The following is a 70489-nucleotide window of genomic DNA, read 5'->3' on the forward strand; positions in this document are numbered from 1 at the left end:
GCTATAAAATCTCCTCATTCCAACTTCCTTCACTTATGAGCTGGCTGACTATTTGTAAGTGGCAATTTGGAGGACAAGTTGTTGAAGTTCGTCCTGTCTCTGACCCTATCACCCATCTATCCTCCCATATATTGACCTGTGTTCCCTCTCCCACTCTCTTCCATAGTCCTCCTTCCAATAATTTCCATGCACTGTGTATACTTTTCCAAGCCCAGGACGCTGAGTTGGGAGGGTGGTTGTCCAGGGATTTATGATCCTTTAAGTATTTGCCTCTTATTACTTTACTCATAAGCAAATTTGGAGAGCAAATGATTCTCCAAAGTTTCTTAGCAAGTAAAGCTTTATTAAAAGCTTCTAAATCCCTGAATCCCAGCCCCCCTCTTCCTTTGACATTGGCTAGTTTCTTCCAACTGATCCAGTGAAGTTTCTTTTCCTGCTCATTACTTCCCCACCAAAAATTAGCTATACTCTTGCAAATGTCCGCGCACAGTCCTTTTGGCAATTTGAAACACGCCATGGCATAGTTTGGCATCACTAATATGACTGACTTTATAAGTACCTCTTTCCCAGCCATGCTCAACATTTTGTTTGCCTAACTTTCAGCTTTTTGGTGACTGCACTTTTGATATAGCCAAACACTTGGTTCTTTGTCCTTCCTATCGCTATTGGTAGTCCCAGATATCTGCCGTTAGTTGCCTCTTTTAAGTTCCCCATTACTTCACAGATTGCTGCTCTCCTAGTCCTTGGGGTGTTCCTACTGTAGTACACGGCTGATTTCTCAAAGTTCACTAACTGTCCAGAAGCCACTGAATAGCTCTTTAGCACCTCTTGTACCTGTTTAGCCTTTTGGACCGTAGCTTTGCTGCAAATCAGAGAATCGTCTGCAAAAAACAAATGTGATATTTGTGGACTATTCGTGCTCACCTTGATTCCTGTCATTGTTTTTTTGTCAATCTTTGTGTTTATCAAATGGGACAAACCTTCCGCACAAATAAGGAAAAGGTAAGAGGAAAGGGGATACCCTTGTCTTAATCCTCTACTAGATTTTATGTAACCCACCTTAGCTCCATTAAGATTGAAAGAATAAGAAACTGAGGATATGCAAGATATGATCCACCTAACAAAAATAGGACAGAAGCCCATATGCATCATTATTCTTCCTATGAATTTCCATTCAACCCTGTCATAGGCTTTAGACATATCAAACTTAATAGCCATGAATCCAACCTTTGCTTTTCGTTTATTTTTCAAAAAATGCATCATTTCATGTGCAATGAGAACGTTATCAACAATTTGTCTACCCGGAACAAAGGCAGACTGGGTCTCTTTTTTTTTGTCGAAACGATAGCTTTATAAATTACTCAAACATGTACATATTTGGACAAAGGTCCATTCACCAGGACAAAAGTCCTACCAAAACATTAGTGCCTAGCACTTCAAATTGGGATTCACCAATTCCTCATCAACAAAGATGTTTAGAGCATACATGCTCAACTTGATACTTCCTACGAATCCTGATTCAACAAAAGAGAAAGTACACTTTTGGAACAGATTACTTATGGATTGTATATCCTCCAGCAGAGTAGCCATCTGTTGATTACTTGTCCTTGTTTGTTTTATGCACTCTACCAGCTCACTATCCTCCAGCTCCACTTTAATACATATCCAGCCTTGATTGATTGCGTTCAATAGTGCAAGTCTCACCGCACCAGCTAGGTCCTGCTTTGTGTCTCCTGACATTCTTTCCCTTAATGCCCAGCTCGCTTGTAGACAACCTGCCAAGTCAGTAGCAGTGACTCCAATTCCCACCATTTGTTGCCTTCTGTCTTGGTGAGTGTGGACCTTGATTATCAGCCTGGCTTGGTTCTCACTCTACCTTTGATCTTGCTCAGCACATTCCAGAATTTCTGTTCCCTGAGTGTTCTTCCTTGTCTCCTTCCCTATGTTGGCCTCATCAAATTCCATCCAACCCTTCACAGCTTTTTGTATTACTTTATGAGGTTCCTTTTCCTTGCATTCAAACTCCCTCTCGTTTCTGGCCTTCCAAATCTGCCAGAGAATATTTATGGTGAGGTTCGCATGGTCCTCTCCTCCTCTCTCTTCTTGAGCTTCCATGATTGCAGTCCACCATTTGATGAAGCAGTTTGATACATGCTGTATTCCATCCCATTGTACAGGCGCTAGCTTCCAAACTTCCTTTACTTTGTTGCATTGTAGCAACAGGTGTTCTACTGTTTCATCCTCTTCACCACACGCTGCACATTTAGGATCTCCTTGCTTCGTTCGTCTGTAAATTTCACCTCTCACTGGGAGACCTCCATGCAGACATTTCCATATAAATACTTTCATTTTTTGGCACACTTTCTGCTTCCAAAGTGATTTCCAAGCTCTCTTTATAGCTCCTTCATAGCTTGTCCCAGCTTCATCCCTCCTTCCTATACTCTCCAGCTCCTTTTCCTTCATCCAATTCTTATATCCAGATTGAGTAGTATATTGACCAGTTTGAGAGTGTATCCAGTAATGCCCATCTTCTTTCCCTGTAAAGCTTATGGGTATCCTCAGTATCCTTTCAGCATCTTGTTGGCTGAATATTCTGAATATCAAGACAGCATTCCATCTGTTGTTGATGATAAGATCTGACACATGCTTTAAATGACAACCTGGTGGTCTTGGTGTTGTTGGTTTCCCACTTTTGCTGTCTGGAATCCAACAGTCTTCCCAGATACTCGTAGCCTTGCCATTTCCTATCTTTCTTTTGATACCATTCTGTACTTCTTTTCGCACCTCAGCTAGGCTTTGCCAAATCCAAGAAGCATTTTGAGGGTCTCACTACTCAGCTAGACTGGGTCTCACTAATGCATTTGTTCAACACAACTTTAAGTCTATTAGCTAGCACTTTTGAAATGATTTTATAAAGAGTATTGCACAAGCTAATAGGTCTGTATTGGGTCAAATTGATGGGATTTTCTACCTTAGGAATCAAAGTTATCAAAGTTTCATTCACAACCTTCAGCATGTTTCCCGTATGAAAAAAAACTCGCCACTGCATTCACCACATCTATCCTAACAATGTGCCAGTATTTTTGGAAAAAAAAGAGGAGACATACCATCTGTCCCAGGTGATTTATTTGGATGCATAGAGAAGAGTGCTTTGTGTATCTCTTGTTCCCCCACAGGTCGGATCAGGTGTTCATTCATCTGTCTTGATATAGTAGTGGGAACCCCATGCAGTGTTTCCTCTATTTGATCTGCATTCCCAATAGTAAGCAGCTGTTTGTAATATCCACACATCTCCTCCCTCAGCTCCTGTTCCGTCTTACACCATTCTCCATTATCCTTCTGCAAGCATGTGATTTTCCTATGTTTTCTCACCGTCATGACACTAGCATGGAAGAAAGCAGTGTTTTTGTCTCCTTCCTGTAGCCACCGTGTCCTAGCCTTTTGACTCCAATATAGTTCCTCCTCTCGGTATGCTTTACTAAGTTGCAACTTCAATTCTGCTATTTGACCCCTCTTTCCTAAATTGTTGCTAACCTTTAACTCCTGAATTTTCTCTTTTATCCCCGTAATCTGCCTTCCTGAGTTCAAGCTGTTATTCCTCTTCCATGTTAACAAAGCCATTCTGCACTCTCTTATCTTTCTTGTCACCTTAAACATTCTCGAACGTTGATGCTCCGAACCCCAAGCTCTTTCTATCACCCCTCTGATTTCCCCATTCCTGACCCACCGCTGGTCGAAGTAGAACTTTTTTTTCACTTTTCTCTGATTGGTATTGGTATCCATTAGAAGCATGCTATGATCTGATGCTTCATTTTCTATGTGGTTACACACAGCTCTTATAAACATTTGGTACCAGTTAACACTTGCAAGGCATCTATCCAATCTCTCTTTTACTTCCCCCTCTCCTTCCCATTGATTACACCATGTCCATGGTTTCCTTTCAAAGCCTATATCTAACAACTCATTTTCCTTAATGAATCTGTTAAACTCCTTAAAACTACTTTCTTGTCTCCCTCTCCCTCCCCATTTTTCTTCTCCACCTCTTATATCGTTAAAGTCCCCTACCAGTACCCAATATTCCCCCTACTCCCTCTTTTTTTCCTCTATCTTTTTCCACTGTTCTTTTCTTGTTTTCTCGTCTGTGCTAGCATAGATTCCCACCAGCCACCATTCGCTACCTGACTCCTTATCATTTAGTTTCATCTCTATGAGGAAACTCTCCTGTTTAATGCTCACCACTTCTACTTCTTCCTTCCATAGCATTGCCAACCGTCCTGCCCTTCCATTTGAGTCTACCACACAGCAGTGGTCGAACTTTAGCCGTTTTTGTACCCTTTCTATAATTTTCTTCGGGTTTTTTGTCTCAGCCAGAAAGATAACACTTAGAAAGTGGAGATTTATCACCTCCTTTAGTTAGGGAATTGTCAAGGGTCCTCCCACACCTCGACAATTCCACACCAAAACCTTCATTTGCACTGTGGAGGCTTTGACGGGATTGCCTCCAGTTCCCTTATTTTAGTCACTTTCTGGGTTTTCCTTTTCCCTTGTTTCTGTAGTGTTCATTCTCTTCATCCTCTTCCATTGGCTCGCTCTTCTCATTTACTATAGACTTCTTCCTTTTACTTCCTTGTTCCCCCACCTGAGTGTTATCTTTTATCTATCCCAATGGGATTCTTTTGATCTTGTGGAAGCCTCTTTGTTGTTGCCTTTTGTCTTCCACCTTCACAGAAATTTGCTGACTCTTGTTTTCCTGGCATTCCTTTATGCTTGCCTGTTGTAAAGTCGCTCTATTTTCTGGCCTTTCCAGCATTGCATGTTCAATCTCGCCTACCTGCATTTTAGTATCCATGTAACCGTTCATCTCCCCTATCTTATCCTCCGTCTCCTGAACCTGTCTTCCCTTTCCCTTAACCTGAATGCCCTTCCTCTCCTCAGTTCTGCTTGCCTCCCTCTCTTTCCTTACCAAGTCACTTATAACTAGTGCCTTTCCCCCCACTCCCTCTTGTCTACTTGTTTCCTCTTTTTACTTCCCTTCCTTTCCTCCACCCTCTTCTCTTGGTCCCATTGTCTCTTTCTGTAACATTCTCTCCCTTAACCCATTCCCCTTTTTTCCTCCTACGCCTACCCCTTCTTGTATATTAGCTTGCCCCTTAAGATTTAGTTCCCTTCCATACTCACCCCTGAGAGGAGACACCATTATGTTTCCTGCTCTTATCCATGGTCCAAATTGTGCCTCCTTGTGAGATGAAATAGACCTCATTTCCATTCTGCAATTCTTATCTCCATGACCTATAATACCACACTTGTAACAGAAGTCAGGGCATCTTTCGTACTTAAATTCTATCCAAACCATCTCTCCATTGAGCTTCACTGCTGTCCCTCTAACCAGTGGCTGTAGTAAATCTATCTCTGCAAATATCTTCATGTGTCTCCCTTCCTTTCCACCCCCTGGTGGTAGCATAATCTCCTTCACCTTCCTAAACACTCCCCCTATTTTCTTTCCTGCTGCATTACTCATCCAATGTACCGGTAAGTTCCATATTTGAACCCAAAAATTGGTGTATCTAAAGCTCTCAACTTTTTTTTCAAAGCTTGCACACCACTCTCGTACCACTAGAACCTGGTTGTCCAAAATCCAAGGATCTCCTGCCAACACTTTTTCCCTATCCTCCTCCCTTTCAAACTGAAACTGGAACACGTTTGGGCCTATCTCAGTAACTCGTAAGTTTTTGGGATAACCCCAAACGTGGTTAGTGAAATTTTTCACCCCAGTAAAGTTTGCTATCTTGTCTCCCATAAGTCTTCCTACCAAGCTTCCTCTACAATCCTACACACTCTGTTCTACATCATCATTGCTCAAGTCTATTCCCCCCACTTCCTTTTCCGATAGCTCAAATCTTTGTAGGGCCTTTGCTAATGCTTCCTCCATCTTCCCAAAACCACACTGAGTTCCCAGTACTATATCCGTATGAACAAACGACCCTTTCACCTGAGTTTACAAGATGATATACAGGAGCACAAAAACTAAAAAAGACGTTAGACTAAAGCAAGTAAAACAGACAAAGCTGAAAAAACAGAGCAAAATTTGCCGGACTGAGAAGCAAAAAAAATAGAGAAAGTCGTCCACTTCCCTTAATTAGAGTTTTGGACTTCTATGGGTTAGATGCTGACCATATGAGCTTCCTACTCCTTTGTATCAGGTGGAAACCAACAGAAATAGCCAAAAGGAAATCGAAGGTCGTGGAAAAAAAAAGAAACAAAAGAACAGGAAGGAGCAACTACGCAACTATTAGACTGAAGCTTCCCCGATGCTTTCTATCTTCCTTGGTGATCCCAGCCTAACTCTTTCTAGGATTTCCCCTAATTTGGCTCGGATGCTTTTTACAAATTGCGTTCTTGAATTTCGAAAAGTTTCAAAAACTAGGCGGGCTTTGGTACGGATGGTGGAAAGTGGTGCGAAAAGTTAAAAAGAAAAATGTTTGCTCCTACACCGAGGAGGGGAACTCTCATTTTTAGAGAGAGATGCTCTCACTTTAGAGAGATGAGGTCTTATCAATTGCACCGCTAGGAGGAAGAATGAGCATTCCTGTTGGGAGGAGAATAAGAGTTCATTTAGTCTTGCATGAATTTGTTGCAGAAATTCCATCCAGGCTTCCATAACACAGTTGCTATTGCATTGTAGGTGAGCATGGATTTTTTGTCGATGTAGATGAATGACTAAAGTGGAGCTCTTGTGCCGATCCGGCTTGCTGATTTTAAAGGGCAATTTCTGCGAAAATATACTATAGGTTAGACTCGTTGGATAATAATTTATGATAGCAATAATATAAAGACAAAATACACCGGATGAAGAACATCTGTAAGAGCCAGACGGTGGTAAAATGCCGAAAAAGTTAAATCTTGTGTGAAGTCATCTGATAAGCCGGTGATAACTTGTTGATAAACGCAGTTAGCCTTATCAAAGTGCATCCCTAAGAAGGGATCTGACTGTTTTTTTTTTGTTAGTTGTGTAGTCCAGGGAAACGTTTGTTGTTGACAATTTTTGGTAAAGATGGCTACGTTGAACTTCATGTTTCCTAAATGCTTAAACAGAACGATGTCACCTATGTTAAGTTCATGGTCTGCTGCAAAGTCGTTCCAGCCTTCACCAAATTGAAAATTTGTCAAGGAGATAATCCAATGTGCATCTCTTGCTTTGACGGTTAGGAATGGTTGTCTGCACTGCTGTATCACTGGAATACGGTCATGCGGAACATGCTGTGCAATTAACAATATCGCTAGCTATAGTTGTTAGAATATTGTGAAAGGAAAAAAGTGATTAGTATGCATCAGAGAAGTACCAGTCGCTTATTTTTTGTAAAATAAATTGTAAAACAGCATGGTTGTGGACCATAGATATCAGGTATAAACTCAGGAAGAGCAGCATCTGAAATAACAGTCATCGAAATAGCAGTTTGTCAGAAAATAGCATTTTTGTAAAACAAGTATTAAATGGCTTGAATTTATAATTACCTGGTGGATATGGGAAAACAAACATCAGGACACGTTCTAACCACTTAGGAATGGAAATAGTACTCTTAACCTCAAGAAGTCCAACATCTTCAATCAAGGTCGAATGTTGTTCAATGAATGCATCATCATATTTATAGGTATAGTATTTGGGATCTCGCTGTAAAGCTGTAGCGGCGAGCATTTTATGGTCAGTAGGAGTAAGTAAGTCGTATTTGTACAATCTTTGCCTTTGTGGTGAATATGGACCGTCAATGTCCATGAAAGAAACACATCATTGCCCATGTAACTGAAAAGAATTTAAGGTGTTAGCACAAAGTGATAAAAGCGGTAAAGCGGTGGTCTGTAAGTAAGCATAATATTGGTTTAAGTATAACTGATCATGCAATGATATATGTTATATTTGAGTACACATGCTATATATTTACAAGGACGATCTATTAAAGGATATAAGCTGGGCTTCATATATGGTTGTAGAAAGTAGCAATGTGAATTTTCTGGAAGGGTTAAATATGAACATTCAAAATGTTGAAGAAGCAAAAAGCTGTGCACAATATGGAGAAACGGTGTGGAAACAATCAAAGGATTGGATAGTTTGCAAGTAGAGGATTCATCTATTAGTGAAAAATATATTAAAGATTCATGGAAAGTTACCTGTTGGTCGTCAGAAAGAGGAAATTTGTTGTGTTTTCACCCTTGGGAAGCTTTTGACTGGTGAAGGATTGGAGAGGATGGTGACAGCAAATGGTCAAGCGAGGGGAAGGCAATATATGTTCCAGTAAGTAGGGGTTGATTGAGGCCTTTAATGAGTATTTATTTTGTGGTGCGAACGAGACAAAGTGGACTGTCTAAAGTCTTACAATTTATTTTGGAAGCTACCGAAGAAGTTTTTTATTATTGGGCCGTCCAAATTTTTTTAATCTGTTCCCAACAGATTCTTGGAAAGCAGCACGTATAGACTGGATGTTTAATTTTCGATAGACTATTTGGAGTGTAATAGTCTTGTTTATATCTCTTTCCATGAGATCCTCTCTCAATTCCTTGTTTTCTTTCAATGCAGCTGTGGACAGTGTTCTATATTTCTTAGTAAGTATTGTCTCTATGGCAGCATTATTGGTATACACCCTTAAGGAACGCAACGGTGAAATCACATTGGTTAATCCCAAAGAAAAGTTGAGATGTAATTCAGGAAACCGAAAATTATGCATAGTCCAATTGATTAGGCTAAAAGCAACATTCTGCACAATGCACTTCATTTTACATACATTATTTAGAAAACTAAAATTAAAGGTAAAACACATTTTAAATTTAGAGTGTTATTGAGCTCAACCGAGATAGATATGCTCAAGTTTAGTTTGGAAAATGAGCCTAAATTGCATTTCTAGCTTACCTTTTTTCATTCCCAAGCGGAATTGAAGTTGACAGCACAGTTCGTGTTTTCAATGCTAATTGAAATTCACTTACTTAATTATGTAAGCCATAAAGTACAGCAGTTGGGAAGCAGTCAAGATTTGTAATTATTTAGCGGGGATCAGGCGAGAATTTTATGGGGAGTGAATATTGAATTAATGAACTGCCAAAAGTGAGAGAAGATGGCACTGACATTATCAATCAAAATAAGGTTGAAGATCAAACTGCAAGAAGAGATTATAAATAACATTTGGACTTTTAGTTGAATATATTTTACAAACTGCACATCAAAGATAAGAATGTACATAGTAGTTATGATACCAGGGGAAAATTTTTTCGGCTCCGTCTATCCTGTAAATCTACACGGTAAATGAATTAATAGTCTCTGGTATGAAGACTAACTTTTCGTTGAGCTGCAAATCATGTTGCAGAACAAATGAAGGCCAGTTGTCGGTGAACGCCCGGCCGTTTATCTTTACTTGAAAAAGTCTATATCCAGCTCTAAGAGTAATTACCGGCGTTGTTGTTTTATTTAGGAAAATGCTAACAAACTTTGGTATTTTCTAATATGGAAGGAAAACGACAATAGTAAAAATACGTAATAAAAATATACAAACAAAAAATAGAGAAGAATGATACTCACAAATTTGTCTCTGTTCTTTTCATTGTAAACTTGGTAAAAAGATATGGAATTCATAATATCATGAGTTATATCTGGTTTGATGAAAGAGCATATATGTTGATATAGAATATATGTAGGCTTGATATCACCTGAGATGAGAACCGGCGAGTAAAAAAGCCAGAATAAATATTTAGGTAGCTTGGGTAGGAAAAAGCATATTGTTTCTACTGACCATGAATATTTACAGAATACTGCAATTAGAGAATATTAGCAAGAGGAATTGTCCAACTAAGATAAGTGTGCATTTTAAGTTCAGTGAATTGAATAACATCAAAGTTTAAGTTTTCGATGTGACGCAACAGTATATAGCTCTCTCCGTTAAGTAAATTATTTTTTTGGAATTTTGTCCATCTAACTCCAAATTTTTGGCCTGTAACTTGAACAGTCCAACTCTCATTTCCTTGAATGATAGTTATGCTACTTTTGTTATGCAGTTTCAGCATATAGTGAAAGTTGCAGGCCAGAATCTGCAAGTTGAAAGTATAAACAATGAAATTAAGGAATAGAAGTTTATTTGCTGGTTCATACATTTACATATGGGAAAAATTTTTTACCTTTCTATGCTGGTTGCATTTGAACAAAAAACAACCTTCAGTAACATTGCAAATATTAGGTGACTGGTTGGAGGAATTCCCGCTGTGAATGTTTATTGCCATCGATTTTGATCCAATCTAAAGAAAAATATTGCAGGATTGGTGTTATAAATAGCAAAGAGTTTAGTTGACAGAATGTAGAAAAAAGGAAGAACCAGTTAAGATGATTTTATGAGTCAATGAACATATCAAAGAGGAAACTTATCACTTATATGAGGTGTGTTCATTCGAATGTGCTTGAAAGTGAACGAACTTGTTAGTGATATATATTAAGAAATAGATGTGGTCAACATGCAGTGCAGGAAAGTTATGAAAGAGAAACATAGAATAATGTGTGGAACACACGTTTCTTGAAAGACAATAGAATTGAAGTTTGTGCAGACTGACAGTAATAGTAGGTGTACTGACTTATTTGTGAAAGACAACTAAATTGAAGTCTGTCTAGACTGACACTAATAACTTGTCACATTGAATTATCTATGAGTTTTCATAAGCAAAATGACAAAAAGAGAGAAAAGAAACAGTCAAAGCTCCTTATAATCAATTTGGTCGTGGATAAAGGCCTAGGGAAAGAGACAATTGGATTTTTGTAGTCGGACTATGCTACTGGGGAAGATAAAATTTGTTTGAGGGCGAAGGCTAAAAAAAAGCGTGTATGTTAAAGTTAAAGAGGGAGAAAATTTTGATTTTTTATTTAATGTATACTGTAGATTAAATAAAGAATGCCTTGTCACATTTAACGTGATGTTTGATTTATATACATGAGTATTTAATTAAATGAAGATGATATATTCCAAGGTAAGTGAAATCACAGTAACTATTGAACGTGGAAATTAATCCTGTCTGGGAGACAAGAAGTATAAGATGTTATTTGAAAGCAATATACGGGGCATAGCAAAAGGCATGATAATGCATAGAAGCGGCATGAAAGTATTAGCTAAGTATCAATGCTTAAAATATAAGAAGATAACATTTAATCAGAGGTAGTAAAAAACAGTTGTAACAAAAGCAGAGTGCGAAGAGAGGTTCAACATGCAATGGGTTATGTGCAGTCTAAGACAAAAGAAGCAGGATCATTCATCTGAAATGAGATAACATGTAATCAGAGGCAGTTAAATACAGCTGTAATAAAAGTAGAGTGCCAAGACAAGTTTAACATGGAACGAGTTATCTCGAGGGTAACACAAAACAAGCAGCATCGTTCATCTGGAACGGTGAACAAAATAACAGGCCAACGGGATTAAGGGGGCAGTGGCCGTGCAGGTCTAAGATAATTTGGCTCTGTTAGGTGAATTGGCATCTTCAAGCGGCGATGCAAATGAACAGTCACCTTCTGACTCTTCAAATCTTTTAGCAAGGCATGATTTAACTCTTGAAGAAGAACCAAATATTGTTTACTGCTATATAAAAAAAGGGTAACACGGATTATTTAGATTATAATGAACTGTGATATGTAATGTGAAAGGTGGAATGCACAAATTTAGTAATAGGACCTGAAGCTATTGAATCACTGTTTGCAACTTCGTTATAGGTTAACACATGATCAGGCCTTTCTTGGATATCTAGCAATTGAGCTTCCAGTTGGTCAGTACTTTCACAATAATATATAACTGTGTAATGTTGCTTTGCATCAGCCAGCTGAGACTGAACCGGTCTAATATGAGCCAGAAAAATCTTCTATTTTAGTTCAGCATGAATCTTTTCTAAGGGAAGTTCAATATTCTGGTAGTTAAAACACAGAAGAAATACAATATCAGAATTATAAGTATAGAATAGTACGTGAAGGGAAAATATGTAAAGATATACACACTATAATATATACAGATGTTAACCTGAGTGAAGTGCTCCATTGCTTCCAATCCGGTGAAAGTAAGCAAATTTTTAGCTAATTCACCAAAAATGGAAGCAGTGACTGTGCCTATTGTATCAGTCAAATCAATGTTGAATCGACATCTGTATATATTAACAAAAGCTAAGTAGAAGAAATATAGGAACAAGACGAAGAACGAGTAAGAAGAAATCTTAGTATGAAAAAGGGAGGGAGATAAAAAAAAAGGAAAAAAAAAACTGATGGAGTGTATAACCAAAGACCTTGGTTAAGCTAGATGCCTTTCTTTGCAGGAATTGCATGTAAAAACCACTTCATGTGGAGCTGCTGTAGAGCGAAAGCATTTTTTGCATCCCATATACCAAAATTTTTGGAAGATGTGCTCAAACGAGAAAGACACTTTGACCCAGGAGCTCTGGTATAAAAATAACAATGGAAGAGAGAAAAGAGGCAACTTTGGTAAATGTATGTGAAAATGGTAGTAAATCGCATAATGCAGAAAAGTCCGACCTTTGTGTAGATTTTAAAAGCATAATTTTAGTTATCTTCTGATCTGGTTTAAGAGGCATATCAGGATTGTATTTCATGTAAACTCCATCAGTAACAAGGTCATTAAGGAGCTGAGCATTTTTCCTAACCTTGTGTAAAAGGACAAAAATTTATTAATAATTACAAGTGCATACGACGAGCATGTTTAAGACAGGGACAAAGTAAAAGGAGTAATTAGTAACCATTTCTTTAGGTTTCTAGTTTCTTCTATAGGAGGATCTATAAGAATTGCAAAGTCAAACCAGGTAGACAGCGCGACTCCTAGGGGAAAAGATGGTCAGTTGTCAGGGAAAGATTGCAAAGAAGGAGATATATGGAGATCAAAGGAAAAAGATGAACACTGAGCATTTAAATGTAAGAGACATATTATACAAATGTTAAACTGCATACCATTGTAAAAGCTAACTTTTAACCTGCGACAAACAACAACGGGCTGATTCTGGATGTTACGTGTCATTTGCTGACCTTCGTTAGTTACAAAATCATCCCACAATGACAAGACAAATAGTCTGCGCACTAATACAGGGAAAAGATCAATTTTGAAAAAAGTAGAAAAATAAAAGTTATGATATAATAAACATGAAATCTGTAAGGAAAAACCTACTCTTTGTTAACAATGACGAATTTCTGAACAACTGAATTTTTTTCATTTCTGTTGATATGTTTAACATCCAGTGCTTTAACAACTATAGCAAGAACATCTGGTGCAGAATAATACAATATCAATCAGCAAAAATGAACATAACTGGTGAGTAAATGAAAAAATTACAATGCTAAAGCTCACCAACTGATTTTTCTTTGTCATCCATGAAGTTCACAAGATCACTGAATTCTGTACAGTCAAACTTCACAGGCAGAATATCGTCATCATCATTGACTAGTTCAATGACTGTTCCGCTGGTGATAACCCACTGGATCTTCAGTTCAGAAGTTTGTTATTTTTCTGGAATTAGCCTTACTATGGCATTTGAAATCAGATACTTTTTATAAATCTGAAGATGAGAGCTGATCTTTGGAATGTCATTATTGAACATAATCCCCTCTACCTGCGATCTCTATGCACATAGAAAATATTCACGAAGTAAGCAGTTATGCATGCATTGAACTGTTGATAAAAACAGAAGATCCCTTAATTACAACGGAAATATATGGAGCATATTAATGTGCTCTTTTAGCAATGAAATATTTAACCATGTAGTATGAAGAAGTATATATCATAGCAGCAGAGAGAAGACCTCTGAATCCAGCAAAATAAACTTTTATTTTTTTTAGCATCATTGCTGATCCAGTTATCTGCTGCTTCTCTTGCACAATGACTTTGCAGGTCCAACCTTGAGACCAAGCAGGACGTCTTTGATTGGGATAACATCTTGCATCCTACAATTTTTTTTTAAAAAAATAGAAGTACAATGGGAAATCAGCAACAGTATTTGATTCTCTAAATGATAAACTAATAAGTAATCAATGGTTTGGGTAATCAGACCTCATTTATCATATGTTAGTGAATCGAAAGATATCATGAAAGACAGCATTTCTTGTTTTACAATCAACTTTGACGTCATCAGAAGTACCCGGAGCAATTAAAACTTTAACTGTAGAAGAATTTCTAACTCTAGAGAGAGCAACATAAAGTTGACCGTGAGAAAAGACAGGTTCACGGAGGTAAATTCCAACATAGTCAAGAGTTTGACCCTGAGATTTATTGATTGTCATTGCGAAGCATAAATGGACAGGAAACTGTGTCCGTATAAATGGAATACCATTCTTTTCGATATCAGAAGTCTGCAAAGGAATTTTTGGAATGAAAAACTTTTTCCCTTTAGGAGGACCAGAGATAATTTCGGCACAAATTGTGTGTTCAGCCAATTTTCTACAGATTAACCGTGTGCTATTGCAAACACCATCCGTGGGATTCACATTTCTCAAAAGCATTATAGGACAGTTTTCTTTGATTAAAAGTTCATGAGGAGACAGACCTTTTGGATTCAAAGAATTTAGAAAGTCCTCATAATCTGCCTGGTATCTCCTATCAACAGTTTTATCACAGCTTATATATCTGTGAAGATTTCTAGGAAATTTTGCAATCATCATCTCATTAATTTCAGCAATTGAACTATTTTTTGGACAAAGTACACATCTATTTATCATTCGATAAGGATCACATGAATACAGATTTAGATCAAGAAATACGGTCCCAAGTAATCTGAAAGATTTTACATGTAATTAGGACAAGCAGTCAAAATACATAGACAGAATGAACTACTAATAGTGCACTATATGGTTATAACCTGTCAAGCGATTCTTCTTTGTTATGATAAGGAATAACCATATGAGGTAGTAGAGATATCTGACCATGTTCATCAACAGGTTCAACACCTTCTCCTTCTCTAAACAGAAAAGCCGAAAACGCTGGATCTAAGGCAGCTCTCATATTTGTTCCTAATTGTAGCTTACGCATATGAGACCATAAATGTGAATATAGAACAGTTGATTTGATCAAATCTACTGCAGGTAGGTGTTCAATAACTGGCAGGGTTAGGCGAAAATCGTCGCAAAAAATAATAGTTTTTCCTCTAAATGGTACATCAGATTCCATTATATCCATAAGAAGATAATGAAATGCCTCAATTGTTTCTCTTTTTGCCATTGAAGCCTCAGCCCACAACATTAATTTATCATCAACAATCAACCTTGCAACACTGCTCTGCTTACTTAATTGACAAGTTTTGTTTTGAAAAATCCAAAGGAATCTTAAACCATGAGTGTGCAGTTCTATCACCAGGGAGGAGAGATGCTGCGACACCAGATGTGGCAACTGCAATTGCGACATATCCTTGTGAACGAAGAAAAAAAAGAAGCACGCGATATAAAAAAGTTTTACCCGTTCCACCTGGACCATCTATAAAGAAAGCTTGACCTTTTGAGCTAGATATTGAATCCAGAATTAAATCAAATGCATACCTCTGGCCAGAATTCAATTTTTGAGGAAGAAGCAGATCTTCTGGATCATTCGGTATGGCTGTTTCACTTTGAATTTCTTTGGTCAGCCGCTTACCATAACAGGATGTAAAGGAATCTTCAAGGAAATGATATCATCAAGGTTTTTTCCCATGTGCTCCAATGTTGCATTAATATCCTGAAGAACTTTTCTTTTAATCTCTATCGATGTGCAGTGGCGATGCGTGAAACTTCGTTTATAATCAGAAGATAGGTGCTCTTCGAATGATTGCCAAAGATGTTTGTGATTTTTCAGAGAGCAATAAAATAGAAGCATTGCGAATAAAGACCTTAACAAATAAGGCATCTGGAAATGAGCAGCTTCTTGTAATGCTTCTTCTATATACGAATCAGATTCCAGCAATCCTAACTGCAAACAGGCTTCTCTAAAAGAGGCTGTTTTGTGACCTCTAACCATAAGTAAGTCATCGAACGATGTTGGTCCCGAAATATGTGTGAGTAAAAGCCTTAAGTAGTATCTTTTTCCTTCCCTAGGCTCAACAGTTACCAGTCTCCCTATGACCTTTCTACGACTCCTCTCTGAACAGTAACTATGTGGCCAAGATACTCTACTTGAGTACAACCGAATGAGCATTTGGAGAGTTTAGCATAAAGTTGGTGGGTTGTTAAGATTTCTAAGGCTGTTCTGAGGTGTTCAAGGTTCAAAAAAGACTAATATGAATTTTCTGAGATAGGGAGCAAAAATGGAGTTCATGAGAGCTTGAAAGGTGGCTGGAGCATTGGTAAGCCCAAAGGGCATTACCAAGAATTCATAATGCCCTTGGTGAGTACGAAAAGCTGTTTTAGGAATGTCTTTTGGTTTCATTTGTATTTGGTGATAACCGGCGTGAAGATCAATTTTTGTAAAAAAATTGGCTCCAAACAATTAATTCAAGAGGTCATCTATAATAGGTATAGGAAACTTGTCTTTCACTGTGATGTTGTTGAGCTGTCTATAGTCAATGCATAATCTCCAAGTGCCATCTTTTTTCCGAACTAATAGCACTAGGGAAGCGCAAGGGTTGTAGCTGGCTCTAATAATCCGAGATTCTATCATGGAGGTTGTTTGTTTTTCTATCTCAGATTTTTGCATGTGGGGATATCTATAGGGGGCTAATTTAAAGGGTTTAGAATCAGGGATTAGTGTAATATGATGATCAAATTCTCGGGAGGGAGGTAAGGAGTGGGGTTCTTTAAACACATCATCAAATTGAGTCAAGAGAGTAGTAATGGCCTCAGGAATTACCTGATGATTGTTAGCTACCTCACTGCCAGTACTCAGTAGAAAGATGCGTGGATCATAAAGTTGCCTCCTATGCCTGTTATGGATCCTGGATGCTCTGTCCCCCTTATGTAATTTCACACCAACAGTCTCTGAATCTCCTTGCAGGGTAACCAACTCCTGTTCCTTTTCAAAGACTAATTGTAATTTCTTGAAATCAAAAGTAAGAGGGCTGTATGCTTTCATCCAATCAACACCAATGATCATATCATAAGGCTCTATATCTAGTATGTAGAAATCATGTAAGAATTTATGTTCCTGCATTTCCCATTGCAACTGTGGTATCCGTTTATTACACAATAAACTATCTCCATTAGCTACCTTCACCCTAAAGGGCTTAATTTTCCTGATCAACTCAGGATGTTGAAAGGCTACTGAAGCCTTAATAAAACTATGGGAACTACCCCCATCTACCAGGATTGAATCCTTACTGCCTAACCAGTCTCCTCGCACCTTGATGGTGTTCTACACCATAATTCCAGAAATGGAGTGTAGGGTGAGTTTAACATGATTTTCAGTTTTCCTTCCTTGGTATTCAATCTCTTCCTCAATCATTTCCTCCTCTACTGCCTCAACAACCTCATCCACCACCAGTATGTGCACCTCTTTATTCCTACATTTATGATTAGGAGTGTACTTCTCGCCATACCTGAAACATAACCCTTTTGCCCTCCTATGTTGAATCTCTACTGGGGTGATTTTCTTAAAAGTAAATGGTTCCAATTTCCTATTTGGGTCACCCGATAGAGTAGAGGCTCCACCGCCTTTGAAATTCCCTCCCCTACTGCTCGTTGATGGGAAAGTAGCAATTTTGCTACTGGGCTATACTTATTGGCGTAAGCCTCATTTGCAGATTCTTGGAGTTTAGGCTTTTTAAAGACTTCACTCAAAGAACCTATGTCATGCATCTTTACCATCGACCTGATCTCATCGTTCAATCCGCTAAGAAAACAGGAAATGTAAAAAGATTCTGGAAGGGATGGTACCACAATCGCCACTTCGACCATCAATTCCTCAAACTTCTCTTGATATGTTTTGACGGTGGAAGTTTGTTGCAGCTTGCTAAATTCTTCCACAGGATCCAATTGCTTCACGTTCCCGAACCTTTTAATGAGTTCCACAGTAAAATTTTCCCAATTGGTCACTCCTCTGCTGATTTTGAACCCCTGATACCAAATGTCTGCCTTTCCTTCCAAGAATATCTCCACCATATCCATCTTCTGAGAATCAGGAATATGGAATGTATGGAAATATTTTTGACTTTTTCGGATCCATTCCCTCGGGTTTCCTCCATCAAAGACTGGGAATTCCATCCTTGGAATGGCCAATTGCAAAAACTGCCTATTTTCTCCGAAATTTTCTTCCGTACGCCCCAAGTGATTTTGCCTGTCCGAATGCCCTGTAGGTGTCTGCAAAATTCCTCTATCACCATGAACCGTCCTCATCGCAGCTCCGAATTGATTGGATAGAGCTGCAATTAAGTTCTTCAATTCATTGTTGGAAGATTCGATTTTCTCTTCCAAATGTTGCCGATCAGCCGCCATCACGTCCCTCAATTGCTTCTCCGTCGCTGTCCAGTTGTCCATTATTCCTTGGGTTCTGATTTCCTGTCTTTTAAGCTGTTCCTCTAGACCTTTAAATCTTGTTCCTTCCGCCATGGTGGAACTACCTACCTCAGATCAGGCCGAGCAAAGGTAGCTCTGATACCACCTTGTAATGACTCGGTGTAGGGTTGAAGAAAGAGAAAAGGGAAAGAAGAAGAAACTGGGAGAGAAGAGAGAGAATTTTATTGAGAGGATGAGAATTGTTTACAACAAAAATCAACTATCCGACACTTCTCTAATTTCCCTTATTTATACAAAGCAAATCGCGGTTACTAATGAGATTCTCCATATCTATACAATTGCTTACGTGGAAATACTCCCTGACTAACCACCGACTCAACAATCTTGTAATGTTTTCTAATTGGGATATTACAGAATAAGTGTCAAGTTTTTCATGCTAATATTTTGTTGTTTGATAATCAACTATAACAATACATCTATCGCTATAATAAGCTACTTTTATAGTACTTTATTGGGGATATAAATTCTTTTAAGATAGAGAAGAAAGTATTAATATGATTTTTTAAAATATTTGTGCATTAGTTTAGCAGTGGAACTACCATAGTTTGAAAGTGATTTTGGGCCATTTGCTTTTAGGTTGTTGTTGATTTATTATTGATTTTGATACCAAAAAAGAGTTACAAAACAATTGAGTGACATTAAAAGTTGTCTAAAAAATTGTTACCAGTTTGACATTTGATTAGGATAGAGATTAGGGATAACATTGATAGTTCTTCGGATTTAGTGATGGAGAAACGACTAAGAAGAAAAAAGGAAAAAATTTATAAAACCCATCCTTTTTTATAAACATGGCAAACAGGGGATTTTTATCAGAATGTTAATACTAGTATTGTCATTTTCAATGGGTAAGAAAAGTATGTGTAATTTTTGAAATCTCAAGAGTACTTAGTGTAATACTTAAAAACCTCAAGGATGGTTTTTGAAATTATCCCTAAGTTCTAATCCCTCTTCCCCCGGCTTCTTAATTCCTACTCTCTCATCCAAGAAAAAAAATTAAAATAATTTAGAAAAAGGCTTATTGTGCATTAATTCTGGCTAAATTATTACATGTCAAATCAGGGGATTAGACTAGAATTGATTTCCCGGGATTAGACTAGGAATTGATTTCCCCAAATAATGGGATGAAAATTTGCCAAAGTATGATGAACGTCACGAGGGAAACTATATTGGATTGAAATGGAATCATTTAATTCATGACGTTCAACTCTTCTAGTTTTTTTTTTTTTTTTTGCTAAATAACAAAGACCATTGTAACTCAGGCTATAGATGACTGCACAGGCAACTAGATGTACACAAATTATATGTGCAAAATGAAGTTGTTATATCAATTTGATAGGCCAAATATTCTATGTTTAGTTTTCAATTGAATGTAAAGTACTAATAAAGACTGGAAAATAGTTATGTGACAGACGTCGTTACTTTAAAAGTTACACACCAGTCTCAGCCACCAATTTTTCTAAATTTATCATTATTGTATCTCTTTGTTCTTAGAAATTAGGTATTTTCCAACATGATATTTAGACATTTTACCTAATATTTAAAATTTCAAGCGACACAAGTATCAATTGAGCGACACAAGCATCAGTCATGTTATAACTAGAGCTTAGCTTCAATTCACCCATATTCACAAAGTAAACAAAATACTGCCGAAGTGTAATGCCTATTTGGCGTGAAGTAAATTCTCGTCTTTATTATTTATGAAAAGATGATTATACCACTAAAATTTTTACCCTTTGATGATTTTAGCCGTTTGGTCCCAAAGGGTAAATATAGTGTACCAAGTTATCCTTTCTCTGGAGAAAAATCGTCAGCGTTTCTTCAATAATCGTCAGCGTTTTTTCAAACCATTTGAATTAGTTTCCTTGGAATATTACTAGTTGTATTTCTGTCAAATGAGTTGGTGTAATTTACTATTGTTGGACCATTATTGGAGCAGCTAAAATTTTTGAGAAGTTATTTTCGAGTTGGGAAACAAAGAGCAGCGTGTTATTTTACAATATCAACTATGACTATTTGAATATTTGATACTTGCAGTTTGAACAAGAAATGGCAAACGCTGCTTCAGCAGTGGAATCCAAGGTGAAGCAACACAGTGTAATAGAGCAGCAAGCATCTGAGGAACTTTACCGACAAATCGGGCATGCGTGGAAGCTCATGAACCAACAAACTCCTTAAGCCCAGTACTCCTTCCTGGATCTGCTGCAGCTGAAGTTTTCCTCCCAAGGCTGTCCTCCTTCTAGTTGTCAACTTGGGATCTGTGATAGATGTCGACGAATATACACGTGGGAGAATTCGTGAAGTTACATCAATTCAATATTTTTTTTGGCAAATAATAGGAGCTTTTATTGATCAAAGCAATAAGGCTTGTACACAATGGTAGGGGGAAAAAAAGGAAAAACCACTGCCACATCTTTCTCCATCACGCAAGATACTACTACATCAATTCAATATTCATTAAGCCCGATCTTGTATATTTCCTCCCAAGGCTGTCCTCCGTTGAGTTGTCAATTTGGCATGTTTGATAGATGTTGATGAATATACACATGTGGGAGAATTCATGCTAAGTTACATCAATTCAATGTTCATTGAGCCTAACCTCGTAAGGGTAATATCATTGGTAACACATAATAAATCAATAATTGATTGTAAGGAAAAAAAAAATAATAGTACTCAAAGCATAATCGTTACTGAATAATCTTTTTTGGAAAAGAAAAAAGGTGTTAATGGAATAAAAGTGGAATGCAATCAACATTCCCCTATTTGTAGCTGTTACTTTTTTAAGCATGTCAATACATGTGTGAAGCTTAAATTTGAAATTTATTTAATTAATTAAGGTTGCATAATTGTGTTTCAAGGGCTTTCTTTTTTATTTTTTTCTTTGTTGTGTTAAACGCTGGATTGTGTTCTATGTTGGTAGTTCCTGACGTGTCTATTAAAGTCAATAGCCACATTTTTTTTTTGATAAAACATAAGTTAATATTATTAATCATCTCGCTGGAAATCGTTCAGCACGATTTGCTTGATAAAGTAATTTGCACTAATGGCAGAAAATACATTGAACATGTCACAGATATATTTGATCTGAGAAATCATAAGATTTAACAGAGTTACAAAATATAAAAGATTATACTGCGAATCAGCAATCATCAAATCTGATCAATTGAACGAACCGCTCCATAGATATCTGTGCATATCTATTCCCTCAGATCTGCTATCTAACTGGTTTAAGTTCAAAACTGATGTTGAGATCTAGCGAGAAGACCCAAGAAATTTTAGATCTAACATATAGATTTGAAGAAATTCTTCGATCTGAGAAAATACATAACAAAAAAATAAAAACTAAACAAAACTCTCACCAGAATAGCTTAGGAGAAAAGAAAACTCTCACCAGGATAGCCTAAGAGAGAAGAAACCTCTCACTAGGATACCCTGCTAAGAGAAACTTTATTAAAGTAAGAACAAAAGAATACGAAAGGAGAACAAAGGAAGAGGAAAGGGAGACCTTGGCTTAAGGCCAAGATCTCCCTTCTATCGAGGAAGAAGAGTAGATAGAAAGTTGAGAGTCGAGAGGAGAGGGAGAAAGTTACACAAGTCAATAGTCACATAATATTGTGTGAGCCTTCTGAGAAGAAATAAAGAATTTTTTCATGTCTGATTTCTCTTTGTTTATTAATCTTTTCATTTTACTGTTAAAACACTCACAATGTCGACTTCACTTAATTGAACTTTACTTAATCTTGTCTTCTTGGGTACACCAATAATGATTTTAGCTTAATACTTTGTCATTAATTAGTCTTACTCACCGGAAATACAAATTGAATTATAACATGACCCTTATTTGTCTAAATCAGTAGTTTGTCTCTTAAGAACAAACTATTTACTATTTAGGCTTACAAAGACATGCGGCTACCTAAGATCACCAAATGGCACTTTCGCTTTTTACCAGAGTTGATTAGTTGAGTTAGATCTTTATGAAATAAGTTGTTGGGGAAAATGCACTTTTAATCCCCAGTGTTTGAGATGTTGGGCAATTTCATTTCTAAAGTTTCAGTCAAAACACATTTCATCCTCATAGTTTTATAATTTTGATTGATTTCATCCCTAAAATTTCATGCATATACATTTTATCCTCATAATTTCATAAATTTGACTAATTGAGAACAATTGATGAATTGTCAAATAATTTGAATGGAATATCATTACTTGACCATAAAAAAACATTGGATCAACAAAAACCTTAAAAATCTTTTTTTTTTAAATCAAGTTTCTCATTTTTAGTACCAAAAAAATAAGAAACTAAGAGATTTTCAGCCACCATTACTCTCTTCTTAATTACAAATCGAACAAGAAGATCAAGAAGAAACGAAGTCGTGGAGAAGAAATCTGATGATAGCCAATTGGAGAAATATTTCAAACAATCCCATTACAACCAATTGGAGAAAAATATTAATGTGAAAGAAAGAATTATTTGGATTGTCATTTATTTGCAAAATATTATTTTATTGCATCATATACATGTTTATGTCATTTAATCAGTGATTGAATTAATTATTGATAATAACAGGACATGCTGATCATGTCATGATATTTTGACCAAATTGATTAGCAAGCATTCAATTGTCCTCAATTGATCAAGTTTATGAAACTATGAAGATGAAATGTGTTTGAATGAAATTTTAAGGACAAAATTAGTTGAAATTATAAAACAACGAGGCTGAAATGTGTTTTGACTAAAACATTAGAGACAAAATTGTCCAAAGCTCCAAACAGTGGGGATGAAAAGTGTATTTTTCCCATAAATTGTTCAAAATATTTAAAAAGAGGTCTATTAAAAGAAAACAACAATTACCTACGATGTAGTTCAATTATTGCCCTCATGGACTGCTCACCACAAATCCTCTATCGGAATTGATATCCGTTGACATCAAAACGACCAAATCAGGCTTCCCATGTCCCCAAATAAATCCAATCCCCAGAACAGACCCACCAACGACTGAGATTCCACCAAATTATCACACAATTGATCACTCCACAGGCAACTAGATATACAAAATTATGTGTGCAAAACGAACTTGCGATATCCATTTGTTAGGCCAAATATTCTATATGTTTATAGTATTTAATTGAATCTAAAGTAATAAAAAACATAGGGATGCGGCAGACGTTGTGACTTTTAAACAACTAATCTCGACTATTGGGTTTTTTTTTTTGAATCTATCATATCTTATTTTCTTATTTCTATATTTTACGTATTTCTACCCAGATGTTTAGGCACTTTTACTAATATTTAAAATTCAAAACTACACAAGTATAGATGTAACACGTTTCCTTTGATTTTCAAAGATAAAACGTCTGTCATGTTGTTAAAATCCTAAAAAAGATGGAGTATAATTTACAGTGTATTCAATTGAATGGTAGGTAATCAAAGAAATGGAGTATGATGTATAGTTTACAGTTATACTCCCATTTAGCGATTGAAGTGCAAAATGTGCATTTACAATTACGAATCCATCCATCAGATATTATCTGGTGCCATCAATTTGTGAAACAGCTACTACGCTCAGTCTGGCACAACCGGTGGGCATGGCTGTCGTGGAAACCTGTCAAATGCTACTTCAGCATTTGAATTTCTACTTGAATTTCTGTGGCTGTGCATGGCTGGCCGGCTTTAGCACAGAACCTAACAGCCCTTGTCAATTTCAATAATAATGGAAACGTCCCCAAATTAAGGGAAAAAAAAAAAGTGTGCAGAAGAGATCTCTGATTTGAGAAATTGTTGTGGCTATAAATTAATATGCAATCTTCAACAACGTCGTTCAAAGCTACCTAGCAGTTCAATTATCTTCCAGTTCTCCGGTCTGAGCTAGCTTCTGCAAGTCTTCGATTAACAAAAAACAATGGCAGTTGAAGGTCTTGGCTTAGTTGATCCCATTTCAATCCAAAGTGATTTTCCTCGTGATGTTCATCGTCCTGTGGCCAATTTTCATCCCGATATCTGGGGAAATCAGTTCCTGGTCTATTCCCCTGATTCCGACAAGGTAGTATTATATTTCAGCCAGAACTGTAGTACTAAAATCATATTCAAAAGTTAGCAAACTTGTGATACCCCCATTATACAACAAACATACTCGAACTTCTAAGAAAATTTCATGCATGTTTTAAGCAGCCCTTTTACCATTGTCACCAAAATAAATAATGATTATTATTGTGGTAACAAGCAGCTTTACGCACTATTTATAGAAACCTTAACTTCATCGGGGACAGCATATATTTGTTTTTGGCAGGCAACATGGGCTTCTAAGAAGGGACAGCTTGAACAGCTAAAGGAAAGAGTCAGGACAGAGCTTCATGCAACTGCTAGTAATCCTTCACAACAGCTGCAATTGATTGATGCGATTCAACGACTAGGCATAGCATATCATTTTGAAGAGGAAATCGGTCAAGCTTTGCAAAAGATGCATGAGAAACATCAGAATTGGGAGGGCAATGACCACATCTACACTGCTGCTCTCTGTTTTCGAATTCTAAGACAAGAGGGATTCAGAATTTCATCAGGTAAGAGTCAAAGAACAACAAGGTTATACTATCAAACCTTCAATCATAGAAACATCAAAGCAATTGGCATTTTTCTCCTTGTCCCATATCACGAAAACCACAAAATTGAATAGTTTTTATATCTTTTTTTTTTTTTTTTGGTCACAACATTCGACCATTTACCGTTTTCCCATTATATATGCAGAAATATTCAAGAAATTCCTGAATGCTGAAGGTAAGTTTGGAGAATGTTTGGTTAATGATGTACCGGGCATGCTTGCACTTTATGAAGCTGCTCATCTCAGAACGCACGGGGATAATATTTTAGATGATGCCCTGGCCTTTACCAGTAATCATCTTCAGTCTTGCAAGTTAAGCAGTCCAGTTGCTGAGCTAGTAAGTCACGCACTAATGCAGCCTTATTGGAGGGGTTTACCAAGATTAGAGGCCAAACATTACATAGACATGTATGAAAATTTTCCTTCACATAATACAACTTTACTAATGCTGGCTAAGCTGGACTTTAACATGCTACAATCTCAGCACAAGGAAGAGCTACAAGAAATTTCCTTGTAAGTTTCTTGAAGATAGTTGTGCCTCTAATAATAGTTAACTTAAAAAATTATGTTATTGTTTGGCTGAGCTTGAACATTATTGAATTAATGCACGCCTGCTGGCTAGTGTACCTCAGGTGGTGGAAAGAACTAGACTTTGCAAGAAAGCTTCCATTCGCTAGAGATCGAATGGTTGAGGGCTATTTCTGGATCGTGGGAGTATATTTTGAGCCTCAATATGCTCTCGCTAGAAAGATTATGTCCAAGGTTTTAGCCATTACATCCATAATAGATGATATTTATGATGCTTACGGGACATACGAAGAAATTCAAATCTTCACAGAAGCAATTGAGAGGTTTGAAATGTTTACCCTTAAACTTGGCTGTAATGATACACACACTACGTATGCAGCAAAATTTGCTGTAATATAATGTGTTACAACATTTATAGATGGAACTTTGGCTGCATGAAACAACTCCCAGATTATATGAAGATTTGTTACCAAGCACTCTTGGATTTGTTTGAAGAAATTGAGGAAGAAATGGCCAAGAAAGGAAGTTCATATCGAACATATTACGCCAAGGAAGCAGTATGAGCATACTCAAATTCATACAATCAAACTCCTTAATTGATTTCGTCCTAGGATATTATTAAAATTGAAATAGTTGATATTGTTGCACTAATTTGCAGCTGAAGTTGCTGGCTCGTGCCTATTTTGTTGAGGCCAAGTGGCTGCGTCAAGGGTACATACCAACCGTGGAGGAATATATGCGAATTGGATTGGCTTCCTGTGGATACACCACTCTTACGATAATATCCTTCCTAGGCATGGGGGATATTGTCACGAAGGAGAGCTTCGATTGGGCATCAAATGACCCTGATATCATAAGAGCTGCATCAATCATTTGCAGGCTTCGGGATGACATTGTGGGGCACAAGGTACAAACCAAATTCTTATCTATTGGAAAGCAAACCCACAGCAAATCGCGTCCTTAAAGAGTGTGGTCTCTTTCCTTTCTTTTGCTACTTTTTTTGGTTAAAAAATATCTGAATCTTGAAATAGGGATGGGAAAGCAATGTTTCAAGTTTCAACCTCTACAATCTTGGAGATGGTATCACAGACCACCATCTATGCGATAATGTAATTGTGATTTAGACCCTTCTGACCTGCTAAAAATATGGATCAACTATAGAAATGAGCTTTGGCTTAGAAAATTCTGGGCTAATTTGATATACAACCCAAGCCGAATTTAAGGCCTGAACAAACTAATAACAGTACATCCGTATAACCACTTCGACATTGGTTATTTGTAATTGCTTAGACGCATTTGCAACAACCATATATTTATGACATATCTTGTTCGGCTTTTAAACTCTTTTCTTTCCCTTTTCCTTTTCTTATAGGTCTCCTTTAAACTCAGAAACAAAAATTGTACTAGAATTGCATAAAATCCTCTTTCCTTCTCCATTTTATAACGTCAACTACGAATATTTGGATACTTGCAGTTTGAACAAGAAAGGCCGCACATTGCTTCAGCGGTGGAATGCTACATGAAGCAACACGGTGTAACAGAGCAGCAAGCATCCGGGGAACTTTACCGACAAATCGAGGATTCGTGGAAGCTCGTGAACCAACAACTCCTTAAACCTAGTACTACTGGTTTTGATGCAGCAGAATTTGTTCCTCCCAGGGCTGTCCTCCTTCGAGTTGTCAACTTGGCACGTGTGATAGATGTTGCTTATAAGCACAATGACGAGTACACACACGTGGGAGAAGTCATGCGAAGTTACGTTACTTCGATGTTCATTAAGCCCGTTCCCGTATAAGTAATTAATATCATTTGTGAAATATAATAAAATTGATCCTAAGGAAGTCGTTAATGGCACTCTAAGCATATAATCTCTTTTGAGGGGAAGAAAAAGATGAAGTGTTATTAATCTTGACTAGCCTATTGAAGTCAATAGGCACATAATCTTGTATGAGCCTAGAAGAAATAAAGAAATTCTTCATGTTTGGTTTCTCTTTGTTTATTAATCTTTTCATTTTACTCTCAAATCATTTACAGTTACAAATTTACTCAATTGGGCATCACTTAATCTTGTTTTCTTGGGGTATCCCAATAATGATTTTATTTTAATACCTTGTTATTGATTAACATGACCCTTATTTGTTTCATGGAGAAACTTTATTATGTAAAGACAAATTTTAAAAAAAAAAAAAAAAAAAAAAAGGCTTTCTGCCTTGAATATAGGAATGAATTGGAATTAAAGATTGAATATAGAAAAATCATCGTCTTTATCTCTAAGAAGCCGGATAATCGATAATGCATCCCCTTCAAGTATGAAATTCGGAATCATCAAATTTTTGGCCAAGAGGCTTCTGCGACAACACCACCAAATTTTACAGACTCTCTGCCGTCTGTTTTCTGGGGCAGCAAGTGGGGTGAGACGACCATCAATCGGTTTCAGGTCGATTGGTTGGCATCTGAGCATCATCCGATAATCTAAGGAATGATCAGGCAGTGAACAAGAGCCAGTACTCCTACGGCTCGGCCTTCCACCCGTCTGAGTCATCCCCGCCCACCTCCCTCCCAGGCTAGTCTTCCGTCCCCTTCCCCAGATCCATAGCCGTCAATATGGAGTGTGGGATGTTAAATAAGTACCTTGGAGTTTTATACAAGAACCAGGAGATGCCTGTTGCTGTTGCCGTGCTGCATGTAATAAAATCGGGACACTTGTTAAAGTTGAAAAGAGCCATTGCAGAAGTGATGCAGATGCGTGATCGACCACAGCTGGTATGGAACCCACTCGGAGATTTAACTACGTTTTCCCAATGGATTTCTTTAACGGAACCAATCCCACTACAAAATGTGTCCAACATCGCCATGGATAAAGGGACACCAAGCCAAAGTAACAAATTAGTCCCATTCAATTTATTAAACTTAGATTTTGAACCCCGCTTCAATGATATTAGGACCATGTTCTTGCTACACTTGACAAAACGATAAACATTATCACGTCCACTGCATGCTATATTCATATTATATTGTCAAGCAATAGGTGGCAAGCATTCATGTCTCTTACATCACACAAGATTTCACAGCCAAGACAGGAATCTCTTCAATAGTATTGACATCTTCGGTTTTTCCGCATGCGTATTTAAATTAAAATCTTTAGGTACAACAAATAACAAATTAGTCCCATTCAATTGATTAGACTTAGATTTTGATCCTGACTTCAATGGCATTAGGACAATCTTTTTGCTATCCTTGACAAAACTATATACATTATCACGTTCACTATGTGTTATATCCATATTATCACATTCTTAAATCTCTTACCCTTTTGTTTCTTACCTTTACTGAACATCAACAAATCTTGGTGGATCTTCCCTTATTTCTTCAGGCAACGGGAGAGTTCAACTTCTGATTTTATTGCTTGTGAGCCGGATTTTCTCTTCAAAGGGCCAAGTTAGAGATAAATCTTCTTGTTTCTAAGTGTGCAGGACACCCTTTGGTCGCTATAATTTCGTGGACCTAGATTCTGTAATGTTCTTCTGGGCTGGAGCAGTTTTATGGTTGGGTAGCGATAACAGAAATGCAACTCCTTTGGTCTCAAAGGATGATTGTAGGTATAAGTTTTGACCTGTCCAATATGAATCTGCAGCATAACTTGTGACATTTTGGATAATCCATAAGTTATATTTTGTCAAAATTCTTTATCCTGCACAAATGAAGGCTTCCTTTATTTTTCTACAAATAAATTCCATCAACATTTACACTTATCCTCGACTTTAATGATGGATTCTGTTGAGTAACCCAGGATCTCAAATTTGGAATTGATGCGAAGTGGATTCATAATATGAATCCCTTGGATAAGAGAAGGAAAAAAAAAAGTTGGGAAAAGGGTTAAGATTGTGCTTTGTAAATATCGGATTTTCAAAAAACTTCACTTTGTTCTTGAGATATCAAAATGTTACGCCAGAGTCTTGGTTCTTGCTAATTGTGATAACAGAAATTTTTAACAAATACAATATTTATTAGGGCAATAGTACAATTATTTTTCCTTGTATTTTTATTTTTTTAACACTCTCATCTCTCCCCACATTTTTTTTTGTCCCTAACTGCTAAGCACAAGATTTGAATTCTGAACTTGACAGCGAGAAAAGTTCTAAGAGTCCTAATTGAAGGCGATAGTGCATTAGCGGATTCGTTAGGCATTTCTAGAGCAGCCCAGTTTGACCTTTGTGTTTTTCTTTATATGTTCTTGTCAATAGCAATATTCCATGTTTCAAATGATTAAGCACAGCCTTTAATTTGACTCAAACTATGAAAAAACTAAAAAAATCATCATAGAAGTTGATCATTCTTCAAGTTTTTCATCAAAATTTTATAAAGTCAATGCAAATTTTGTTAAGTAAAATTGTCCCCAAGTGATCATGAAGTGAACATCAACGGATTTGATAAACCATCACCTAAAATCCTCCATTTTTTCTGCCAATTTTGTGACACTCCAGATGCATATTGTTTCCTCGCACAAATTCTAGCAGACCAATAATCAATTGGTCATAAGAGATTCAACACAAAAGATCTTTAATTTAGCATATCAAAATTTCTACCCGCCTGGCAATCAGAGGGTCCCCCAGGATCTTTTCCAAGCCAACAGAAACACAGAAATAGATATATGGATATGGCAAGAGAGATAAGGATAAGGGCCTTTCCATCCCATTGGCTAGGAAAAAATCCAAACCCCATCATAGCCGTTGAATCCCCAAAAATCTAGCCAGCCAACACTGAATCTTTACACGTTGAATCAGAACCACAAAAAAACCAGTGAAATGAAATACAAATGCATACATCAAAACACACCTTCTAGTTAAGACTTGAGCCAACCATCACTACCCTTTTCTCAGATCATTTCCTCTCATCAATATTCAGGTCGGAAACAATGGCTGCAGTTACAACACAAGCTTCCATTGCAGTTTTCCGGCCATGCGCCTCGAAAACCAGGTTCCTTACTGGATCATCTGGCAAGTTGAACAGGGAAGTTTCCATTAGACCATCAACCTCTTCATCCACCACTTCATTCAAAGTTGAAGCCAAGAAAGGCGAATGGCTACCGGGCTTGGCCTCTCCTCCCTATCTTGATGGCAGGTACTAATCTCTTATCGCACAGTTTCATATACTAATCTTGATATCAAAATGAAACGGTAATATGGTTTAATTTGCTCCTGTTTAATGCTTTTCCAAACACTAAGTAAGCGCTTTTATACGTGTGTGTTCATCAGGCTTCCCGGTGACAATGGCTTTGATCCACTGGGGCTAGCCGAGGACCCCGAAAACTTGAGATGGATGATCCAGGCTGAGCTTGTCAACAGTCGATGGGCTATGCTGGGAGTTGTTGGAATGATATTACCCGAAGTGCTCACTAAGATTGGAATCATTAATGCTCCTAACTGGTACGATGCTGGGAAAGCTGAATACTTTGCATCATCATCGACGCTTTTCGTGATCGAGTTCATCCTGTTCCACTACGTCGAGATCAGGAGATGGCAAGACATCAAGAACCCAGGATGTGTTAACCAAGATCCTATCTTCAAGAGCTACAGTTTGCCCCCTCATGAGTGTGGCTACCCAGGTAGTATTTTCAACCCTCTGAACCTTGCCCCTACCGAGGAGGCCAAAGAAAAGGAGTTAGCCAATGGTGAGACTACCACAATCCTATTCTGTTTCTCTGAACTGCATCTGAAGCAGATCTCCCGAAATTTTTTTTTATGTTAAATTGGGCTAACTATTTGAATTTGTCTTCGCAGGGAGATTGGCCATGTTGGCTTTCTTAGGATTCATCATCCAGTACAATGTCACTGGAGAAGGACCGTTCGACAACCTGTTGAAGCACCTTTCAGACCCATGGCACAACACAATCGTCCAAACATTTGCGGGTAAATAAACGAGTATGATGGAGCTTGTAACAAATGAGTGAATGGTTTTGATTGGAGATGGAACAAATTTTAGATCTTTGATGTACAGTGAAACTAAGATGGCAATTACTACCATTCATATTTTGTCAGCTACATCAATCAACAGAACAGAATTTACACCGAGTATGCGATGGGGACGAAGCGTTGTAGTTTGTTCAAAGTTTGCTACAGAATTCCTTTCGTTTTTCCCTTTGCTAATACCTATAGGAATTCTAAATAAGCTAAACAGCTACTTGAACAGCAGGGTTTTTTTTTTTTTTTTTGTTTGACTATTTTATCTCCAAAAAAACAAAAGTGAAACAAAGAAACCATAACAACGGGGCTTATTGCAGAGGCTAACCTCTTATTTGAAATCTCTACATACTAAACAACCAACATAATTGGCCAGTTCTGCTGCTGGTCGTGAAGATCAAGAAGTTATAAAACACCAAGCAAAATCACTCTTGCTGCACATGGGCAACGCAACTCATCATTCCTCCTCATCGTCAAGGGTGCTGTGATGATGGCTGCAGAAACAAATAATACAAGCAAAAGTTAAATGGCAATAAGAAGATATTACAAACTGTGCTGCACTTGTATTGTTTCCCATTAAGTTTCCCAAAATCTCGATTCACAGCCTCCATTTAAGTTTTGTTAACGTGCAATTTATAACACTGGCAGATTGTAGCAATATGGAACGGTTTTGAACATTGTTAAAAGAAAAAATGGGAAGCAATATGCAACTTCCAACTAATTCTCCAAATTCACAGAACTTAGGAGAAACCTATGGACAAATCCACGAAAAGCAAATAGAAATTGGAAACAAGTTAATGTTATACCTTTTAAGTCGATAGATTGAAAAATAACTAGTCAAATTGAAATTTTCCAATGAAGCCAGGTTGCAGAAAAATAACATTCATCCCATTGGCTTTCTTGTTTCTGTTACCGTTTCTTTTGACTAGTCCTTTCATTTTGTTTGAGAGGCTAGAGGGGGAAGAAGGAGCGGGGGATGTGAACAGAGTTCCTGAAAATAGTTCAAACCAATAGGATTAGACTCTAACTAATCTACTGACAAGCCAAAGCCTTTTGGAACTTCCCCACAGATATCAGAGCAAAGTACAGGGCGCAATCTTAAGAACAAATTGGGGAAAAAGGGAAAAAGAGAAAGCATTCCTTCTGCTGGCCTTTATAGGATTAGACTCTAACTAATCTACTGATAAGCCAAAGCTTTTTCGAACTTCCCCACAGATATCAGAGCAAAGTACATGGCGCAATCTTAAAAAGTTGATGCAAATCCTCAAACAAGATTCAAAAATGGAAAATTTAAAATGGGCATCTATTATGAAGCAATATATGCATGGACAACATGTTGCTCATTGAACTTAATAGCTGAAAAGCGAATATTAGAATGAATGTTGCAAAACTCCCCCTTTCATTTTCTTCAAAAATCACAACAATATAGGCCATTCAACGATAAATGTTCGCTTTTGAAGCATATCTCACCAAGTACAGGCCAAAGTTTTGTTATTACTTAACCACTCTGCTCAAACTACTTTATGACAACTTTTCTCTTTTCATGCTAGGAACAGAGTAGCTATCAGTTTGCTTTTTGCTTCAATTTACCTCAAAGTGTCTTACTTATGTTGCCTAGACAACCCCTTTCCTTGCTAATACAGTCAAATGTGGAGCAAATACAACGAGTTCAAACAACTATAGATATTTCAGTTACCTTTCACTACTATAGGAGGAGAAACGAGCTAGGAATCAAGTTTACGACTTTCTTGTAACCAATTTAAGTCTGACACAGTTATCAAAATAGCATTATTTGATGAAGAATTCAAGACGGATTTGTGGTCTCTGAACAATTCTTCATGAGTCCAACATATCAATGATGTAAATTTCAGAAATCATGTCAAGTTTTTCAGAATTGATAAATGTAGATACAAACACATGGGACTGAAAATTTTACAGGAAATTTAGGTGAAATTTCTGAAACTTACTCTTAATATAATTTCCCTTGTAGAGTTGAACTGGCTTTCTAACATAGAATGATCAAGTACGAAGACAAACTCTCATTTTCACTTAAGACCAACCTCAATTCCTGTTACACAAGTACTTTCCGTACTCAAGATTCTCATTCAATAGCAGACAACCTTTGACTTGCTACTCAAATCTGGAAATAACTAACTCCAAATCACCTTCCAACCCTTCAGTGATTTTGTAGAAGTTAAAACCATATCAGTGATTTTTGACTTTTAAAGAACACCCTATCAGGAATGAACAGTGAAATTAGGCATCCAAAATACTTGTCTCTTCTATAGCAGTATATAGAAATCCGAAAGATCCATTTTCCCAAGATTTCCATGTAAAACATGAATATTTCTTTTTGCCAGTGTACTAGGAGAAGCATTCACGAATCACTACCCAGAAAAAGGCACATACATATCTTACGATTTCATCTGTGAAGCTAAACAACAAATCAAAAAGTGGTTCAATACTCAAACTTTCAAAAATTAAAAATAGATCATCACCTGAGTAAATGGATTGTCATTCATCATGTTGATCTCACAGTCATCAGATGCAGGGAACCAAGGATGGCCCAAATTTGCATAAATGGATCTAGGCAATTCAAAGTTCCCATTCATTGGATAAGTCATGGGATTCTCTTGGAAATTTGCCTCTCGTCCAACCTCTAGTTTGTTGAGTTCTGGTATGTTTAGATGACTATATGGATAGTATGGTTGTTCCCCACCAAGTTGTAATCTCAAGCATGAAATGGCACTTAAATCATCCATTGCACTACCTTCTTGTGTTATACTATCAACTTGTTCTGCATTATGAAACTCAGTTTCTTTCCCTCGGTCGATTAAACCAGAACAGCTTGGAAGAGATGTATCTCTGGGGCATTCCATATTATCCATCTTTCCCGTATTGTTGGTCTCTTCTACCTTACTATTGCCAAATAAACCAGAACAGCTAGAGAGGGTAATATCTCTGGGGCAGTTGATGTTATCTATCAATCCTGTATTATCAATCTCTGCTTCTTTTCCCGTGGTAAAGAGTGCAGAACAGCCGGGAAGGGACGCATCTCTGGGGTATTCCATATCTCTACAAATGGAAAATGGCCATCAAATAAATCAAAAACCTATTGGAAATACATTAAATTCTATAGCAGTTGAGAACAAAGTGTTAAATGGTTGTACTAGTCACACTTTATAATGAAACCAAATCAGTACTTCAGAAAAAATGATCAGGTTACTCAGAAAATAATTTAGGTAGTGACACAAACCATACTAGATGCAAACATCTGAGGTTAGAGGAAATACAAGGTACAAAAGAGTATCAAATTTAACTAACCTCTGAGTAATAAAGTCTGAGTCCTTGGACAATATCACAGGTTGATTCTCATTATCTTGAATCCATGGCAGCGTTGTTCCATCTTGGTTACCATCCATCGTCATCGCAAATTGCATTCCACTCTGGAACTGGGAAACAAGACAGGCGCCATACATTATATATGATGCAATGATGATAAGCAATGACATGGCCAGGCCAGATGTGCACATACACATGCAGCTGCAAATTAGTGATTAGTGAATCACAGACATTTAGACACACACACACACACGCACAGAGATTTCACTTGTCAGCTGAATGCTTCATTACCTGGCCTGAGCAATTTAATGGCATAAGCTGGTGCTTCACAAAATTTTCCTGTGAAAGGGAACCTAGATATGGTAAATTATATGTGCTGGTTTAGCAACGTGGTTAGATCAAGCAGTGTAGATCAATTTTCTTAGAATGCTCAGATCCTCAAAAAGAAAATCAGATACATCAGGTAATGGTACCATGGAAACTGTCTAACTAAAGAGACAATTATTTTCATTTATAATTTTTAGTCATGCATAGCCAGGGTAAACCAATATATGCAATATGGGCCAAGAAAATTAAGTGCAGCTATGTCAAATCGATAGCATATTTATGCATATATTGCTATTACTCATAGTAAAATTGTGCACAATAGATGTAACAGTACCTTAAGTGCACGAACTCTAGTAAGTGATTCCCTCAGTGAACCTTCCATCTGCCTGAGATGCTCAATATCTTCTACCTTCTCTGGGTTACTCCACCAGCTGAGGCCACACAAAATTGTAATGTTAATGAAAGTATCACATGAGCAATCTAGCATATAAAACCTAAATAGTGCCTGCAAGCTAGTAAGAAAAGGTCCTTCCAAACACCAAAATTAGCTGGACCTGGATGGCACGAGAACACGGATAACAATAGCCAATATTAGAATCGCTACAACATACCCAGACCAAAATTTCCAATACATTGGCAAAATGGGTGCTGAATCTGAATTCTCAATGGAGCAGTTTTAAGGCAAAAAATGGACTGTACCGACCCCATATAGCATTTCCAAAGTATAACCATTTGAACTTCTGGCTTATCATGTCAACTTAACATCATCAAAGGCACTGAAATTCAATGGCCTGAAATTATAACATCTAGATATACACAGGCTACAGTTAAATGATATAAGAGTGTTTAACTGTTTCAAGAATATTTATGTTCTGTGAATGCATCTTACTTAGTAGAGCCTCCTTAGCTCGAATGCTAGTTACCCTTTAGTTAGTCCCAAGGGAAATGTTAGTGCCAAAACTAAAGCCTTCAACCATCATTTATATGATTGAGCGAGCTAGTAAATGGATTATAACTAAATCCTCTCACAGATTTAAGAACAACATAACTTCTGATTTTCTTCATCCATTTTTTTTCAGTAGAATAACTTATGCATTATATCATCTTTGAGAAAATCATGCCATTTGCAAAGTAAATGAAGCAAATATTTGAGAAGATAATTAATATACACAGAACAAATGTTGTCAAGAAAGTTTGAAGGACAAGATCTTGATTGTTGATCCCTACAACAGTTTTCACATTGTTAAACCTCCATATAATACCAAAAAGTAGAAGAAAAAAGCAATAATTTTCCAGAAAATTTTCCAATCCCTACCTTAGTCTCTTGTGCAATTCTGTTAGTTGAGCTCGCAGAACTCTGACTTGGCTGCAGGATTCCTAGCAGCACATGGATCAACATAAAATACATCATTAATAGCAATAATTTGAATGACTCTTGACACAAAAGTATGCAGATAGCATTGAAAATCATCCAACCTCAACTGATGGAGCACTGCAAGAATGAGAAGATTAAAAATGTTTCAGTTAACTACGCGCATCACAAATTGAATCAATGATATCTAACACCAAACATGGTTACGCACCTTCCATCCAAATACTCTTGAATGTTAATCTCATGGTCAAGCTTCTTAAAAGTTTTCTTCAAAACCTATCAAATGCATGGATGTCTTTTCACTTTATGTAAATGGAGAAATATAATTTCAGTAGATGTAAAAAGGAGACATGATATGACAATAAATTGGATTATGCTTTCAAACTTACCTCAAGGCTTTCCAACTTCCTGTTGCAATGCAGGAGAAAGGAATTATTCAGTTATGATATGATTTTTACTAGCTGGAAATTAATGCCATTTGACCAGAGTTTTTGAATACCTTTTTGCCCTTTCTTGAGAAGATAGTTGAGCAAATTTTGAGATAATCTCATCAACATTGCTGAAGAGACATCAAAGATGAATATTAGCAAGTATTTACTATCACTCATCGACGAGTGTGTACAATCAAAGATGGGATATTTAAACTAGAGATTGATAGTCTACATGAAAGGCAAGTATAAAATGAGACATAAGCCAGATGTACTGTTCTAGTCTATTTAACAACATACTTCTCATAACTATGACTTTAGAAACAAATCACTAAAACCAAAAAGAAATCACAAGCCTTACATAGTTATGCTATTGTTTTCTTAGATGAATCCATAGTAATGTGTCCAATACTTCAAAAGTATATGTCCAGGGAAGAAATTGGAGAAAGACATGCAATACAAATCCTACAACTCCAAAAGTCCAACCCCAACTGCTTTCATAGCTGAATAGTAGCCAACATTGTTTAAAAGGTCAGTTACGCACAAACTAACTTAAGGATGCAATTATCAATTTCCTATGATAAAATAATGATGAAACAAACACCTCTTTTTGAGCAAACTACTTCAAGACATTAAAAGATATGCAATCTGAAAAGGTATTGTCACTACTGAAACAATGCTATCTCCATCATCTAGGCTGAAAGACTCTGGAGACAATTAGGCAAAACTTGTTAAAGGAGAAACTCTAGCAAAATCTCTAGTTCTCTACTATAACCAGACCTGGACAACTCCATTGTGATGATATTTAAGATAAAAACTTTAGCCCATTTGTATGCCTTCATATGTTGAAATGTGAGCTTCCCTGTTCACTCCTATTCTATGTTAACATGACCAACATAACTACAAAAATAGGATCCTCCATCTATAATTGTAATCAACTTATGGCAAGGGATTAGTCAGGTTTAAAGTTTATGGCTAAGAAAAGGAGACAAACACCTTGAGATTTTTAAATTGTCTTTTATACACTTAGCCAGACAGAGAGAAAGCTGGAGAGGAGGATCAATGGGCTCAATTTACAGAATATGTACAACGCCTCAGAAGAATACCACAGTGTGTACAATGTGAGACTACATAAACATAACTGTTAACCTATACAAAACAAAGACACAAAAATGCCCTGTAGCTCATATTAAATCCATCATGCTTTAACTTTATATCAAATCAGATACTTTGAAAATTACCTGCGTGCTCCGGTGAATATGGTTGGTTTTCCATTAGGGGAAAACATAAGAAGCATAATATCAATGTCACATAGTACAGAAATTTCTTTCGCTTTTTTCAAGATTCCAGACCTCCTTTTCGAATATGTAACTTGCCGATTGCTATTGCTTTCCAATCTCTTTATCTTTAGCTTAACCCTTCCCATCCTATATACAAGTAAAACAAACTCCACTTAGATGCATAAATTTGCAAAGATACCCAAATCATCCTCAAACAGCTGTTTGTAATCTTTACAATGATCCTCACTGCTACATTCCCACGATATTTATACTTCGCATCAGCTAATGGGGACAATTAAGCATTTTGATTTCCAAATTTATATGATATAAACAGACCTTACATGTTAAGGAACATTTCTTCAATTCTAACCAAAATAAGAAACCAGGGAACTTTCTTTGGCTCGCTAACAACAGAATAACTTCAAAATTAATTACCTTAAAAGGCAATAATGACCTCAGTTAAAGCTCAAATTTTGCTGAAACCCCATGGATTTCCACTTTTGCCACAAGGGATTCTCAAGAAAATTGTTGAAGAAAGACTAAAATTCAAAAAACCCAGGTGAAAAACTCACCCGGGTTTGCTAATCCAAGCCCACATGGGCATGGTGATTTCAGAGAAACCATTGAAATATGTGAAAGCAGAAGCTCTATATATTATTCGGATAAAAATAGAAAGCACCCTAAAAAAAGCAAATTCAAATGAAGCTCAATTCAAATGCAAAAACTGAATAAACAGTACAATAGGGAAAAAAAAGATATAACTGGAAGAAAAAAGAGAAGAGGAGATTGATCACCAGAGAGGTAAGAGAAGGCAGAGAAATGAGCTAACAAGAATTAAGTAAAACTGTGGGTTGCGCTTTTATTTCGGCCGTTAAAACTCCCAGGAGAACCGGGTGTTCCAACTTTAATCAGGCCAAACTTCTGAGCCTGAATACTGGTAGAAAAATTTTCTTTCTTGGTAATTTTGGTGGCAATAAGAATAATAATTTAATCAACAAGAAGTGAACATTCTCTCTTTTTTTGGGTTGTTCTTTATTGGGACATCATTATCATTCAGAACAGAAGTTGTAAAGTGCATAGAATCTAAATGGCAACTGTCATATCAACAAGATACTGGGGGTTGTTTTCTAGTTAAATGTTTTTCCTTTTTTGGGTATTTTGAGGTAACTAGTGAAAACATATGATACTGAGAACTTGGATTATGAATTTTGGACCGACACGTCCGTACATATCCGATGTTCAGCCACCTCTGCTTCTTTTCTTTTTTTTTTTTTTTGAAATATTATTGCTTTTTTCCTTTCAAGTTGTCGTCTGACCTTCTTTGGCGTTAAGTATTACTGGTGCTTTTGGCACTAGGGGCAAAAACGATCGCAGGAATCAATTGTTCATGAGGATTCATGGTCAAAATTTGGCCACAAAAATATAAGATCTAAATTATATCTTGTATATTATTTTTTACATCATGTATGGGACTGACAAAATTTTATTCTATAGTTAAACGTTGTTGAAATTAAGTTATATCATATGCATATAAAATTACATCTTATACATTTTATATAAAATCAACCCGAACATTTTAGTCAATGGTCAAGAGCTCTCAGAGGACACCATAACCGGACAAGGGGCAGCAACCGTCTCCAACGGTTTTGGCCATTTTCAACAGCGTGTAATTTTGATTATACACGGCGTAACTTTATTTACACAACGTTTAACTTTAGTACAAAATTTTGCGGACCCCACACACGATGTGAAAATCGATGTACAACTTGTTATTTGGACCGCACAAAATTTTTTGACCAAATCATGACCTTTAATTGCTCAGAGACGGTCATTCTGGACCGCACCCCATTTCCCACCATGACCATAAGTCTATGGGGAACACAATTTTTGGCCTACACGTGTTAGTGTACATTGATGCTTTAGGCAACCGACAACCTTTAAGTAGCCGTAAGAAGATGACTAGCAATCGAGCTAGGTGTTTTGAAAAATTAAAGGGGTCTAAAAGGAAATAAATATGAGTAAGGGGGGCAACAAAAAAAAGGATACCATTGAGTTAGGGTGTAAGGGGAAATATAAAAGGTGGATGTAATCTCATTGGACCAAACATATTGAGAAGGGTATAATTTCCTGCAGAAGCCTAGAACAGGCAAACGAAAAGGCGTGCAATCGGAATAGATAACAAAATACAAACATGTCAATCGAAACATCCATGAGCTCTATTTGGCTTGTAATGTACATATGAGAATATCACTTAAGAAAATGTAGAAAAAGTTGGAAATTTGTATATTAAAATTATCTAGCATCCAGTTAAATATCTGCCACTTACCATTTGCAAAAAAAAAAAATTTGAATATGTTTAATGAATGATATGTTCATATTGAAAACTAGATTTAAATGATATTTAATGGTCAATGCTGGACACTTCCGCACTAACATCTTTTACAATTTTTATTTTGCAATTTAATTTTGATATTTGTTTCAATTAATTGATTTTGTAATGAATGTTAAGCAATTTATTTTGATGCTGACCCGGATAAGGCCAAAAAAAAAAAAAAAAAGAATGTGGTGTCAATGTTCATTCCTTTGCTTTTTTTGTGACTTTATGTCATAGGGGTGGACGTTGGTACATAAAGTCGTAATCGGAAGGGAGGCAATAGTAATTTTTTTTTTGTATTTGCAGATGTCTGGTCGAAATTGTCATGTAGATAAATCCAAAATTGTCATCATTTTTCAAGTATTAAAAAATAATCAAGCCAAATAATAGAAATATAAAACATCATATAAACTTCTAATTTATAAATTATAATCAAGCAAAATAAAAGAAGGAAGTGGTGTAGAATAAAATAAAAAATGTAAATATATTTGTAATAGTAACTTTTCATATACAAGCAAGCAAAATAATAAATTACAATACATGATTGGAGAGAAACCAAAAAAACTATAAGTTGGTTGATCAAAATATGTAGTAACTAGTAAGGTGTAACAAATAGAAACATATATAAAGCAAAAACCATTAAATTCATTGAGAATTGTTATAAATAAGGAAGTGAGAAAGAAAGGGATTAATTGTTGCCAAAAATAGAATATTAATAAAAAAATTACCAAAAATAAATACAAAGAATTTATAGGTCCATGTGGCAAACAAATATATAATTTGTTAGGCAGAGGTTTAGATCAGCCAATCGGCAAAATAAATATGCATATTATGGCAAAGTGGAAATTTTTACTTTGTAAATTATTTTTGGCCTTACTATGTGCTTAATTGATCAGTAAACTTCAAATTTTTTTTTGCTAATAGTTGTACTAGTACATATTAACTTGTTAAGATTTATTTATTACTTCCTAATTTTATTGGTGGAAACATTTACTCTTTTTTATTAATAGTTCTACCAATACATATTAACTTGCTAAAAATTTGCTCATTATTTCCTAATTTTATCGGTGAAAACATGCACACTTTTTTTGTTAATAATTGTACCAATACATATTAACTTGTTAAAATTTTATTCATTAATTCCTAATTTCATTGGTGGAAGCATGCATTGCATAAAACTTATCAATTAAGCTAAACTTATCAATTTTGGTTTAGCTTGCATTTTGGAAAACCAAAATTGTAGTGTGAACTACTTTGTTGTAAATGATTAATTAAGAAGGGTAGTTTTTTGTTGACCAACATTCACATGGATATGTGCCTACTTTCAATTTCTAATACAAGTATAACACTATTTTGTGGAACACTCCTCTCATTTGTTTTATTTTACAAATTTGCCTCTTCATCCTTTTTCCCCCCGTTGCCCACCCCTTCACTACATCTCTATAGTGGGACCCACTCCTTCATGAACCGATTGCATTCCGTTTGCGAGGTGGACCTTTGTTTCCACCGCATGACCATTGTTTTCTGTGCAGTCACAATATGGATATTTCTTAGCCATTTATTTTTGCTTTCCACACCTCTTTTCTCAATATGTAAACATGCTTCAAATTTTTCCTATGTTACACATCATGGTGTGTGTATTTATCTATATATATATATATATATATATATATATATATATATATATATATATATATATATATATATATATATATATATAAAGAGAGAGAGAGACACGCACACACGCACATGTATATGTACGTATGTATTTGAAATATCTATAATTATTATGCTATAGGAAGTTATTCTATTTAAAATCATGGTGGAGAAAAAAGTGGAGATGTGAGGGAATGAGCGTGAGGAAGTTGTAATTAGATCTTAACGGGATAACTATTTGATAATTATGGGGTGTTCTTTTAGGAATACATTGGGACCAATTTATCCTTATAATTAAGGGTAGATTAAGAATTTTAAAAAAGTGACAATATGTAGTGAATACACTACGCAGTGTTGCTCTCGCTTTATACATTGTATGTATAGATAATGACTTCGTCTATTTGGTGTACTAGGAGCACACAGTAAAAGTTGAGTCCATGTTGTTTTTTTCTACGAATGTTGCAATGTAGGGACTGGATTGTAATTTTGAAACATAAATAGTGAATGTGTCTTTAATTTGCTTTTCGTGTGCCCTTCAATCATTAAATAGAAAAAAAAAGCCTTTTCATTAAAACGGAATTATAAGGGCTAATTACACTAAAGTCAAGCAAAATTTGATACTTCATCATTAAAACGGAATTTTCATGTTTTTTTAGTAAAGATATTCCGGAATTTTTGCTGTTGTTTTCATTCTGAAATAAAATTTTGTATTTTAAGGTATCATTAACGAAGCTGGGATCATGAAATGTATTTAAGAAAATTTACGGCTTCTCACAACATATAATCTGTCTAATTGATAGTAAAACTTTGGAGCATTAAGCTTCTGTTTATTACATTAGTATATAGTTCTATCAGCCTCATCTTTACTGGCAAAAGGGCAACCAAAAAATGAAACCAGCTTACTCACTTCTCCTCTTGGATCTTTTTTTTAAGTCCTCATACCTTAGAAAAATTATCTTGTCTGGCCTTGCCAAACATTCTCTCCAGTAGCCTAGAACATGATCATGGAATGGTCCAAAAGCTTGAACTCCTTTGCAAAAACTCTCAAATGCGTCTTCCATAGGATATGGTTCCTCCGTGGATTGGTTGTTTGCATCGAGGAAGTGCCACGAGGACACCAAGACATCTTTGGGATCTCGAGTTATGTACACAATCTTACAGCCTGAGGTTTTGATGGATTCAGACAACATTCCATAAGGTACATGAGTTTGATATAATCTTGGTCGACCTCTTACAGTTGGAAGCGGAATTGGGCTTGCTGATGCTTTTGATGGGTTGAAAATTTGGATCTCGAGAGATGGAATCAAGTCATGGGGAAAATTTTCTGTCAAAAGATCATACTGAACCATGGCATCATTGACATTGTTGGTAGTCCGAGCAGCATAATTGTCCATAATGGAGACCACAAGAGCTTTAAGCCAAGTAGTTCCCGATTTTGGTTGGGATGAAAGCAGCACGTCATCATCTTGAGCCTGAAAATCCGATTTAGCAGCAATGGCCCCTTCCAGGAAGTCAGGTCTGTACCAAAATCCATCCCACTTACAGAGATCGCAAATTCCCCACCACTTTTCCACCTGAAGAGGCGATTTTTGGCGGGTAGTTGGACCGACCTAAATCAGACCTCTCTGGGTTGAGGTGAGGTGTATTCTCGCGACCGAAGTGGATGGCGGGGCTTCTCCCCTGGTATCACTCCAACGATTAAGTTAGTATGAGAACGAGAAAGATAGTAGTATCTGAGAAATGAACAGTCTCCTTACTTGTTGGGAGTGTGTGGGGTATTTATAGAATGAGAGTGGAGGGCAGGACGGAGGTCTTATGCCGGTGGGACCCATGTCCTGCCATTACGGCTCTGCTTCCTGTCAGGCGGCCTGGCTCTGACACTGTAGCCTTCTGGGTATGATGGCGGAGAGTATGGTGCAGGTGCCATTAAGTGCCTCCAGTGCTTTTCAGATAAAGCACTGGTCCCAGGTGATGTCAGGTGGCTTGACATCATCAGCGTGCAGCTGAGGTGGAGGTGCCGAGATCACCTACACAGTAGACTAGGGATCCGGCCGGGCTTAAGGGATAACCCCGAGACGCGGACGAGCTCTGATGAGGGACGAGGTGAGTTCACCTCGGGCATGCGGGATGACCGAGGTGAGCCTCCTCAATAAGCCCCCCAAGCCTCGGGCGCTCCGGGCTAGGGAGGTTTCGAGGCTTCCTTGTGCCGAAATCGTAGAAAGTCGGAGTCCCGAAACTGCCCCGGAAGATGCGGGGACGTGACACGTGGGCGTGTCAGTTGAAGGGACGTGGTCACTGGTAACCGTCGCGTCGTGAAGTAGTGGGACGTTTCGTGCAGGGTGTCAGCCGAAAGGACGGTACATTAATGAGGAGAGAGGGAGGCACGACGTTCTGAATTCGAACGTGGCCGTCCTTTCGCATTCTTGCCGCCTCTTCATATTCCGCCCAAACTCTTATAAATAGGGGGGCCCCCTCACCGCACTTCTCACACCTTTCATTTTCATTTGAGATTTGCAAGTTCACGAGCATAGCCGAGGTCAGTTCTTTCAGCCGAGGTCGGTCTAGTAGCCGAGATCAAAGCCGAGGTCATCAACTTCGTCCAACTCCATAGGCAATAGTAAGTATTCTTCTTCTTTCTTACCTCATCTTTCACCCATGGCCAAAACAGCTAAGACCCACAAAGAAACCGTGACACCGAGTTACCGAACCGAGGTGAGGCCGGATCCTATAGAAGTGACGACGTCCAGCTCTGATGGGTCGACGCCGAGCTCTGGGGAAGGATCCACCGAGGAGGCCCGCGAGGAGGTTGACGTCGAGTTGGAGTCATCCGAGATGAGCGAGGGTGGCTCCGAAGTGGCCTATGATGAGGAGCTCGGCGTCGAGATACCACACGACGAGGACGCACTGGAGCCTGTCGCTCCCGAAGATACATCCAACATCGACTTCGGCAAGATGCCGAAGTTTAGAAGTCGCATCGGAAGAGATAGGGCCGTGAAGGTGATAAACAAGTACCCTTTCCGGTCGGGGTACGAGATCACACCGCCCGGGGTGGATGACTCAGCCGAGAAGCCCCCCATTGGCATGGTGGCCGTCTATGTCCAACAGTTGGAGGCCGGGCTAAGGATGCCTACGTCGAGGTTCTTCAGGGATCTGCTCCGTCACTTCGGCGTGAGGATTACCCAACTCGCCCCGAATGCGATCCGCATCATTATGGGGTTCGAGATGCTGTGTCGACATCAGGAGGTGATTCCCTCTGTCGACCTCTTCCGCCGATACTATACCCTCAAGGCGCACGGGACGGACAAGGGATGGTTTTATGTTGGCAATCGGAACAATGCCATTCCGAAGTTGGTGGTCGGCGCTCCCAGCTCAATCAAGAATTGGAAGCGCGACTACTTCTTTGTGTCCGAAGTGGACTTCCCCAGGGGCTTTTGGTGGAGGCCAATCAAAGCGAAGGCCGATCCCTCTGCTGGGGATGCCAAGGAGGAGGACTTCCAGAAGCTGATGGGGTCGGGACTTCGGATATACAGTCTGGACTACCCCGAAGCCGTGCTGGTTGACGGGGGAATTAGCCGAGCTTTGATCCCTCCTGACAAGACTCCCTTCACCTCCACTAAACTTAAGATACCTTGTAATTTTCTTTCATAGCTTTGATTTCACTTCGGCTAAGGCACATGATAATATTTGCTCTTTGTGCAGTGACCAAATTGTCCGACATCATCACGTCGAGCTCAGGTGCCGAAGTGGCGAAGAGGTCGAAGAGGAAGAGTTCGGGCGAGACATCGGCGCCCCCGCCCAAGAAGAAAACACAAGGGCAGCCTCCCAAGACGTCGGCCAAGGAGACCACCCCCACCACGGCAGCTCAGAGCAGTTCGGCTGCTGCTGCCACAGGGTCCACTTCGGTACCAGAGGGGGTGCCACTAGGGGTGACCACGGCACTTCCACCTCAACATGGCCGAGGCAAACAGCTGAAAGCTCCGGTCAACGCGGTGACGGCGACTTCGCTCTGGAACCGGTACCATAGCCCCCCAGTGTTTTCTGGGAAGGATAAGTCTCACTCCGGCGAGCAGTGGTGTCCGGATTGGTCGCTCAAGGTCAACGACCGATGCTCGAATCCTCGGGTCGCCCAAGACCTGGTGATGCAGTCTACTCTGCCAAGAGACTTGGACTTCACAAGGAAGCTGACCCCGGCCGAGATGCTCCAAAGCGTTATGGTGACCACGGCCTCCAACACAGCCTTTGTGGCCGAGATGGCACATCGGTACTGCGAGTTGCTCGAGGAGCAGGACACCGGCAAGCTGCAAGATCAGATTGCCAAGTTGAAGAAGAAGCTGGTGGTGTCTGAGTCTGAGAAATCCGAGCTTCAGAGGCAGCTCAAGGAGGCCGAGGCTAAAGGGGAGGAGGCCGAGATCACAACCAACAGTCTGAGGTCCGCTCTTGAGGAAGAGCAGAAGAGGGCCGAGGAGGCGAAGAAGAATCACGAACAATCCCTTGATAGCGCGAGGACCTCGGCCGTCGAGGATTTCCGGAGGTCCGAGACCTTCATTGGGGATCTCGGCCAGCTGACAAGGCCATCCTTCATGCTGGGCTTCACTTCGGCCATAGACCAGGCCGCAGCTCATCTGCCCTCCGAGGCTTTGGAGTCCTTGAGGAACAGTGCTCACTATAACGAGGACTCCACGGAGCTGTGCGATCGGATGGCCGAAGGCATCCGAGCCGGGAGGAACCTGGCCGAGGTTCAAGACGAGTTCAACAAATGGCTGTCTGAACTCGACGAAGCGTTCGAGGAGGAAAGAGGAGAAGAAGCCGATGTAGGCCTCGGCGAAGGGACGGGTGAAGTGCCTGGAGGGAACATCGGCGAAGAGCATGGAGAAGAGCTTCACCCCGGTGGAGAGGAGGCCGGAGAGAAGGCTGCCCAGGAGGGAGCCGAAAAGGGGAATGGAGCCGAGACAGGGGTCTAGGCTCGTGGGTCTTAAAGGGGTGGCCGAGGTGGAGAGCGCTTAGTAGCACTCCGACCTCGGCCTTGTATTTTTTGTAACGCTCCTTTGTTGAATGAAAGTTTATTTCTTTTCACCTCCGCACTTTAATTTCTTGCTTTTGACTTCGTCCCTTGCTTGTCCCCCTTTATTTTTTAATAACGTGAAACCGATGTTGAAAAATAACGTAAGATCCGAAGTCATATCTTGATTAAAAATTCAAGCACAATACATTTTGAGGTTCTCGGCGTGCCAAGACCTCGGCACTAGTGAGCCATCTCGGTAGCTCAGTTTACAATATCCCTTGAGGTCAGACTCCACAACTCGGTAAGGGCCTTCCCACTTCGGGCATAGTTTCCCTTGCGGTTCAGCTCGGCTGACTGAGTTTTTCCTCAGAACCAAGTCTCCAGGCTGGAATCGACGGTGCCTGACACGGGCATTGTAGTAGTGTGCCACTGTGCTCTTGTAGGAAGCTATCCGGGCTGAGGCGAGGTCCCTTCGCTCATCGACGAGGTCGAGATCCAACTGCCTTTCTTCGCCGTTCACCTCGGCTGCATAGGCTGCGAGCCGAGGGCTGGGGGTAAGGATCTCGGCAGGGATGACAGCCTCGGCTCCGTATGTTAAAGAGAAGGGGGTCTCTTGCGTGGCCGACCTCGGCGTGGTCCGATAAGACCAAAGGACACTAGGGAGTTCTTCGACCCAAGATGTTCCAGCTTGGTGTAGTCGAGTCTTGAGGCCATGCAAGAGAGTTCGGTTGAAGTTTTCTGCTTGGCCGTTGGCCTGGGGGTGGCCTACCGAAGTGAAATGTTGTTTGATGCCAAGGTTTGTGCACCAAGTTTTAAAGGGGTTCTCGGCAAATTGCCTCCCATTATCCGAGATGATTACCTGTGGTATGCCGAAGCGGCAGACGATGCATTTCCAAAAGAATTTTTGAATTGCCAGCCCGGTGATGGTCCTCAGTGGCTCGGCTTCAACCCATTTGGTGAAGTAATCCACAGCGGTTACCAGGAAGGTATGACCCCCGACGGCTCTGGGGAAAGGACCTATGATGTCTGTCCCCCATTGCTCGAATGGCCAGGGTGAAGTGATGGGAACCATGAAGTTGGCGGGCTGGTGATACTCGGGCGCGTGGACTTGGCAGGAATGGCAGCCGAGAACGAGGTTCTGGGCGTCTTGTCGAACCGAGGGCCAGAAATATCCAAGAAGCAGAGCCTTCTTGGCTAGCATTCTGTGGCCGACGTGAGCTCCACACAAGCCCTCGTGGATCTCTTGGAGGACGTGGCGTCCTGTCTCGGGAGTGACACACCTCAGCCATGGGCCGAGGTAGGAACGTTTGTACAGCTCTCCATCGCGGAGAGCGTACCGAGCCGCCTTGCGTTGTATTTTTCTCGCCTCGGCTCGGTCTTCAGGGAGGACTCCTTGACCCAAGAAAAGGATGAACGGGGTCATCCAGGTTTCTTCAGAGTGCACGGGGCAGGCCACCTCTTCCACGTATCCTGGTTCACTCAGGACTTCCACTAAGACAGTTTTGTTGAGGTCAGAGAATGACGTAGAAGCCAGCCGGGATAAGGCGTCGGCTCGCTTATTCTGGGAACGGGGTATTCTTTGGATTTCGAAGGACTCGAAGTACGCGGTGAGTTGGTGTACTTTGGAGAGGTATCGTTGCATGGTCTCATCCTTGGCCTCATACTCACCAAGGACTTGGCGTACGACGAGTTGGGAGTCACTGCGGACGTGGATTTGTTGTGCGCCGAGCCTTCGGGCCAGCTGGAGTCCAGCGATTAAGGCCTCGTACTCGGCTTCATTATTGGTGGCTGGGAAGCCAAAGCGGAGGGCGTAAGAGCACACTTCTCCCTGAGGTCCTTCCAGGAGAAGTCCAGCTCCGCTGCCGTCCCCATTAGAGGATCCATCCACATACAATGTCCACAGGGATGGGGTGGACACCTCGGCAAAGGCGGAGGTGGACTCCGGACCTTCCGTGAAGGTGAGCTCGGCCAAGAAGTCGGCTAAGGCTTGAGCTTTTATGGCGGTGCGCGGCTCATAGGACAGGTCGTACTCCCCTAACTCGACGGCCCATTTAGTGAGGCGCCCGGAGGCCTCGGGTCGAACCAGTATCTGTCGGAGAGGCTGGTCGGTCCTGACGGATATGGGATGAGCCAAGAAATAGGGCTTCAGCCGCCGAGCGGCGTGAACTAGCCCCAGCACCAGTTTTTCCACCTGAGTGTATCGGGTCTCCGGTCCGCGGAGAGCTCGGCTGACATAGTAGACGGGCACTTGGGTGCCCTCATCCCGGATAAGAACAGCGCTGACGGCCTCATCGGCTGCGGAGAGGTAGAGGTAGAGCTTCTCCTCGGGCCGAGGTGAAGCGAGAGTGGGTAGGTGATGGAGGTATTGCTTCAGTTTGTCGAAAGCAGCCTGGCACTCTTCCGTCCAGGCAAACTGATCAGCCTTCTTGAGCACCTTAAAGAAGGGCAGAGCTTTCTCGGCTGATTGGGACAGGAAGCGATTCAGCGCGGCCAGGCGTCCATTCAGCCGTTGGACTTCTCGGATGTTCCGAGGTGGGGACATGTCCTGAATGGCCTTCACCTTGTCGGGGTTGGCCTCGATTCCCCGGTGGGAAACCAGATACCCCAAGAATTTTCCCGAGGTGACGCCGAAGACGCACTTCTTGGGATTCAGCTTCATTCTCGAGTCTCGCAGGACACCAAAGACTTCCCTCACGTCTGACAGAAAGGATGAAGTGGCGAGGCTTTTAACGAGGATGTCATCCACATAGGCCTCCACATTGCGGCCGATCTGATTCTGGAAGAGTCGGTTGATCAGCCTTTGGTAGGTTGCCCCGGCGTTCTTTAGCCCGAAGGGCATGGTGGTGTAACAATAAGTACCTCGGTCGGTGTAGAACGCCGTTTTCTCTTGGTCCTCCTCACTCATTCCTATTTGATGGTACCCTTTGAAGGCATCTAGGAAGCAGAGGATTTCATACCCCATCGCCGCGTCGACGAGGGCGTCTATTCTCGGCAGAGGATAGCAATCTTTGGGGCAGGCCTTGTTGAGGTCGGTGAAGTCGACACACATTCTCCATCCACCGGTGTCCTTTTTGACCATGACTGGATTGGACAGCCAGGCGGGATATTGGACTTCGTGGATCATCTTGGCCGGCAAGAGCTTGTCGACCTCATCCGATATGGCCTGACTACGTTCGGGGCCGAAGTGCCTTCGTTTCTGTCGCACAGGTCGGGCCTGTGGGTCAACGTTGAGTTGGTGAGTCATGAGCTCGGGTGGCACTCCGACCACTTCATCCGCGGACCACGCGAAGACGTCTCGGTGGTCTTTGATCAGGGAGATCATTTCTTCTTTCAGGGGTGAGGGTAGTCCAGCCCCTACTTGGACCACTTGGTCAGGTTTCGCTTCATCCACTACCACCAGTTCCACCTCATCCCCGGGCTCCAGCCTGTTGGGTTCTTCTGCCTTCTGAGGGTCGATGCAGTCTATGGAGAGGACCGCTGGCCTCTTTTCTTCTGACCTCGGTGAGGGCCGGGGGGTGACTGCTGCTTGAATGGTGGCGAGGTAGCACTCTCGGGCGGCGCCCACATCGCTGCTTACCTCGGCCACCCCCGCAGATGTTGGGAATTTAAAGCTCAGGTGGTAGGTGGAGTATACGGCTCTCAAGGCATTGAGCGTGGGCCGGCCTATCAGCATATTGTAGGGGGAGTCTGCTTTGACCACCGCAAAACTAACAGGCACAGTTCGGCAGCGTGGATGACGCCCGATTGTTACCACCAGGGTCAACATGCCTTCCGGGTGGACGACGTGTCCCCCGAATCCCACGAGGGGAGTCCTGACAGGAGTGAGTTGCTCCCTGGTCAGTTTCAAACTTTCGAAAGTCCGGTAGTACAAGACGTCTACCGAGCTTCCGGGGTCTACGTAGACCTTTTTGACTACGTAGTTGTTGGTGAGGACTTCAATCACAAGAGCCTCATGATTGCTGGAGGCCGCAGGAACGGGGTCAGCGGGACCGTAGGTGATGACCTCGGACAGCCGAGAGCTCGGCTCGGCCACCTCCATCTCGGCCTGGCGGTAGGTCCGCTTCCGGGAGTTCTGGCTGTCTCCTTCCGTTGGTCCTCCCGCGATGGTGTTGATCACCCCGGCAATGTTGGGGCCGTAGCCCGGTGAGCCATCGCGTGGGGGCTGCTTGTCCTCCCTACGGTCTTCGGGACCTCGGCAATGCATGTTCGTGTCCCGTCGGTCGTCTCGGCGGGGGCCTCGGTTCTCCCGGTGGGAGATGCTTCGGTTGAAGCCTCCATCCTTGCGGACGAATTGCTTCAGGTATCCCTGCCGGATCAAATTTTCGATTTCCCGCTTCAGGTCATTGCAGTATTCAGTCTCGTGCCCTACATCACGGTGGTAGGCACAGTAGAGGTTCGAGTTCCTCTTATCTCTCCTCCCCGGAATTTCGGGAGGGTTGCGGCCGAGGTGATTCTGCCTCATCACAGCCAGGACATGGGTCCGGCTCTAATTGAGGGGCGTCAGCTCGGCGTCCGAGGTGGACGATCTGCCTTTCACGATCCGGTCGAAGACACTTCGGCGGTCTCGGGGTTGGTTTGAAGTGCCACTTGGGCCTGGTTCACCTCGGCCAGTGTCTTTCCTCCTCCGGGGATCTTGCCCCGTACGAGATGCTTGGGCTTCTCGCTTCATGCGATTTACATCTTCACTTTGGATTCCCTGGTCCACTCTTTCCCAGAGCTCCCGGAGTGTACGGGGGTACTGCCGATGGATTTCGGTGTTAAAGATCCCTGCTACTAACCCGTTGGTGAAGGCAGCAATAGTTACCTGCTCGTTCTGGTCAGGTATCTGTACATTCTCCTCGTTGAACCTTTGGGCGTACGAGCGAAGTGACTCGCCCTGACCCTGTTGCAGGTTCAAGAGGTAAGCTGAAGTCTTTGTTATTGGTCGAGACGACACAAAGCGGTGGATGAACCGGTCTATCAGCTCATCCAGGGAGGAAATGCTCCCCGGTTCTAAACTCCAGAACCACTTCCGGGCGGTCCCGTGCAGGAAGATGGGGAAAGCCCGACAGATCACGGCGTCGGGGACGCAGTAGAGTCGGAATGCGGAGATGAAGGCGCGGAGGTGATCCTCGGGGTCACCTCGGCCGTCATAGGTGTGCAAATTTGGAAGCTTAAAGTTCGGGGGCACCATTTCCCCGTTGATGTCATCAGTGAAGGGTGGAGCCCTCATGTAATCAGAAGCTAGGCCTCCGGGACGCCGAGGTGGGTCCTCGGCTCGTTTTCCCAGTAGTCCCCGAGAAAACGCTCGGGAGATGGAGGCAATCTTGGAGGTTGCCTTGGATGAGGCTCGCCTGGAGGTGCTCCGAGATAGACGCCCATCTTCGGAGTCCTCGCCTGAGGGCACTTCAGGGGACTTCGTCGGTCTCCTCTTGGAAGACTCGGCTTTTTCTTTTCCCTGCCTTTTGAGGTACTTTCCTAGCTCCTCAAAAATGTTAGGGTTGTCTGATACAAACTCGGCCATCTTGGCGATGGCGTCCTCATTGTTGGGCTGGGTCCTTTGGGACCCTGGCTCTTCAGATATGCGGTCTTGCTGGGCACCCGAGGTCTGCCCAGCCCCAGTTGAGGGAACTCTTCCGCTTCTGGAGCGAGTGGATCTCATTTTAATAGCTATCTCGTTCCCACAGACGGCGCCAATTGAAGAGGCGATTTTTGGCGGGTAGTTGGACCGACCTAAATCAGACCTCTCTGGGTTGAGGTGAGGTGTATCCTCGCGACCGAAGTGGATGGCGGGGCTTCTCCCCTGGTATCACTCCGACGATTAAGTTAGTATGAGAACGAGAAAGATAGTAGTATCTGAGAAATGAACAGTCTCCTTACTTGTTGGGAGTGTGTGGGGTATTTATAGAATGAGAGTGGAGGGCAGGACGGAGGTCTTATGCCGGTGGGACCCATGTCCTGCCATTACGGCTCTGCTTCCTGTCAGGCGGCCTGGCTCTGACACTGTAGCCTTCTGGGTATGATGGCGGAGAGTATGGTGCAGGTGCCATTAAGTGCCTCCAGTGCTTTTCAGATAAAGCACTGGTCCCAGGTGATGTCAGGTGGCTTGACATCATCAGCGTGCAGCTGAGGTGGAGGTGCCGAGATCACCTACACAGTAGACTAGGGATCCGGCCGGGCTTAAGGGATAACCCCGAGACGCGGACGAGCTCTGATGAGGGACGAGGTGAGTTCACCTCGGGCATGCGGGATGTCATGCACTAGTAGTCTTCCTCTATAGCATATGGTAATTCATAACTCTATAATTTGCTTTGAACAAGCATTGGAGGGAAGAATTTGGAGAAAAGAATTGGTAGCGGGAGGTTTTGGGTGTGGATAGATGTATAGAAAGTGTTTGGCAGTTTGCCGGGCTTGAGAGAAAGCCCCAAGGCATGGGATATCCCCACAAATTTTGGCTTTTTTAATATTTAAAAATCTATATAAAAAAACAAAAAATCTCTATAGAAATCACTAAAAGTAATATAAGGATACTCATAAGTACAACAGAATTAAATAAACAAGTAATAGTTCTTGAAAAGTACATAAATCAAGAATCTTTCAACAATATATATATCTAATTCGTTCAAAGTACACGAAAAATAGTAGTAAAACATAATATATCTTGAAAGGTTGGAACTTCTTCATAGCTTTATGACTTGATGATTTGTGTTTCTAGACCAAAAAAAAAAATCAACCAATATTATACCAACACAAAAATTTATTCAACCAATAAGAAAAGTTAGCCTCATTTATGCATTACTAATATTGACTCTTAAGAAAGTTAGTAGAGTCTTCAGATACATTTTTGTATTCTGTAATTTGTATATATTTAGTATTTAGTAATAATATATTTGGATATATAATTATATATAATATCAAAATATAAATATTATATATATCATTATATATATATAGGTAATTAAATGGTCGAACCTCTATCGAGTTCGAGTCTAATAAGCCCAAACTCAGCTCATATTTAATTATGAATATAATTTTTATGCCCAACCTCGGATCAGCTCACTGAAAGGTGGGGCTCATCAGAATTTTTTTTTTTTTTTCAGATCGAGCGAGCCGAGCTCAGGCTGGTCTGGTCCTATTGACAATCCTATCCGAAGAGCAACTCAGTGGAAAAAACCTTGTGAAAATCAGTGAAAGTGCTTGAGATCGTGGACCTGCGAAGAAGAAATGGCGGTGGGGCCGAAGGAAATGAACGGGCTACCAGCCTACCACCACCGAACTATGGTATGCGATTCTCGACCTCATCTGGTGTTATGCGTCCTTATTCACTGCTCATAATGTTAAAAATAGTGGAAAAGATGATATTTGGAAATGGGGCAGGGACCGTCATACTTATGATCGTTCCTGAGCAGTTAATGGTCATGATTTGGTCAAAAAATTTTGTACGATCCAAATAATAAATTGTGCATCAATTTTCACACCTGCAAAATTTTATACTACGATTGCACCTGCAACCATCCGTACCCCTTGTCCGTGATATTTGTACTACGGAGACAAAGAATCTGATGTAGAAATTAGGTTATTAACTAATTTTCAAAAAGGCCTAAAAATTAACTTGCCAATTGTGATGTGGACCGTGTGTCTGTGATATGGATTATACTACTGATAGCACTTGAATAACTAAGATATATTTAACTGGAATCGTGGACCATGTCTAAACTCTACGTGGAAGCATCTATTTATTTAGTAGTTTCTTTTTAAGGCAAAACCCGTATATAGGAGAAGACTGCCAGCCCCTAATTTATTAAGTAAAAATCAATAGAAATTACAAAGATTTTAGAACAAGCCAAACCTAACAAGAGTAAACGACAAATAGGCAAAATCTACTGCTTTGGAGCCCGAACATGCGGAAATGACCTACAATCTAAACCAATAGCAGCTCGAATGCGCTGAGAAAGATGATCACTGAAAGCGAAAACATAATCATGACCCAAGCCCAACAAATCAATGCTATCCGCTATAGAGTTAGCCTCCCTAAACGCATGATAAAGTTGCACTTGTATAGGCTACAATTAAATATCTTATCCTTCTCATAATATTAAGTAAGACAAAAATGCACTTTTCATCCCTAATGTTTAAGATGTTAACCAATTTCATCCCTACAGTTTCATGCAAAACATATTTCATCCTTGTAATTTTATAATTTTGATTAATTTCATCCTTCAAGTTTTACGCAAACACATTCCATCCCCATAATTTCCTAAATTTGGCTAATTGAGGACAATTGGTAGATTGTCAAACAATTTGAATGGGATAGCGTCACTTGATCACAGCATGCCCATTAGTAAAAAAAATGGATTAACTAAAAACTCAAAAATCTTTTCTTAATTCACTTTCTCATTTTAGTACAAAAAAAGATTAAGAAATTTTTAGCCATCATTACTTTCTTCTTAATCACAATCAAACAAGAAGATCCAAAGAAAATGAAGTCAGTGGGAAAGAAACAATCCTACTATAGCCAATTGAAGAAAAATGTCAAACATACCTATTACAACTAATTGGAGAAAAATATTAATGCAAAAGAATGAATGGTTTAGATTGTCATTTATTTGCAAAATTTTGTTTTGTTGCATCATATACATGTTTTTCAATCATCTATTTATCTTTCAATCTATTTATTTAGTCTCAAATATATCATATCACAATTTAAAGGGAAAAAAAAAGAGATAGTCTCCTATCCAAAAATACTTGTTGTTATTTCTATAATTTAATCAATAATTGAATTAAGTATTAATAATATAATTATTAATGGGACATGTGATGATATTATGTCTAAATTGGTTAACAATCCTTCAATTGTCCTTAATTAGTAGGAATTATAAAATTATGAGGATCAAATGTGTTCTACATAAACTTTAGGAACAAAATTGTTCAAAATTACAAAATTATGAGGATGAAATGTGTTTTGTATGAAACTTTAGGGACAAAATTAGTGAACATCTTAAACATTGGGGATGAAAAGTGCATTTTTCCCTATTAAGTAATGACCATCTCGCTAGACCACTTGCTTGGATCATATGAACAAGCACCGCTGAATCCGTTTCAGTCTGGAACCCTCAAGTCCCTTGTTCAGAAAAAAAAAAAACTCGGGACCCGCCAACAAAGATGAAGCTTCAGCCGAAAGCACATTCATCTCCCCAAATTCCTTATAGTATGCAAAAACAAATAGCCCTTCTTGATCACATAAAACACCCCCTCCTGAAGCATAACCCGAATTCAATTTAAACAGCTCATTATTTGGTTTTGTCCACGAAACTGCCACAACAATACGCAGCCGAGGCTTGGTACCAGCAAATGTCGACCAAAAGTACTTTTCTCTAGAGAAACTGCCACAACAATACGCAGCCGAGGCTTGGTACCAGCAAATGTCGACCAATAGCAGTACTTTTCTCTAGAAAAAGAGAGAAATTTCCAATTTTGTGATGAATTTTAAAAAAATTCTACAAAAGGGGTGATTTTGGTTAGATATTCCGCAGGGGGTGTTCGCATTCGCGAAATGCGAGCTCTGTGTAGAGCTCGCATTCGCGAAATGCGAGCTTCCCATTCCTTGAACCATTGCACACCTCCCTTTCCTTTATTTTGGACACCTCCCTTATTACTGCAATAAATAGAAAGACCAGACATGTAAGCATCGACAAGACTTACGTTTAAATTGAAATTTAGTATATTTGGAAACCTTATTTAAGAATAATGGTGTCGTATTTTAGTGACATACTATAGAGAGATAATATGTTGGAAAAGTAAAATTTTGGTTGGACAACAGTGTTTAAGAAATAATATAAAAATTTTCTAAAAAATGGGCAACCCATTCACATAAATTTGTAGGAGTTCAGCTACAGTAATCTACGTACTAATAACTGAGAAAGAAATGAAAAATCGAGAATATTCCAAAAAAATCCAGGTTTGAGTAGTCAATACCTGAAGTTGGAAATTGAAAAAAAAAAATGAAGACCATGAGAATTCAAAGAATCCAAGCTTAAGAAATGGCGGAGCATTAACCACTGTACAGGACCAAACATTATTTGCAACCCAAATTAGTGGTAAAAGAACTAATATCATTCACTCTGATTCACTATATTCACTATATTCCTCACTGAGCTCGCATAAGACCCCCCATTTGTAGAACAACCTCCAAAAATCGCCCCAATTGTAGAATTCTTTTTTTTTTTCATCATAAACTAAGAATTCACCCTAGAAAAAGAAGACTTAAGAACGAGTTTAGCCACCCCCATTTGATCCAAGAAACTCTTCACAAGCCATGTCATGTGCGTAGCACAAAATTGGTTTCCTTAGAATCTTGATTTACTCCTCTTCTCCTAGAGGAACCAAATGACTAACATAGGAAGGACGAAACGAATGCGAGAACCATGAACCTTCGAACCTGAGAAAACCCACATCGACAGCATGGAAGAGATGCTTGAAACATTGTAATCTAGCAATCCAAACATCCTAGTGAAATAAGACAAAACCTCTGTTGCAACTGGACTGGACCATAAAGAAACAAATGATGAATGGATTCCAAGCACTATAGCAGCAAGTACAACGAGAAGCAATTGAAAGACCCTTATGCTGCAAAACCGAATCCAATGGCACCCAATCACGCAACTAGCTCTAGACAAAAAAATGAAACCTTGAGAGGGACTATCGAATCGCAAATAAAACTATCGATCCAAGAAATATTATGCTTTTGTCGAATCTCTTCCAGGCCGAAACCACAGTAAACTGACCAGATGAAGAGGGTAACCATACCATAAGATCATCTTGATCGCAGAAAAAAGGCACTTTCAAAACAAGATCAACCGTATTTGATGGCAACCATTATCGAAGGAGGTCAACATTCCAGCCCTGCTCAATGTAAAATTCACCAACTAACAGATGAGGGGGGTTAATGACCCCCACTTGAACAGTCAACGGAGCCTCTCCACCCCACAAATCATGCCAAAAGTCCACCATTCCCTTTCCTAAACTCCGTCGAATTCAACATTCAGCAAAATCATGTACAGCCGATAAATGACGCCAAAAGGCAGAAGGCCGATCTATCTCTACCAACGAAGCATGAACTCCTTTAATATATTTTTGATGCATAAACTCAGACCAAATAGAATCATTCCTCCTTAGACGCCACCACAACTTACAAGCAAAGGCCTTAGACATATTCCTGAAGGACCGTACACCCAACCCACCTTCTTTAACCTAGAATCATAGACGTTCCCAGGACGCCCCATGAATCCTCTTAACTTTTAAGTTTTGATCCCAAAGGAAAGAATTGCAAATTCTTCCAAGACCCACCAACACAAAATTTGGTGGAGAAAGCACTTATAACAAATACATGGGGATAGAACTCAATGCATGACGTAACAGAATAGTTTTCCTCCCATGCTTATCAACTTAGAACTCCAATGAAAAAGTCGTTGTCAAAACTTAGAAATAATACCATCAAACACAACAGAACTCAACTTTCCTCTAACTAAAGGAAACCTTAGATATTTGACCGGGAATTCCTACTGCTGAAAAATATTTATTTAGTAGTTAGATTATCATTAGACTGCAATTATGTACTAAACGCATCTGATTTATGGCCTACGTTTTGTGTTTGTTGTGTTTGTTTGAATTTTTTTTATTAAATTCAAACAGTGATACCCATGGGAAAAATGTGAAACTGAACTTGATGCCCAATATGAGGGGGGAGAATTGGGGATTTTTGATCATGTGGAGGTTACTGGTATTAGTCTATTTGAGACGCATAGAACACTGGAAAGTCAGGTTAGAGATTTTGGTGAGAAAAAGTAGTAACAGAATATGAATTTCCATATTGTGCTGATTATTTTGACTATGGTAGAGTGGTTGATTTGTACATAAAAGTTTCCTTTAGTGAATTGATAGAAGCACAATGGGGGTCTGACATTGATGATGCGGACTTTGTGTTAGGGGATGAATCTGATGATGAATATCATCTTGGCTCAGGGTCTGATTCTGGTGAGTTCCTAGAAAAAGATTCAGATTATGATTAGAATTCTGATGATAATGACTGAAGAAAATGTTGGTGAGCATTTAGAATTGTTGGGAATATAAAAAAGTAAGCAACAGCAGTTGAACAGGGAGGTAAAAAGAAATCAGTAGTGGAAAGTAGGAGACCCATGCTTGCTGATTCTGGGAGTAGTGATGACAATTCTGATATAAATGCAACGCCTGATTCAGATTCTGATCTTGATAGTCTTTATGGGTTAGATAAAGAGGAGTGCTCTCAAACCATTATGTTTGATCCTAAGAATGAGAATGACCCCAAACTTGAACTGAAGTAGGTTTTTGCCATTTTCAAGGAGTTTAAAGAGGCTGTTAGAACCTGGAATATTAAGAGAGGGAGAGCATTTAAATTTAAAAAAAGTGGCCCCATAAGAGTTAGAATTATTTGTCCTAAACGGGGATGTGATTAGCGCATATATGCTAGGAGAATGATAGGGGATGGTAGGCTAGAGGTTAGAACATTTCAGAGCAAGCACAATTGTGGGTTCTCATACCACAACAAGAGTGTGAAATTTGGTCGGATAGGAAGAAGGTATGTTAACACATTTAGGGAGAACCCGAGGTTGGATTATCTTAGTTTTGAGCAACAGGTAATGAAGGATAATAAGTGTTATTTAAGTAGACATCAAGGTTATAGAGCTAAAAAAATTGCCAAGGAGTTGGCCTAAGGTAGTGAAAAGGACCATTACAAAAAACTGCCTGAGTATATCAATAAAATTAGGAGAAGTAATCTAGGCAGTTGTTGGGATATGCAACTTTTTCTACATATTTTGCTAGATTATGTTTGATATCAAAATAATTTAGTTATTAGAAAATAAGGATATTTGTTAACCAAAGATCATGTTGGTTTGTTAACAAATATTTTAGATAAGATTTGCTAGTAGTAGAAGATTATATTTTGTTGAGATTTTTAAGATAATTGTTAGTTGGATATTTTGCTAGTTTGTTTCATGTAATCACTATAAATAGTGAGTTGATGAATGTAGAATATAAGCTCATTTTCTACCTTCAATACAAGTCTCTTATAAGCTTTTTTTGCAACACTAAGGTGTTGTTTCTTAGTTTATGCCCCAAAAAACCAACAGCAGTACTGTAGTAATGAAAGTGGTTGAGGAAGATGAAAAATTTCACAGATTATACATGTGTTTTGCTGGGGTGAAACAGGGGTTCTTAGACAGCTTGTAGGCCTCTATTTGGACTGGATGGGAGTTTTCTCAAAGGTGCAGCTGGTGGTGTGTTTTTTACAGCAGTTGGGATTGATCCAAATAATGGGCTCTATCCAATTGCTTTTCTGCAACTGAGGGAGAAACCAAGGATTTCTGGATTTGGTTCCTCACATTGCTGAGAGAAGATTTGAAAATTGAAAAAGACTATGAGTGGACCATAATGAGTGATAAACAAAAGGGGATAATCCAGGCATGTGAAGTAGTTTTTCCAAATGCTGACCACAGACTTCGTGTTAATCATTTGCACAGCAATATGTCAGCTGGTGGATTCAAAGGAACAATAATGAGAAAGGCCTTGTGGAAAGTAGCAAAGGTGACTACTCCTACACAATTCCAAAGAAGAATGGACGCAATTGTAGAACTTGATCTCGATGCTGCTAAGTGGTTAGAAGACAAGGCACCTGCTGAATGGAGTAGATCATACTTTAGAACCCATCCAAAGTGTGGAGAAATTTCCAACTTTGTGATGAATTTAAAAAAAATTCTACAAAAGGGGTGATTTTGGAATTAATTTCCGTCCGGGGGTCTTCGCATTTGTGAAATGCGAGCTCACTGAGCTCGCATTTCACAAATGCGAGCTTACAAGAGCTCGCATTCGCGGAATGCGAGCTCTGCTTATTGAGCTCGCATTCCGCATATAAGAGCTCTTCTCTATTTTTTTTTTCATTTTTTAAGAGCTAGGGAATTATTTCCAGAAAGCAAATGCGAGCTCTTATCTTTTTTATTTTGTATTTTTTGAGAGGTAGGGAATTATTCGCAGAAAGCTTCTAATTTTTGTTTTAAAAAATGTTGCAAATATTTAAAATTTTGCAAATAGCTCGCATTTGTTAAATTTGACCTGGAAAAATTGTATTTAACTTTTTTGTTAGATTTCGCATTTATAAGTATGACTTTTACAAAATTAATTTAAAAAATGTTAGGAAAAAAATATGTAATGATATCTACGAGCTCCATAAAAAATATAAAAGTAAATGTAAATATTGTTTGTTTTGTAGAAGTTGCCTTTATTAAAATGGTGTCGGTAGTAAAATGTTATTTTAAAATCTGTACGAAAATCTTATTTTTCGGAGAAAGGTTAGAGAAATTTTGTTTAAAAATGTGTAATGTTTAGAGGAATAATAAATTTTTTATTTTAGAACTTGCACGTGGCTAAAGTCATTAAATATGAGCTAAAACAAAATCAGATTAACAATAATCTTTTTAATATAATTTACTATACATGCATAATTCTTTTATAATAACAAAAATTGGTAATTGTACGTTGAAAATACGTTATTTAATTATAATACATTTAAATGGTGGAAAAAGTACACATGATAGTTCTTTGTATGTCATAGATCAATGTTCTTTCTATTTTATAGATCAATGTAAAAATAGAATGAAATTGTTAACATGTAAGGTGTTGAGTATTTGTTGTGAATAAAATATTAAGTGTTTTTCCTTTTGTGTCAAATAAATGTTTTGACACCGATAAAAATTAGTTATAAGAATATAATAGTTAATAGTCATTAATATATGTTACAATGTCAACCGTAATTTTAGAAATTGCACAACGCAATGTTATTTTAAAAAATTATATAAGTTATTTTTATGAAGTGCATGTTATTTGTTTGTTAGTTGGAAAGGAAAAGGAAAAAAATGAAAGCAAAGAAAGGTTAAGGAAGACGGGCGTTACACTTGCTGTAGAGAGTCCACTGATCCGATCGTTGGATGGGAAGCTTGAATATAAATCCGAGGTCGGATCCTATGATCCGAGGTCGGATAGTTAGGATCCAAGGACTTCGCATGATGGATCCGAGGCCGGATCTTCTGACCTCGGATACACTCCTACAGAAGTACAGACGAGGGATCGGATCTGTCTTAGCTCTTATCGATCCGAGCTCGGATCTATTCCATTAAATTTCCTAATTTTTGTCTTCTTTCATTTTTCGTTCATTTTTTCTCCTAATTTCTGGTGCACTTTATCGTCGGGACTATCTTCCCATTGATTTCAGCTCGTGCATGAACTTCGTATGGAATGTCCCCCACAATCTCAAGTATCCAATAATGCATTTATCCACCCATTTAATCAACTAAAAAAAATGGGCAAAATTGAACATTTTGGCCAGTAACTTGAAATTGTGGACAACATTGTTTACAAATTTTGAAAGAATTTCCCCAAAAAAATTGACAAAACTCCCTGTCAACAACTTCAATTTCAAGAAAATTAACCTTATGACAATATTTCCAAAAACAAAACTAACATTTTCAAGCTATAGACAACTAAAATGTAAAACAGTTTCAAGCCATAGACAACACTTTGTAACCATTTTCAAGCATAATTTTTCTTATTTAACCAAATATACTTTGGAAAATGTAAAAATCCTAATAGCATAATAATTCATTCCAAGCCAAATAAGAATTAAACTTTTCTAAAATACACATAGCATTTTATCCAAAGGAAGAATTACACACTTAAAATTGGAACATTTTGGGCATTTAATTGGAAGATTTGGAATGAAATATTGGAAAACGTTTTCGAAAAATTTGGACAGAGTTTCCCCATAAAAATGGATGAAACTCCCTGCCAACATCCTCAAATTCAGAAAAATAACTCCTCTGTACAGTATCTCCAAATATAATTCCAACATTTTGAAGCCATAAACAACTAAAATCATGCATTTCAAGACACATTGTCGTCATTGTAGACGAAGGTAAAACAACCTAAACTTCCAATTAAAAAGGTGGTGATGCAATTTGAAACCCTTAATCATCACAATCATCCAATTTGTGTCCAAAATGAGACAACAAGGGTACCAAACATGCTTAAGTAGCACAAGATGATTCAACTAAAAGAAAAATAAAATGTACAAAGTTTGTCTTAACAAAAGAAAAGAAAAATAAAGAAATAAAAGATCCAATCCGCTAAAGAGCATCATGGCTGCTGGGAACGAGGGTCTACTCCCTCCTCGGCTCCATGAGGACCTTGTGAGGTACCAATATGGCCCTCCTCCTGATGAGTTGTAGGAGTAGGGGACCGGCGGATATGGAAATGATCCTCGATCGCACGAAGACGGCGATCGTGTCGGTCGAGCCGCTCGGTCATCATCCGCTCCGTTTGGTCAATGCGCTCGACAACTCGCGTCTCCATACAACAAATGGCATTTAGGAGCTCTTGCCACTTGGAGCGCGGTTGAGGAGGTGGTCGCGGAATCGGAGGAGGAAGAGTCTGTTGTGCCTCCGTCCCTTGAGTTTCCGCTTGTGGTTCAGTACGAGGCGGAGGCTGAGTGGAAGTCGATGCTTCTCCTGTGTCCCGGACCAAAGCAGCTCCAAAATCCGTAGAAATACCCAAGGATTTGAGTATCGTAGCATTCACCTCCTCGGCCGACCTAGTTACAACCGCTCTCTCGGTTCCAAGAGGAACCTTGAGCTTCTAAAAAACAAGTGATAGCAGTCGAGGAAATCCGAAACAAGTGTCGCCGGGCCTCATGCGAGCTGTGGTCCGCATATAACTGATGATAATGCTGGGTAGAGGAATTCCGGTCAACTGCATACCCACTCCATGTATCATCTTATCCAGAAAATAGAGATCGCTATTTCGGATCTCCCGTTTGCCACTCTTTTTCGGCACCACATTAAAGGCAAAAAGATAGAAGATCAGGTGGAACCGATGATCGAAGGAGTCGGCATATACCGTGAGTTTTTTCGAACTTCCTCGCTCACGGTACTGCCCCTTTAGACGTCCCACAGCCTCTCCCACTTGCAAAGGATCTCTAGCTTTGAACTCCTTGGTCAATTTGACGTCGTCGCCTTCGTCTTTGAGTTCGACGAAGCGTCTCAGTGCATCTCGATTGAGAGCCACTCTCTTGCCTCTAACCCGTGACACAATGAGATTGCCACTGTGGCTCTCCTTGTTTTCTACATTAGCATAGAACTCCCGGACTAGGTTGGGGTAGTAGTGCTTGGGCAACTGAAGGATCTTCTCCCATCCAAGTCTCTTGAATGTTGTAGAAATATGATAGTGCGCGTCCACCTCCGGTGCCAAGTGTTTCTCAATGATGATCTCCTTGTCCAGTCCGGCTTCATACCACTCTTGGTTTTCGAGCGATGTGAATCGTGTGGTATCGTAGTCTGGCGGTGGCTCGTCACGGCTAGTAGATGCGGTCTTCCGGCGAGAACGAGGTGGCGACTCAGGTGAGGAAGATTCTTGCTCAGGTGACTCCTCGTGCATAGAGGGTGTGTGTTCCTCACTTGAGGAAGGAGTAGGAGTACGAATGCGAGCCCTCCTTGTGCGAGCCATAATACCTATACCAAAAAGCTTTGAACGTTCATTAGAAAACGGATAAACTTGCTCACACTTGTTATATAAGAATTTTACAAAATTTCTGCAGAGTTTCCCCTTGTAAAAGGGCTAAACTCCCTTCCAACATGTGCCAAAAAAACACAACCAAATATCGTACATAGACTACTGAAGCTCTTGGTTAACAGAATACATCAAGTAAAAACACAAACAAATTGAATTAGGGTTCTCATATAATAATACTATACCTCGCAGTTCTAAGTTACACCATATAATGGATGCATTTTTATATGCTGAGATAGTTTCATGTTCAACTTGATAAAATTTTGCAGGCAGAAATTTTTACCTGGTTTTGAAATGCGTAAATTGAGAGCAGAAAAATTCTCGAATGATAACACATTTCTAAAGGGATATATATTCAGAAACTGCATTTGGCATATATAACAATACCATTCTACCATTCTATGGTACTCCTATCTAAATAATGTCTGAATTGAATACAAAGAGTTAGGAGATCCTTGAACCGGTCAATAAACCAGGATTGCAACGAAATGAGTGTTTCCACTGCCCTTTCCCTCCCCCCGTTTTACTTCTTATGAAATCTTCAATATTTGGTACAAGAATCAATCTTTGTTACCAAGGTCAACTTCTGGACAAATGCTAGATAGACAACAAGCCAAAAGGTTTTGCCATCAAAGCCAAGGCGACCAAAATTCTAGCTAGAAAAGATGAAGTACCTATCTGAAATAAAATCTTAGAAAGCTCAATTGCATATTTTCAAGTAAAAGCGTCATCAAACAAATCAATCTTTTCAATCTTAACCATCATTTGCAGAATGTATATGCCAATATAATCATAATTCATTCATTCACAATTCATAATTGTTTCATAATATAATCATAATTCATTCATTCACAATTCCTACTTCGCACATAATATAATGTCGTGCTTCATTCATTCAGCATCAAATTCAGTCATTCAGAGCAAATTCATTCATTCAATTAAAACCAACATTCACAAGTCTAAATAAATAAAATGCTCATGCCCAAAAAATTAGAAAAACTCTTAAAAATATCATCAAAACCATAGTTTTGAAAAAAATAAGCATGAAAATAGCTTTAACAATCTCTTTAAGCACAATGTGGCACAATTATATCAAGAAATCCCAGCAAACATGCATTTATCATAATATTCCCAAAAACTATAAAATTTGCAGAATAAGAAATTATAAAATGTTGTTGGTAAGAGCAAATTGTTACCTCAAATGTGTAGATTGATAATGGAGGATGAAAATGGTGTAAAATTTGACAGACAAACAAGCCAAAATACCCCCCAATTTGAGGATATCAGCTGCGGCCCGAAATGCGGTTTTGAAGATGAAAACCCTTGTTTGATGTTGTTTGTTGGTAAAATAGATGGGGGTTACTGATCAGAAGAGGTTTTTGGAGGTTTTTATGATGGAAGATTGGATAATTGATGGTTAAAATGGAAGATTGGAAGAAAGGGGTAGGGTTTCGGTGAGAAGAGGGAAGAATTTTTTAAAAAATAGCAGAAACGAAGCCTCGTTTCTGCTATATCCCTGAACCGATCCGCGCTCGGATCGGTTCAGTAAGGTCTCGGATCCGACAGGGCTCGGATCAGTTTCAACAGAAAGACAGACGAACCCTCGGATGTATCTTGCTTGAACTGGATCCGAGCTCGGATCTTGAAAAGTGCAGAAACGAAGCCTCGTGTCTGCTATATCCGCGAACCGATCCGAGGACGGATGGGTTCATGAAGGCCTCGGATCCGAAAGGCCTCGGATCAGTCTCAACAGAAACACAGGCGAGGTCTCGGATGTATCTGGTTATCTATCGATCCGAGGTCGGATCCATAGATCCGCGGTCGGATCTTTCTGGGCTTCCTAGGATCCGAGCTCGGATCAGTGTTTCTCTGCAACAATTGCAGAAACTGCAATTTTCCAAACCCTTTTCCCCTTTTTCGGCCAATTCCAATTCACACATTGGACAAACATTTTATCAATTCTAATCTCGTACGCATATGTAATTTACCAAAACCACTATATCCGAGCTCTCAAAACACAACAAACACATTTACATTAGAAATCGAGGGGTGAGGTTCTTTGGTCTTTTTTGCACTTTTACACTAAAAGGGCATATTTTGGCCAAGAATACATATCAAATGACTAAACTTGAGCTTTTATAACCATGATATCACCAACACTCACTTGAAATGCACAATGCATGTATATGCATGAGAATTTGAAGCACTTAAAAGACAATTTGCCCAGAAAAACTCCCTTAAACCACGTGTTCTTCAATTGCACCTTCAAGATGGAAGTTCCGACATGTAACTAATTTACCGTGTATAAAATATAGGTGTACACTCGTATAATGCATAAGAATACTCATATAACCTATTTTTTTTGTACTCATATAAAGTGAGAACTAAGATACGCGCGATCGCAACATTCATACTCATATTATCCGTCATTTTAGAATATATACAAAATGTCACAAACAAAATTGTGTAATCCATAAGTTAGGTAAGTTATACAATAACAATACGAGTAATGGAATCAATGCTGCCCAAGTTTCCCATGAGTACCACATGTTGTTGGTTTGGGTATTCTTTGGCTTCGACGTGGCTGGTTTGGCACTACTGTATGGCCAAGAGTCCGTTGTGTCAACAGTGTATTATCTTGAATTTCAGTGCTTGTGCCTTCACCTCCTTCATATTGCTCAGAAACATCGCGATGTGAATCCCTATCGGGCGTAAACTCTGTGTACGTCACAGGGGACCTGTGATAATGGCCAATCGATCCACCTCCGTCATGCATGACTTCGGTCTGAGGTGTGACAAAAGCAGATGCGCCAGCTTGGTCTTCAGTTGCCATCGAACCTCCATGGAATGCAGTTTGCATGGTGGGCTCTGGTGATCGGAGTCTACGACGTCGCCCACCGCCATGCTGACTTCCGTGGGTATTTCTAGGAGCTCGCTGAACACGACATGGATCAGGGTATAGTGGAATCTCATGTGGTACGTGTGGAGGACACGCCGCCCTGTGATAACCTTATATACGCCCGATGGGCCATCGAACTCAATGACTCTGTGGGCGCCTGCCTTCCGCTCAGCATTTTTAAAACGCCGCCATATCCTTGGGGGAAAAGGATTGCGACAATGTGAAGCATCTTCCCTTCTCGTCTTGAATAACGCAACTGTCCGATGAAATGTCATGTCAATGCATGCACGAATTGGCAAATGCCGTGCCCCGCGCAAGACATTATTATAGCTTTCGGATATGTTGGTAGTTAGAATACCCCACCGACGGCCATCGTCGTGTGTTAGACACCACTTTTCTGGACTAATGGCTGACAGATAATTCCAAGCATCTGGGAACATGCTCCGTAGTTCTCTTCTGAACATCCGCCACTTGCGCAATTGTCTTGCCCTTCCCATTGCCCAACACAACTTACGAAGGTGTAAACCTTTGAAGTGTATCATCAAATTGCTCCTAACATGTCGCAGGCAAAATCTATGGTTGGCTAAAGGTTCCGCCCAATAGTCAAAGTATGTCATAGTATAGATGATACCATTGTGGCGATCGGAAATGACACAGATAGGATGTCGATCAAGTGCCACATTATATCTTAATTGTTCCATAAACCACGACCAACTGGAAATCGTCTCCTCATCAACTATGGCATAAGCAAGTGGCAGAATCTGGTTGTTCGCATCTTGCGTGACTGCAACAAGGAGTTTGCCCTTGTATTCGCCACGCAAATGAGTGCCATCAACGCATATAACCGGCCTGCACATGTGGAATGCTTCAATAGCCGGTCCAAAAGCCCAGAATACATACTTAAAGGTCTTAACTCGATCCGAACTATCCGAATGATGCGACCACTCCACCACGGTGCCTGGATTGGATTGCACCAGTGCATCGAGATACTGTGGTAGTTCGGCAAAATTCGCTTCCCAAGATCCAAACACAAGCTCAATTGCTTTACATCTCGCGTACCAGACTTTTTTGAAAGACACATCAACCTTCAAGTTTTCTTTAACGGAACTTAGTATGTTCTTGACCTTTAATCCAGGGTCATCTTCAATGCTACGGAGGATGTACCTTGAAATAACGGAAGCCGTCAGGCTTGTATTGTTATTTCTAATCATGTCGCCCAAGCAGTTATGGTCATTCACCCACTTTGTAATTTGCCACATTCCATGAGTCTTTTTCTTTACGGCTCTAACACACCAGTCGCATGGTGGATACGATGGCGCGGTTGAAGTGGAAGGATGTCGATCAATTGATGACTTGTACTTAGCAAACCACGTGTTACTCTTACTCTCAATAACTCTGAACTCCCTATTGTGATTGATGGACCACATCCTAACTGCTCGGCTGAGCTGCTGCTTACTCTCAAATCTCATATGAAGACGTATATTATTATTCTCCTCACTGAATGTTACAATACGCTCCAATCCATCCTCCTCTTCCATATCATCATGATCTATGTTCCCAAGATCGGAGAAAAATGTCATTCCTCTTGGCACATATGCAGAGCTGCCAGCTGTGCTATTGCGTCTGTCCAAGTGGTCCATATCGAGGTTTACTCTTAAACCCCCACCTTCATGCTCATCATCCGAATCACTACCAGACACATCTTGCGACTCCGACTCTTCAACCTCTTCCGCATCAACTTCCGGGTCATCTTCCGGGTCATCTTCTTCCACATCATCTTCAAGAGAGCCGAGGAGCCCATCGTGTATACTAGCATATACATCATTTTCAGCTGAACTGCGACAACCTTGCCCAGGGTTAGACTCGATCCCAATTGGAGAAATATGGCATGATGGACCTGGATCTCCAAAACTTGGAATCGAATCCAGGCCATGAAAATATTCCTGGGCACCCATGGACCCTGATGTGAGCCTTGGTTCTAATGAATCCATAGATCGATCACCATGCATATAATGACATGCTGATGAAGTCTCTGGAACGACTACACTAGAACCGAAGTGCAACTTTGTTGGATCCATGAATGCATGAACCAGCGACATCATTGGACCAACATTACCTATTGGTCCAGTGAATACGCTATTAACTACAGGCATTTGGACGATTTCTTCCTTCTCGATATAAATCTCCGCCATGTATGAAACTCTTTCGATCCAAAGATCGTACATTACATCAAGAGTTTCATCATCCACCACTGCGGAAACAGTATATTTGGAACTCTCCAACGGTTGACGAAGAAACAATTTCAGCTTGAACATCCCTTTATCGACCCCAATATAGTGGTAAATCCTGTCAACCAACTCCCCGTATCCAATTCTATGCCTCAAAGTTAATGTCCGGTTGGAAGTACGAGGCATATAACAAACAAAGTCACCTTCGTAATGTATTTGTCCTCCCCAGTATAGGTTTACCAGCAGAGGTCTTTCTACAAACATGTTTGTAAAATGAATCCCTATTTTGGGGACAATATATTAGAATTAGAAGTCCAAGCGTCCAAACAAATGAAAGAGAGGATGGACTATAGGTCGAAATTGGAACTATTATATAGACTAATTTCGATCCATATGT

At 39.5% G+C, this 70489-nt stretch overlaps 7 protein-coding genes across 16 annotated transcripts; 2 read left to right on the plus strand and 5 right to left on the minus strand.

Moving 5' to 3' along the window:
* Position 1: 1 nt before the first annotated feature.
* Positions 2 to 574, minus strand: LOC113741076 (uncharacterized mitochondrial protein AtMg00310-like). The gene has a single exon (XM_027268560.1). It carries the CDS (start codon positions 572 to 574, stop codon positions 2 to 4), a length of 573 nt encoding a protein of 190 aa, XP_027124361.1.
* Positions 575 to 5023: 4449 nt separating this feature from the next.
* On the minus strand, positions 5024 to 5797 carry LOC113741077 (uncharacterized). The gene has a single exon (XM_027268561.1). The coding sequence runs from the start codon at positions 5795 to 5797 to the stop codon at positions 5024 to 5026; it is 774 nt and encodes a 257-aa protein (XP_027124362.1).
* A 7088-nt stretch (positions 5798 to 12885) lies between these two features.
* Positions 12886 to 18702, minus strand: LOC140006132 (uncharacterized). Of its 4 annotated transcripts, none has more exons than XM_072047964.1 (4): positions 14860 to 18702; positions 13807 to 13948; positions 13356 to 13626; positions 13196 to 13272 (listed from the first exon to the last, which is right to left on the minus strand). In XM_072047964.1, the coding sequence occupies exon 1, from the start codon at positions 18506 to 18508 to the stop codon at positions 17537 to 17539; it is 972 nt and encodes a 323-aa protein (XP_071904065.1). In that variant the 5' UTR covers positions 18509 to 18702; the 3' UTR covers positions 13196 to 13272; positions 13356 to 13626; positions 13807 to 13948; positions 14860 to 17536. The 4 variants fall into 3 exon arrangements, with proteins under 4 accessions (XP_071904064.1, XP_071904066.1, XP_071904065.1 ...); XM_072047963.1 differs by adding an exon at positions 12886 to 13087 and having other exon boundaries at positions 13176 to 13272; positions 13807 to 18702; XM_072047965.1 differs by having other exon boundaries at positions 13807 to 15707; positions 16815 to 18702.
* Positions 18703 to 24059: 5357 nt separating this feature from the next.
* On the plus strand, positions 24060 to 27585 carry LOC113742085 ((-)-germacrene D synthase). The gene is made up of 7 exons (XM_027269788.2): positions 24060 to 24513; positions 24760 to 25030; positions 25215 to 25581; positions 25701 to 25919; positions 26015 to 26153; positions 26255 to 26503; positions 27071 to 27585. Exons 1-7 carry the CDS (start codon positions 24373 to 24375, stop codon positions 27389 to 27391), a joined length of 1707 nt encoding a protein of 568 aa, XP_027125589.2. The 5' UTR covers positions 24060 to 24372; the 3' UTR covers positions 27392 to 27585.
* A 2845-nt stretch (positions 27586 to 30430) lies between these two features.
* On the plus strand, positions 30431 to 31670 carry LOC113742137 (chlorophyll a-b binding protein 4, chloroplastic-like). The gene is made up of 3 exons (XM_027269862.2): positions 30431 to 30717; positions 30852 to 31267; positions 31377 to 31670. Exons 1-3 carry the CDS (start codon positions 30512 to 30514, stop codon positions 31511 to 31513), a joined length of 759 nt encoding a protein of 252 aa, XP_027125663.1. The 5' UTR covers positions 30431 to 30511; the 3' UTR covers positions 31514 to 31670.
* Positions 31589 to 39517, minus strand: LOC113742136 (agamous-like MADS-box protein AGL65). Of its 7 annotated transcripts, none has more exons than XR_011813768.1 (13): positions 39100 to 39517; positions 38267 to 38452; positions 37097 to 37156; positions 36987 to 37005; positions 36809 to 36873; positions 36702 to 36717; positions 36541 to 36602; positions 35560 to 35656; positions 35190 to 35237; positions 34881 to 35002; positions 34055 to 34631; positions 32363 to 32547; positions 31589 to 32050 (listed from the first exon to the last, which is right to left on the minus strand). XR_011813768.1 is itself a non-coding variant. In XM_072047968.1 (12 exons), the coding sequence occupies exons 2-12, from the start codon at positions 38449 to 38451 to the stop codon at positions 32030 to 32032; spliced, it is 1278 nt and encodes a 425-aa protein (XP_071904069.1). In that variant the 5' UTR covers position 38452; positions 39100 to 39515; the 3' UTR covers positions 31589 to 32029. The 7 variants fall into 7 exon arrangements, 2 of the variants coding, with proteins under 2 accessions (XP_071904069.1, XP_027125662.1); XR_011813766.1 differs by having other exon boundaries at positions 34881 to 35008; positions 39100 to 39516; XR_011813767.1 differs by lacking the exon at positions 39100 to 39517 and adding an exon at positions 38741 to 39093 and having other exon boundaries at positions 34881 to 35008.
* A 3717-nt stretch (positions 39518 to 43234) lies between these two features.
* On the minus strand, positions 43235 to 44325 carry LOC113741078 (cytosolic sulfotransferase 15-like). Its single transcript, XM_072046668.1, has 3 exons — positions 44164 to 44325; positions 43957 to 44015; positions 43235 to 43853 (listed from the first exon to the last, which is right to left on the minus strand). Exons 1-3 carry the CDS (start codon positions 44323 to 44325, stop codon positions 43235 to 43237), a joined length of 840 nt encoding a protein of 279 aa, XP_071902769.1.
* Positions 44326 to 70489: the final 26164 nt, after the last annotated feature.

The sequence above is a fragment of the Coffea arabica genome, chromosome 4e (genome assembly GCF_036785885.1).
Source record: "Coffea arabica cultivar ET-39 chromosome 4e, Coffea Arabica ET-39 HiFi, whole genome shotgun sequence".
In the NCBI taxonomy this organism is placed as follows: Eukaryota; Viridiplantae; Streptophyta; class Magnoliopsida; order Gentianales; family Rubiaceae; genus Coffea; species Coffea arabica.

Coding starts and splice junctions, on each gene's coding strand:
- LOC113741076 (XM_027268560.1), bottom strand. CDS start 574: ATGGCTGGGAAAGAGGTACTTATAAAGTCAGTCATATTAGTGATGCCA.
- LOC113742137 (XM_027269862.2), top strand. CDS start 30,512: ATGGCTGCAGTTACAACACAAGCTTCCATTGCAGTTTTCCGGCCATGC. Junction 30,718..30,851: donor CCTCCCTATCTTGATGGCAG/GTACTAATCTCT, acceptor TGTGTTCATCAG/GCTTCCCGGTGACAATGGCT. Junction 31,268..31,376: donor AGAAAAGGAGTTAGCCAATG/GTGAGACTACCA, acceptor TTGTCTTCGCAG/GGAGATTGGCCATGTTGGCT.
- LOC140006132 (XM_072047963.1), bottom strand. CDS start 18,508: ATGGCGGAAGGAACAAGATTTAAAGGTCTAGAGGAACAGCTTAAAAGA.
- LOC113741077 (XM_027268561.1), bottom strand. CDS start 5,797: ATGGGAGACAAGATAGCAAACTTTACTGGGGTGAAAAATTTCACTAAC.
- LOC113741078 (XM_072046668.1), bottom strand. CDS start 44,325: ATGTCAAGCCACCTGACATCACCTGGGACCAGTGCTTTATCTGAAAAG. Junction 44,016..44,163: donor GCCGTAATGGCAGGACATGG/GTCCCACCGGCA, acceptor GAGTGATACCAG/GGGAGAAGCCCCGCCATCCA. Junction 43,854..43,956: donor CCTCACCTCAACCCAGAGAG/GTCTGATTTAGG, acceptor ATTTTGGTACAG/ACCTGACTTCCTGGAAGGGG.
- LOC113742085 (XM_027269788.2), top strand. CDS start 24,373: ATGGCAGTTGAAGGTCTTGGCTTAGTTGATCCCATTTCAATCCAAAGT. Junction 24,514..24,759: donor ATTCCCCTGATTCCGACAAG/GTAGTATTATAT, acceptor TGTTTTTGGCAG/GCAACATGGGCTTCTAAGAA. Junction 25,920..26,014: donor TTCACAGAAGCAATTGAGAG/GTTTGAAATGTT, acceptor CAACATTTATAG/ATGGAACTTTGGCTGCATGA.
- LOC113742136 (XM_072047968.1), bottom strand. CDS start 38,451: ATGGGAAGGGTTAAGCTAAAGATAAAGAGATTGGAAAGCAATAGCAAT. Junction 37,157..38,266: donor ATATTCACCGGAGCACGCAG/GTAATTTTCAAA, acceptor ATGTCTCTTCAG/CAATGTTGATGAGATTATCT. Junction 34,632..34,880: donor TCAGACTTTATTACTCAGAG/GTTAGTTAAATT, acceptor TTCCATTTGTAG/AGATATGGAATACCCCAGAG.